Genomic DNA, 60,948 nt, shown 5'->3' on the forward strand with positions numbered 1-60,948 from the left:
CCAACAACACGAACAAGTTCCACCGTCTAGGAAAGCTGGTTTCTTGATGCTCTTAGTTTTGACCTTAGTTCATTTAAGCTCATCTATAGTATATGTCTGTGACTGAAGATGAGATGATCACGATGCCACAGTGAGAGGAAAACCACTAGTAGTCTGTAGGCTCTCTTTCCTGTTAGTACTTTCTTCAAATCTATAGAATGTGAGAAAAGCCTTCAACAGATTGGGAAGATTTCCTCTGGGGGACTCATGGGAGGACACAGATAGAAACTCCACAGAAGAGACAGACATGAGTGGGTTACAATCTGCCTCAGTGGGGGTAATAGTCATGTGGATAAGGTCCCAGATCCATTGGAGTGTAGGAATGCAAAGTGTTACTTTGATCAATCAATCAATAAACTTTTATTAAGCATCGATTATGCGCCAGATACGATGTTAAACTCTGGGAACACAAAAAGAGAAACCTTAAGGAGCCTACAGTCTATAAGGGGAGACAACCTGCAAACAAATACAAACAGATAAACTATATAAGGATATAAATAGGAAATAATTAACAGAGGGAAGGCACCCGAATTGAGAGGCATTGGAAAAGTCTTCCTGTAAAAACTGGGATTTTAGTTGGGATTTAAGAGAAGCTATTACTCCTTCATCTTGATGATCCCTTGCCTTTTCTTAGTTGTTGCCACATCAGAGTAGACCACTCCCTGCTTCACTGATGCTGAGCAGTATTAAGGCCTCCATCCTTTGTAGTCACATGGATGTGACTTGTATCATCCAGGCTTGGACTCAGTTAAATATGCTTCTTGTTGTTGTATTTGCCCTTCTTCTCGAAGAAGACAATGACATCAGGGAGATGATGACATGACTTGCAGTTGACTTTGATTTGAGGGAGGGAGGGCTGTGCAAGGTCACCAACCTCACTTTCTTCTCCTGAGCCATCGGGGTCCAGTGGCCAGATATTCTTCAGGAGAGCTGGGGATGGCTCAGGATGCAATGGGAGACCTTGACCCTTTCAGGCTAAGTTCTTACAGCATTCTCACTTTGAGTGAGATAACACCCACTCAACACACAGCAACTACTACTCAGTCAAATAACATTGGCAACAATAGCCATGATCTTAAGGCAATTGTAGAAACCTATGCTTAGAGAGTTTTACAGGCAGAAATGCCTATGGTCTTAACCTTCCCTTAACGGATAAGGAAATAGGTCCAGAGTAGTTTTAACTTGCCCCAAAGTCACAAAGTTAATGTATGTGATCAATGCTTTTCAGCTTACTGTGTAAACATACCAGGTTACTTGGAATGTATCAGGTTATCTATCACGGTCCATTAAAAAGATGCTTTTTGAGTACCTTGAAGGAAAAGTGGACCAAGCCCATGTGGCCTTGTCAAGAACAGGTTAGGCCAGACTAATATTATTTCCATTTTTAACAAGGTTACTAAACTGGTAGATGAGGGAAATGTGGAAGGTGTATTTTACCTATATTTTAGCAAAGCTTTTGATAAAATAATTCTTACTATTCTTATGAAACAGACAGAAGTAGAATAGATGATGATATAATTGGATCAGGGATTCTTAGTCTTTTTTTTTTGTCAGAGACCTCTTTGGAAATTTATTTCCCACCAGCTATTATTTCTTATTACCAGGTTGGTTTCCACCAATCCTTGGACAGGACACCACCATGCACCTAGGAAACCTTATCAACAGGAAATAAATGCATCATCCTTTGAGTTGAATTGGTCTTGTTACTTGTACCTCATCCGTATCCTTAGTAGCTCTGCTCCTCTAAATTGGAAGCCTGGAAGGAAGAGCAAAGAATTTGCTGAAAAGCATTTATTTAATGAGGGCTCTTGGGCCATATTTCTACCAGATGCACTCTGCTGGACTAGAGTCCCTCATTTTGCTGCACTGGGTATCTTTTCTTTACCCGTTCCCCCCACTTTGGCTTTCTTTAGTGTGGTGTCTTCACCCATTAGATGGTAAACTTCTTGAGACAGAGGCTTTTTTTTTCATATTTATATTCCCAGGGTTTAACATTGTGCCTAGCATATAGGTGTTTAATGAATGCCTGACATGATTACTGAATGACTGGAAATCTGTCAAAGTCTATGAACCCCTTCTCAGAAGAATATTTTTAAAAGCATAAAATAAATCCACAGTATTACAAAGGAAATCAATTATGCTGAAATAAAGATGCAGGTTTTTTTATTCAAGTTCGTGGATCACCTACAAACTGCCCAAGGACCCATTGGTGATCCAAGGACTCCAGTTAGGAACCCCTAAATTAAATGGATTCATAACTGGTTAGATGACCAGTCTCAAAAAGTATTCATTCAATGTCAAGGCAGGAGGTCTCCAGTGGAGTTCCTAAGGGATCTGTGTGCTTTATAACACATGGAATGATGGAGTTACGATACAAAAAAGATCTTGATGAGCTAGAACAATGGGCTTAATCTAATAAAATAAAAAAATGTTAAATTTTGAACTTTGTCAAAAAGTTAAAAAGTCAACTTCACAAATATTTGATGGAGGTAATATGCTCAGATGGTAGCTTGTCTGAAAAAGATCTAGGCATCTTAGTTGACTGAAAACGCAGTAAGAATGATCAGTATAATATGGCAGACAAAAAAGAAAATTAGCGTAATCTCAGGTTGTATTAAGAGAGGCATCACTTTCAGGAATGGGGAGGTGATAATCTCAGTCTTACTAGCCTTCATCTGTTACATTATGTTCAGCTCTGGGCACCACAGTTTAAGAAGGCCATTGATAAGCTGGAGAGTATCTTGAGTGGGGCAGCTGGGATGGTGAAGGGCTTTACATCCATATCATAAGAGAATCACTGGAAGGAACTGGGTACGGTTAGCCTGGAGAAGAGAAGACAGAAGCAATGAGATGGGAGTGAGGAGTGGAAAGAGAAGTAGGATAACTGTGAGCAAACATTTAAAGGGATGTGTCATGCAGAAGAAGGGTCAATTTTGTTCTACTGGACCCCAAAGGACACAACCAAGGAATGAACGGAAGCTGCAAAGAAGGAAATCTAGACCTAATGCTGGCAAAAGCTTTCTAACAATTAGAGGCTGTGGGTGGTTTGGACTGGATGGCTTCTGAGGTACCTTCCAACTCATAGATTCTGAGATTCTGAATTTCTTTCAGTAAATACTTGTCCAGTTTCCTCTTAGGTTCTTATACTATTCCTGACTGAGGTGTGGAAAGATCTACAGTAAAAAGTCTCTCTCATGCTTTTCTGCAGATTGAGTTGGAGTGGAAGAGATATTACAAAAATGGAGAAAGGAGGGGGTGGAGCCAAGATGGTGGAGTGAGAACAACTACTCACCTAAGCCCTTAGACAAACTCCTTCAGGTACCTTTAAAAAGAGAATCTGACCAAATTTTGGAGGTGCACAATCCAATAGGAGATAGACTGTGGCAGATTCACAGACAAGGACAGACTGGAAGGTTGATGGGAAGGATTTGTTCCACAGGGGTGAGCCCACAGCACACAGCATATTTTCACCTGCTGTGGCGAGGCTGAGCAGGAAACCCCAGGGTGGCCTGAGGCAGAGGCAACACGAGAAACAGCAGAGTGGCAGCTCAGGGAGGGAGACCAGTGGGAGCCGAGGAAGTGACAGATGCTGAGGCCCAGGTATCAGCCGCAGCCACTCCTGAGATTTTCAGCCCACAGATTAAACGTCTGTAAGTCACCTACTTGAACTTCTGGGAGCCAAAATGGTGGAGTGGTTGGTAAATGCTCTCTCCCCCTCCCCTTATTGACCTTGAAAGAACCATAAAATATATCTCCAGAAAAATACTGGATCAGTGGGATCAACAGAAGGGGCAAACAGTCTCGTAGCACCTGAGGCTAGGAAAATCGCTAAAGAATATTCCTCTTACTGTGGCAGAGGTGAACTGAAAGGAGAGGAGCCCCAGGGGGGTGGAAACTTGCACTAGGACCCAGGTCCTAAGCACTCCAGGGGAAATGGGAAGACAGTAGAGCAGCCAGGATCACCAAATGCTGAGCTTGCCTTTGCTCCAGCTCAGCTGAGGAGATCTCCCATGACCAGACCACCCCTCCCCCACACTTAATGAGCTAGCCCCAGGACTAATCCAGGGAAATACAAAACAAAACGAAAAAAAGGCACTGGTCCTTTGCTATCTCATACCAGTAGCTCAACACCAGGTTCTCCAGAGTCTTTTTTTTTTAATATGTATTAATTTTATTTATTTTTAGTGTATTACAATCACTACCATATCACTTAGATATTTTCCCCCTACTTACCCTCCACTTCCCCCCTCTCTCCCCGAGATGGCATGCAATTCTATATAGGATGTACACATACATTCCAATTAAATACATTTTCACTATATCCTGCTTCTAACTGAAAGAACCAGAGGCCACAACACACAAAGCCTCACCATCATGAGCAAGAAGCAAAGAAGGAAAGAAAAGACCATGGAATCTTTCTGTGGGAACAAAGACCACATTATGAATACCAAAGAGGTCAGTATTGAGACTGTACTCCCATCTGAAACTTCAGAAAGGACTAGGAACTGCTCACATGCACAAACAGCTCTCCGGGAACAGCTAAAGAAGGAAATAGAAGAAAAATTGGCTAATGATTTTAAAAGTATGAATAAAAGAATTCTATGAAGAGAACAGCTTGTTAAAAAGGAAAATTGAACAAATGGAAAAGTACAAAAAATAACTGGATAAAATAATTCCTTAAAAGAAATAATTGGACAGATGGAAAAGGAGATGCAAAAATTAACTGAAGAAAACAATTAGATAAAAATTAGAATTGGGCAAGTAGAAACTAATGACTATGAAACATCAAGAATCAGTCAAACAAAATCTAAAGAATTAAAAGATAGAAGAAAATGTAAAATATCTAATTGGAAAAACAACTGACCTGGAAAACAGATCCAGAAGAGAAAATTTTAGAATTATTGGCCTACCAAAAAGCCATGATGAAAAAAATACTTTGGACAATATCTTCCAAGAAATCATCAAGGAAAATTGCCCAGAAGTACTAGATCCAGAGGGCAAAATAGTCATTGGAAGAATGCACTGTTCACCTCCCGAAAGGGATCCCAAACTAAAAATGCTAAGAAATATTGTTGCCAAATTCCAGAACCCTCAAGTGAAGGAGAAAATACTACAGGCAGCCAGAAAGAAACTACTCAAATATTGAGGAGCTACAGTCAGGATCACACAAGACCTTGCAGCTTCTACATTAAAAGGTGGAAGGCATTGGAATATGAGATTCCATAAGGAAAAAGAGCCAGGACTACAACCAAGGATCAATTACTCAGCAAAGTTCAGCATAATATTTCAGGAAAGGAGATAGACATTCAACTAAATAAGCGATTTCCAGACCTTCCTGACAAAAACGCCAGAACTCAATAAAAAATTTGATCTTAAATGCAAGTCTCAAGAGAGGCATAAAAAGATAAAGAGGGGAAAAGAAAAACTTTTTACTCAATTTGGGCAAACTGTTTACCTCCCTGTAAGGGAAGATAATACTTGTTATTCTTGAGAATCGTACATCTATTATGAAGTATAAAAGGGATAAACGTAGATAGAGGGAATGGGTATAAAGTAAATGATGTGATGATAAAAATTTGATTCAAGCATGCTAAGGGATTGTAACAGGAGATGTGAAAAGGAGGAAGCAGAAAATGATAAATTACATCACAGAAAGAAGTACAAAATTATATTATAGTAGAGGGAAAGAGGGGAGGGAGATGAGTATTGTTTGCGAGGTACTCTCATCTGATTTGGTTCAAGGAGGGAACAATAAACTTAACTATGTAAATCTAACTAGTTCTATAGGCAGTAGGAGAGGAAGGGGGAAGAAAGGGGAGGGGAAGCTAAAAGGGCGGGAAGAAGTAGTAAGGGTAAAAGGGAGTAAAAGGGAAGGTGGCTGAAAGGAAGGGAAGACCATGGAAGGTGGTGGTCAAAAGTGAAAACTCTATTAAGGAGGGGAAGGGAGATGGGAGAACTAAAAGCAGAAACAGTGGGAAAGAGGAGGAAGGGAAAGACATAGATTGTAATCATAACTGTGAATGTGAATGGAATGAACTCTCCCATAAAACAGAGATGGATAGTAGAATGGATTAAAAGCCATAATCCAACAATATGTTGTTTACAAGAAACACAACTGAAATAGGGGGATACACATATGGTAAAGGTAAAAGGCTGGAGCAGAATATATTGGGCTTCAGCTGATGTAAGAAAATCAGGGGTAGCAATCCTAATCTCAGACAAAGCAAAAGCAGAACTAGATCTAATCAAAAGAGATAAGGAAGGAAACTATATCCTACTAAAAGGCACCATAGACAATGGAGCAATATCATTACTAAACATGTGTGCTCCAAGAGGTATGGCATCCAAATTCTAAGAGGAAAGGTTGAGGGAGTTGCAGGAAGAAATAGACAGCAAAACTAGACTAGTGGGGGACCTCAACCTCCCCCTCTCTGAACTTGATAAATCTAACCTTAAAATAAAAAGGAAAGAAGTTAAGGAGGTGAATAAAACTCTGGATAGGGTAGATATGATAGATCTCTGGAGAAAACTGAATGGGAATACAAAGGAATATACATTTTTCTCAGTGGTACATGGCACATACACAAAAATTGACCATGTTCTAGGGCATAAAAACCTCACAATCCAGTGCAGAAAGGAAGAGATGGTCAATGCATCCTTTTCAGATCATAATGCAATAAAAATTACATATAATAAAAGACCATAGAATGATAAACCAAAAATTAATTACAAACTAAATAGTGTAATCCCAAAAAAGGCGTGGGTTAAAAAAACAAATCATAGAAACAATCGACAACTTCATTCAAGAGAATGACAATAATGAGACAACCTACCAAATCTTATGGGATACTGCAAAAGTAGTTCTTAGGGGAAGTTTTATATCTTTGAATGCCTACATGAATAAAATTGAGAAAGAAGAGATCAATGACTTGGGCATGCAGCTGAAAAAGCTAGAAAAAGAACAAATTGAAAATCCCCAAGTACATACCAAATTAGAAATACTGAAAACCAAAAGAGAGATTAATAAAGTTGAAATTAAAAAAAAAAACTATTGAACTAACAAATAAAACTAATAGCTGATTTAATGAAAAAACTAATAAAATTGATAAACCTTTGGTCAATTTGATTTAAAAAAAGAAAACCAAATGACCAATATCAAAAACGAAAGGGGCAAACTCACCTCCAATGACAAGGAAATTAAAACAATAATTAGAATTTACTTTGCCCAACTTTATGCCCATAAATTCAACAATCTAAATGAGATGGATGAGTATTTTTAAAACTATAAACTGCCCAGATTAACAGAAGAGGAAGTTTAATACTTAAACAACCACATCTCAGAAAAAGAAATTGAACAAGCCATCAATGAACTCCCTAGGAAAAAATATCCAGGGCCAGATGGATTTACAAGTGAATTCTATCAAACATTTAAAGAACAGTTAATTCCAATATTATATAGACTATTTGGGAAAACTGGGGAAGAAGGAGTACTCCCAAATTCTTTCTATGATATACATATGGTTTTGATACTTAAACCAGGAAGAGACAAAACAGAGAAAGAAAATTATAAACAAATTTCTCTAATGGATATAGATGCAAAAATTTTAAATAAGATTTAACAAAAAGAATACAGCAACTTATCATGAGAATAATACATTATGATCAGGTAGGTTTCATACCAGGAATGCAGGGCTTGTTCAATATTAGGAAAACTATTAGCATTATCGATCATATCATCAACAAACCTAACAGAAACCACATGGTTATCTCAATAGAGGCAGAAATAGCTTTTGACAAAATACAACACCCATTCCTATTAAAAACACTGGAGAGCATAGGAATAAATGGAACTTTCCATAAAATAACAAGCAGTATCTACCTAAAACGTTCAGGAAGTATTTTATGCAATGGTGATAAGCTAGATGCATTTCCAATAAGATCAGAGGTGAAACAAGGATGTTCATTATCACCAGTATGGTACTAGAAATGTTAGCTATAACAATTAGAGAAGATAAAGAAATTGAAGGAATTAGAATATGCAAAAAAGGAACTAAGTTATCACTCCTTGCAGATGATATGATGATATACTTAGAGAATCCCAGAGATTCAAGTAAAAAACTACTTGAAAAAATAAACAACTTTGGTAAAGTTGCAGGTGACAAAATAAACTCACACAAATTTTCTGAATTCTACATATTAGTAACAAAGCCCAACAGCAAGAGATAGAAAGAGAAATCCCCTTTAAAGCTAGGCACTGTAAAATATTTGGGAGTTTATCTGCCAAAACAAACCCAGGGACTATATGAACACAATTATAAGACACTTTTTGCACAAATAAAGTCAGATCTATGTAAGTGGAAAAACAACAATTAAACATGGGTAGGCCAAGTCAATATAATAAAAATGACAATTCTACCTAAATTAATTTACTTATTTAGTACCATATCAATTAAACTATCAGATAATTATTTTCTAGAGCTGGAAAAAATAATATCAAAATTCATCTGGAAGAATAAGAGGTCCAGAATATCAAGACAACTAATGAAACAAATGCTAGGGAAGGTGGCCCAGCTCCACCAGACTCAAATTGTGTTATAAAGCAGCAATTATTAAAACCACTTGGTATTGGTTAAGAAACAGAAGGGTAGACAAGTGGAATAGGCTAGGGACTCAAGACACAGTAGGCAATGAATGTAACGATCTACTGTTTGATAACTGACAGAAATTGCTGGGAAAACTGGGTAACAGTATGGCAGAAACGAGGCATAGACCCATGCCTGACACCATACACAAGAATAAAGTCCAAATGGGTACATGAGCTAGGTAAAGATTGATATTATGGACAAATAAGTGGAGCAAGGAATAGTGTATTTATCGGATTTATGGAGAAGGGAAGAATTTTTGACTAAAAGAGAGATAGAAAGCATTATGAAGTGCAAAATGGACAATTTTGATTCCATTAAACTGAAAAATTTTTTCACAACCAAACTCGATGCAACCAAGATTAGGAAGGAAGCAGAAAACTGGGAGAGAATTTTTGCAGCTAGTGTCTGATAAAGGCCTCATTTCTAGAATATATAGAGAACTGAGTCAAATGTACAAAAATACAAGTCATTCTCCAATTGATAAATGGTCAAAGGATATGAACAGGGAGTTTTCAGGGGAAGAAATTAAAGATATCTATAGCCATATGAAAAAAATGCTCTAAATCCCTATTGATTAGAGAGATGCAAACCAAAACAACTCTGAGGTACCACATCACACCTATCAGATTGGCAAACATGACAGAACAGGAAGTTGATAAATGTTGGAGAGGATGTGGGAGAGTTAGAACACTAATTCATTGTTGTTGGAGCTGTGAGCTGATCCAACCATTCTGGAGAGCAATTTGGAACTATACCCAAAGGGCTACAAAAATGTGCATACCCTTTGATCCAGCAATACCACTTAAAAATGGGAAAGAGTCCCACATGTACAAAAATATTTATAGCAGCACTCTTTGTAGTGGCCAAAAACTGGAAATCAAGGGGATGCCCATCAATTGGGGAATGACTGAATAAATTATGGTATATGAATATAATGGGATACTATTGTGCTATAAGGATTGATGAACAGGAAGACTTCACAGAGGCCTGGAAAGAATTATATAACCTGATGGTGAGTGAAAGGAGCAGAACCAGGAGAACTCTGTGCACAGCAATGACCACAGTGTGTGAGAGTTTTTTTCTGGTAGACTTGGAACTTCATTGCAATGCAAGGACTTAGAAAAATTCCCAATGATCTTTAAGGGGGAAAGCCTTCCACATCCAGAGAAACAACTATGGAATTCAATTGCAGAACAGAGCAACTCATTTTCTTTTGTATTATGTTTTGGTTTGTTATATGATTTCTCCCATTCATTTTAACTCTTCTATACAGCACAACTATGGTGAAAATGTATTTAATAGCAATATATGTGTAGAACCTATATAAAATTGTATGCCATCTTGGGGAGGGAGGGGAAGAAAAATCTAAGTTATATGGTAGTGATTGTAGAACACTGAAAATAAATAAAATTAATATAAAAAATGGGGATAGGATGAATTGTGGAAAACTGAATTATCTAAGATTTAAACAGCTAGGTGCCATGGTGGGTAGAACACTGGGACTGGAGTCATGAAGACCTGAGTTCAAACTCAGCCTCAGCCACTTATTAGCTGTGTGACCTTGGGCAAGTCACTTAATCTCTGTCTGCCTCAGTGTTGTCAACTGGAAAACGGGGACAACGAGAGTACTTAGTTCCTAGAGTTGTGGTAATGATCAAATTGTATGGTATGGGTAAAATTGTTTATTCTAGTGCTTGATAGTTAGTTTTTAAATATAAATATATAAATACACACACACACACACACACACACACACACACATATATATATACACATATATTTGCTTTAATGTCAACAACTGGCAAAGCAACATTCCATGTTAGAAGAATTCTGGACTTGAAGTCAGGAAAATTAGAGTTCAAATCCTGTCTCTGACACAGAATAGTTGATTCATCATGGGCAAATCATTTGCCTCTCTAAGACTCAGGCAACTACCTGAGACTACACATTTTAGCCTGACCTTAAGCTGCCACGGTGAAGGGAGTTCCAGAATTGATGAACTATGGAATCCTTTAGCAAGACAACAAATGGGGTTTTCTTTTTCCAAGGAATACATTTAAAGATAACCATGGGACACATTTAAAGATGCTAAACATTTATTAATTAGCATCTTGTATTGGGAACGCTTTCTGAGATTGCTTTAAGGAAAATATTTACTGGCAAACTTGTTTCTCTGAAGAAATATATTTTTTAATTTAAAAAAAATATTTCTCCCAGTTACACATATAAACGATTTTTAACATTCCTTTAAAAAAACTTCAGTCCCAAATTCTCTTCCTCCCTCCCTATCTTTCCCCCTCATTAAGAAGGCAAGCAATCTGATGTTATATATGTGCAGTCATACAAAACATTTCTATAGTAGATAGGTTGTAAAAGAAAACAGAAACCAAAGAAAAAAGCAAATCAACAAAAATAAAGTTAAAAAAGTATGCTTTGATCTTCATTCAGAGTCTATCAGTTCCTTCTCTGGAGAGGAATAGCATTTTTCATTATAAGTCATTCAAAACTGCCTTGGATCAATATTGCTGAGAATAGCCAAGTCATTCACTGTTGATCTCTGATCGTCACACAGTACTGCTGTTGCTGCGTACTCTCTTCTTGTTCTACTTCATTGTGTATCAGTTCATGTAAGTCTTTCCAGGTTTTTTCTGAAATCATCCTACTTATCATTTCTTACAGCACAATAATGTTCTATCACACTAAAACTTGTTCAGTCATTTGATGGGCATCCCCACAATTTCCAATTCTTTGCCACCACAAAAAGAGCTGATATATATATATATATATATATATATATATATATATATATATATATATATATATATATATATATATATATATATATATATGGTAAATACAGCTCCTTTTATTTTTTATCTACTTAGGGATGAAGATTAATAGTGGTACTGCTTGGTCAAAACATATGTCCAGTTTGATGGCTCTTTGGGCATAGTTCCAAACTGATCTCCAGAATAGTTGGATGAGTTTTGAATTCCACCAACAGTGCATTAGTGTCCTAAATTTTCTACATGCCCTCCAACATTTGTCATTTCCTTTTTCTGTCATATTAGCCAATCTGATGGATGTGGGGTAGTACCTGAGAGTTGTTTTAATTTGCTTTTCTCTCATCAATAGTGATTAAGAGCATTTTTTTACATGACTATAAAGAACTTTGATTTCTTTGTCCAAAAACTGCTTGTTCAAATCTTTTGACCATTTATTAATTAGGGAATGACTTATATTATTATAAATTTGATTCAATTCCCTATATATTTGAGAAAATGATACTTTTATCAGACTTCCTATAAAAATTATCCCCCTTCCCATTTCTGCTTTCCTTGTAATCTTGGTTGCATTGGTTTTGCCTGTGCAAAACCATGGTAATCTAATGTAATCAAAAGTATCTGTTTTATATTTCATAACGCTCTTTACTTTTTGTTTTGTCATAAATTCTTCCCTTATCTGTAGATCTGATAGGTAAATTACTCCATGTGCCTCTAATTTGCTTAGGTTATCACCCTTAATGTCTAAATCATGTACCCATTTTGACCATCTCTTGGTATATGGTGTTAACTGTTAATCTATACCTAGTTTCCACCAAATTATTTTCCAGTTTTCCTAGCAGTTTTGTTTTTCAAATAGTGAGCTTTTGTCCCAAAAGCTTGTATCTTTGGGTTTATCAAACATTAGATTACTATGGTCATTTACTACAGCACATTATGTACTTAATCTTTTCCATTGATTCACCACTCTTATTTCTTAGCCAGTACCATCTTGTTTTAATGATTACTGCTTTATAATACAGTTTGAGATCTGGTACAACTAGGCCACCTTCCTTCAATTTTTTTTCATTGACCTCTGATATTCTTAACCTTTTGTTTTCCCAGATGAATTTTATGAGTTTTTTTCTAGCTCTACATTTTTTGGTAATTTCTTCTATTTGGCACTGCATGAGTAGATTTAGGTAGAATTATCATTTTTGTTATATTGGTATGGTCTATTCATGAGTCATTAATATTTCTCCAATTGTTTAGATCTGTTTTTATGTGTAAAAAGTGTTTTGTACTTGTGTTCACATAGTTCTTAGGTTTGTCTTGGCAGGTAGACTCCTGAATATTGTATATTGTCTAGAGTTATTTTAAATGGAATCTATCTCCGACTGCTGGACTTTGTTGGTAATGCATAGAAATGTTGAAGGTTTATGTGGGTTTATTTTATATCCTACAACTTCGCTAAAGTTGTTAATGTTGCTTTGTCAGATTTACTGGCATATAACTGGACGAAAAAGCTCCTAAAATACTTTAATTTTCACCTTCATTGTTGGTGAATTCACCTTTTTAATTTTTTGATACTAATTACGTGGCTTTCTTTATTCCTTTTTAAAATCAAATTAACCAATGATTTACTTATTTTATTCCCCCTGCCCCTAAAGTTTCTAGTTTTATTACCAGGTCAATGGTTTTCTTACATTCAATTTTGCTAATCTCTCCTTTGATTTTCAGGATTTCCAATTTAGCATTTGATTGGCAATTTTTAATTTGTTCTTTTTCTATTTTTTTTTTTTTTGGGTTATGTGTGCAATTCACACTTTCTCTAGTTTATTGACATAAGGATTTAGAGATATTTTTTTCCTTTAAGTATTGCTTTGACTGCATCCCATAAATTTTTGTATGTTGTATCATTGTTGTCATTCTTTTTAGTGAAATTATTGTTTCTATGATTTTTCTTTGACCTACTTGTTCTTTAGGATTAGATTATTTAATTTATAATTAATTTTTAATGTCTGTTCACTGCCCTTTATTGAATGTAATTTTATTGCATTATGACATGAAAAGGATACATTTAGTATTTCTGCTTTCCTGCATTTGGTTGTGAGGTTTTAATGCCCTAAAACATGGTCAATTTACAGAGAAAAGGCATATTCCTTTCTATTGTTATTCAATTTTCTCCAGAGTTCTGTCATATCTAACTTTCCTAAAATTCTATTCACCTGTTTAATTTCTTGTTTATTTTATGGTTAGAATTACCTAGTTCTGAGAGGGGAAAGTTGATGTTTCCTACTAGTATAGTTTTATTGCCTATTTCCTTTGGTAACTATTTTCTTTAAAATCTGGTACATATATGTTTAGTATTGATATTACTTCATTGTCTATGGTAACTTTTAGCAAGATATAATTTCCTTCCGTATGTCTTTTAATAAGATCTATTTCTGCTTTTGTTTTGTCCGAGATCACAATCGCTACCTCTGTTTTGTTTTTCACTTCAGCTGATGCATAATAGATTCTGCTTGGATCCCTTAGCTCTATTCTGCGTGTCTCTGCTTCCTGTGTTTTTTGTAAACAACATATTATAAGATACTGTTTTTTAATCCACTTTGCTATCTGCTTGTCTCTGAAGATATTTTGTACCTGCCAACTGAGAGAGATTTCCTACTTTCTCTTCAACTTTGACTCTTCGCCTGTTACTTGAGTGAGAATGGGAATTTGATAATTAGTCCACTTGAAGTTGTCAGTCATTTGTTCTGGGAATATAATCCTTCTTTGAATAAGTCACAATCTATGAAAATTCACAAAAAGCTTTTCCAGAACTCCTAGTCACATATAAACATGTCTTCTGTAGAGCTTGTTTAGAACAATTTAATTCTTTCTTTAGGAAAAAAAACTGCATCTGCATCTCTAAGTAATGAGAAACTCTTCTCTTTATCGCGAATCCCTTTTTAAACAATGTACTTACAAAGTATTTAAGAGAAATTGGGTAAACTGGGAATTAAAAACATTAGCAACAAAGAAAATAGGATGGTGCCAAAAAAGAAGGTAAAAATTGAGTAAGAAATTCTGATAATTTTTGCAGTGCCTGAGTTTTGTATCCTCTATATTTCTTACAATTTCATGCAGAACTCCTTAAATTAGTTAATGTATTCTGAAAATACTAACTGAAGTATATCCTTAAATAGAATTATGCAGTAAAGCTGATATTCATTAAGCATGGCAGAGTATATTCTTTCCTAATGTCTTAATGTTTAAGAATATTTAATATTCAGTTAATTGTTTCACTAATAAATGTCTATTTTCTATCATTAGTAAGGAATGAGATACTCATAGTTACCTTTTACAATAGGTCATATACACTTGTTGAATTGAGGCACATATAAATGCTTAAAATTTTTGTTGCTGTTGTAAATTTAGTGTTCAGATGGGAAGCACCAACAGGAGAATCATATCATACGATTGCTTTAGCCAGTGTTTCCCATATGGCCTCTTCTCTTGTGAGCTTTGATTGGCAGCTGAGTCTCTTCAAGGGCTCACATGGCACATTAGCAAACAATAAGTGGTCACTAAGGAAGACGCTAGAGAAACTTCAATTTTTTTTGAAAAATAGAAACTGTCATAATTTCTGATTTTTACATGATACATTTTCAAATATTTTACCATACTATTCTTCCAATAAAAGAAGATAATCTCTATCCTTTTCTACAAACATGTTTATTTTCAAAATGTGCATTTCTCTGATTTCAACTCTTTCAAGCACTTAGTAATATTTTGAAGAAAAGTTATTTAAAAGATCAGACAAATGAAATAAGCATTTTTTGTCAGCTTCTTGTTTTCCTAGCACCAAGGGCCAGTGTTGAGGCATTAATCCAGTTTCCAAAACTGATGTAGTTTTCCCTTGGTGCAAACAGCATTTAAGAGCCAGAAAACTTACAAAGGTGTCTATTGAATCCCTCAGTATGAAATTTGGACCTCATGGAAGCACCCCCTGTTGTGGCCTTGTAGCAGAAACTAAACAAAGGAGCCATGTGCCCATCTCTCATTACCATTGCTACAGAGAAGGGCTCAGGGAAATCAAAGGGGAGTAGAGGAGGCAGATAATTCCCATAATGAGAGGGTAGATAAAATTCACATGTCTGTTCAGTCAGAAAAGACTGACAGGGGAGACTTACACTGTAGCACATGAGAAGAAATTTTCTTGGAAAGAAAGAAAAGAGGATGAAAGGAAGAAAAGGGAATAGGAAAATGGTCTTTAAGTATCTGGGTACAATCCAAATAATCTTTTCTTCCATTGACACTATTAAAATGGTGCCAAGAAGAACATGTAAGCAGAGAGGATTCTAGTGGAAGTAAGGGTAAGGTCATGATATCTTATTAGAGTTTGTTGTTTTTCAGTTGTTTCAGTTGTGTCCAACTCTTTATTACCCCATTTGGGGTTTTCTTGGCAAAGATACTGGAGTGGTTTGCCATTGCCTTCTCCAGCTCTTTTTACGATGAGGAAACTGAGACAAACAGGGTTAAATGACTTGCCCAGTGTCACATAGCTAGTGTCAGAGGCCAGATTTGAACTCAGGTCTTCCTCACTCTAGGCTTGGCACTCTGTCCACTGTGCCACCTAACTGTTCCTGTTAAGTGGCCTAAAAGAATGTTGGAACTTGTCTTGCTGCCCATAGTTCCTGTGTTTGCCTTATCCAGATCAATAAAATACTTCTTAAAAGTCAACTCATTTCAACCAACAGCACTTAATATGTGCTTACTATGTGTATGCAAGGCACTGTGTCATATTCTGCAAAGATGATGGTAAAAAAGGAACCTGGTATTTGTCTTTGAAGAGATTACAGTTTAAGGAGGGAGGAAACAACATGGTGTAATGAACAGCCTGTTAGCCTTAAAATTAGGAGACCTGTGTTTGAATCTTTCTTTGGACATTTACTACCTACATGTCCCCCAAACAAGTAATTTAACCTTTTAGAGCCTCAATTTCTTAATCTGTAAAACTGAAATAATATTGTAGAACCCCTTCTGGGGTCACTTATCCAACTTCCACTCATTTTAGTAGGTCAAATTTCTAGACCATAGATGCTGCTTTTACTGCCAGTTCTATGGGAAATACTGAAGGGTCAAAATTCCTAATATTAATGCTCAGAAGCCCCTACTGGTATGTTCCCCATGAACAATCATGCTGTCAGACTGAATTAAATTTTAGAAAAGATATTTCCTTAGCCAGTATAAGAAGAATAGTTACAAAAACATTCTTCTGTCTGGGTGGATATATTCCCCTTGTACATACAGGGTAGCTAGGGATAGTGGATTCAAACTTAAAGTACAAAGGTAATGAGGCACAGGTGTAGAGAACACACATGGCAAAGGGTAACTCAAAACTCCTTGTTTACTGGAAGTCCTTTTCTCCCTTTGTGAGAAGTACCCATGAAGTTCCTCTTAGGTGCAGTTCTCTGCTGGGCTCTGAAGATGAATGCCTTTTCAGGGTCCATAGTAGGTTTAGGCTGCAGCCAGCTCATACTGGCTCTCAAGGGTTAATTGTTAATTTTTCAGCATGAGCATTTACACCTCAGAAATCAGAAAATTCTATAAATCAGAGCTTGACTCAAATGTTTTGTTGATTGTCTAGATTAGTGGTGTCAAATTAAAAAAGAAAGATCACTGGTGACTTAGAAAACAACCAACTAATATTATTTTCACTTACTTTGTTGAATATTTCTCAATTAAATTTTAATCTGGTTTTGTCACTGAGGGATTTACGACAGCTTGTGATCTCTGGTCTAGACTTTAAAAAAAGTAATAGAGAAAATGTTAATAATGTAGATTAAATTTATAAATGTGTCATCCATTTTTGGTGAGCAGACTGCTAAATATTTACCAGTACATCCCTGGTTTATAGTTAATATTCACCTCCAGTACAAAAGACTACACTCTTTGAAGTTACTTCTTTTTGGGGTCATTATCCTCCGTATCCACCTTTTGCCTGTGTTTGTCAATGGTTTGTCTTTCTATTCCTAGGCACAGACTCTCCTTTCTTGGGTGACTGTTTGCCCTTGACTGCATGTTTTGTGGAAAGAGAGAGAGCGCGAGCGAGAGTGAGAGTGAGCATGAGCGCGCGCGCGAAAGAGAGAGAGAGAGAGAGAGAGAGAGAGAGAGAGAGAGAGAGAGAGAGAGAGAGAGAGAGAGAGAGAGAGAGAGGCAGACAGACAGAAGGAAGGAGAAAGACAGGGAGGGAGGGGGAGAAACGGGAAGAAAGAGATAGAAGAGGAGGGGGAAATGGATGGAGGGCAATGGGAGAGACAGTATTCTTAATACATAGCTTACTTTTAAAAAATGTATAATTTATTTTTCAGTTCTTAACATTTACTTCCACAAGAATTTGAATTCAAAATTTTCTCCCTATCTCACCCCACCCCCTACCCCAGGCAGCATGCACCCCCATCCACCCCTTCCTCCAGTCTGTCCTCCCTTCTATTATCCACCCTTCTTCCATCCCCCTTCCCCTCTCTTTTCCTGTAGGGCAAAATAGATTTCTATATTTCATTGCCTATACACTTTAATTTCCAGTTGCATGCTAAAACAATTTTTAACATTCATTATTTAGGCTTTGAGTTTCATATTCTCTCCCTCTCTCTTCACCCACCCTGAGAAAACAAGCAATTCAATATAGGTCATACATGTTAACAATGCAAAGCACTTCCATAATATTTATATTGTAAAAGACTTACCACATTTCCCTCTGTCCTATCCTGCCCTTCATTTATTCCATTCTTTCCCTTGACCTGTCCTCCCACAGGAGTGTTTGCTTCTGATTATCCCTTTCCTCAATTTGCTGTCCCTTCTATTATCTTCCCTCTCCTATCCCCTTCCCCCTTGCCTTCCTGCAGGGTAAAATAGATTTCCATATCCAATTGAGTGCATGTTATTCCCTCCATAAGCCAAAGCCCATGAGAGTAAGGCTCAATTGTTTCCTTTCATCTTCCCCCTCTTCCCCTCCATCGTAGAAGCTCTTTCTTCCCTCTTGTATGTGAGATGATTTGCTACATTCTACCTCTCCCTTGCTCTTACTCCTAGTACATACCATTCAACAGTAAATTTTATTCTTTTTAGGTATTCTCCCTTCATATTCAGGTCACCCTGGGCCCTCTGTCTATATATCTATATCTATATATCTATGAATTGACAGATATATAGATATTGATATACATATACACACATGTACATATATCTATACATATGTAAAATACACATACATATATACCCATACACACCTACATATATATATTTCCTCTAACTACCCTAATACTGAAAAAAGTCTCGTAAGTTACAAATAACTTCTTTCCATGCAGGAATGTAAATAGTACAACTTTAATAAGTTCCTAAGGCTTCTCTTTTCTGTTTACCTTTTCATGTTTCTCTTGGTTCTTGTATTTGAAAGTCAAAATTTCTATTCAGCTCTGGTCTTTTCAATAAGAATGCTTGGAAGTCCTCTATTTCATTGAAATTTCATTTTTTCCCTTTAAGTATTATACTTAGTTTTGCTGGGTAGGAGATTCTTGGTTTTAATCCTATCTCCTTTGACCTCTGGAACATCATATTCCAAGCCCTTCAATCTCTTAGGGAAAAAGTTGCTAAATCCTGTGTTATCCTGATCATATTTCTACAATATTTGAATTGTTTCTTTCTAGCTGCTTGTAATATTTTCTCCTTGACATGGGAACTCTGCACTTTGGCTACAATATTCCTAGGAGTTTTCCTTTGGGAATCTCTTTCAGAAAGTGATCAGTGAATTCTTTCCATTTCTATTTTGCCCTTTGGTTCTAGAATATCAGGTCAGTTTTCCTTGATAATTTCCTGGAAGATGATGTCTAGGTTCTTTTTTTGATCATGATTTTCAGGTAGATCAATAATTTTTAAATTATCTCTCTTGAATCTATTTTCCAATCAGTTTTTCCAATGAGATATTTCACATTGTCTTCTATTTTTTTCATTCTTTTGGTATTGTTTTGTAATTTCTAGGTTTTTCATAAAGTCATTAGCTTCCATCTGCTCCATTCTAATTTTTAATATTTTCTTCAGTGAGCTTCTGAACCTCCTTTTCCATTTGTCTGACTCTGCTTTTCAAAGCATTCTTCTCCTCCTTGGCTTTTTGGACCTTTTTTGCCATTTGGGTTAGTCTATTTTTAAAGATGTTATTTTCTTCAGCATTTTTTGGGTCTCCTTCATCAAGCTATTAACTTGTTTTTCATGATTTTCTTGCATTGTTCTCATTTCTCTTCCCAATTTCCCCCCCCTTACTTGATTTTCAAAATCCTTTTTGAGCTCTTCCATGGCCTGTGACCATTGAATATATTTTTTGGAGGTTTTGGATCTAGAAGCCTTGACTTTGACATCTTCCTCTGATGGTATGCTTTGTTCTTCCTCTTTGAAAGAAAATACCTTTTCATGAAGAAATTAACCTTCTATAGTCTTATTTCCCCCCTTTTTGGACATTTTCCTAGCCAGTTACATGAATTTTGAATCTTTTGTCATGTGGAAAGTATACTCTAGGAAACTGTAAGTTCTCAGTTCCTCCAAGGTGGCACAATCAAGGGCCTCTCCTGGACTGGGCTCTGGTCTGGTCTTTTCTGTCCAGGATCTGCGAGTAGAATTCCCTCTCCAGAGCCTTCACCAGCTCCACCACATCAGTGCTCCTTCTCACCCCAGGACTACCATTCATGACTGAGACTCAGATCAACTGCTCAATTCCCCCAGGATCTTTAGGCCCTGGGCTCCAAAAATGGACACTACTGCATCAGTGACTGTTGCTGCCCTGGTGCTGGACTTACTCCCTTCTCACTCAGGTGAAAGAGCTTTCTTTCTGACCCTTGAAGCTGTCTTTGGTGTTTGTGGGCTGGGAAATCTGGGAACGGCAGCTGCTACCCCTGATCCTGCGCCCTGAAACCTGCTCCAGTCTTGTACCTGCCATGCAGTGCTATGTGGCCAAGGTTGGGCTACACTCCCCTCTGAGCTTAGTGCAATAAACCTTTCCTGTCGGCCTTCCAGGCTGTCTTGGGCTGCAAATCTCTTTCACTCTGTCTTTTTGTGACTCCTGCTGCTCTAGAATTTGTTTATAGTCATTTTTTACAAGTATTTTGGGCTAATATATATGGGCTAATATATAGCTTACTCTTTTGATTGATTGATATTTGGTTCATTGAAGGTGTCTGTATCTTATAAGATTACATTAATTGAGGGTGGAAACTCCTAACCTTGCAAAACCAACAATGCATATCTTGAAGGACTATTGTGAAAAAATTATTTTACATATTTTATAGTGCCAAATGAATGTGAATTATTAATACACAGGAATGATATAATGATACGATAAGGGCAGATTAGGTAATTAGGAAGTTATTACATTAGTCCAAGTGAGAGTTGATGGGGGCCTGAGCTTGGGTGAATGGCAATATGAGTAGAGATAGGGGAATGATGTGAGAAATATTTCAGAGGTGGAATTAAAGGACTTCATAACTCATTGGACGTAATGGGGCAAGGGAGTGGGATGACACAGAGATGTTATTTTTTTCCTCCAGTCTCTCTTCATTTGATTCCCATATGTTGCCTTTCCCACTCAATATTATGACCATATCTATGAAGAGCAATGAACTATAAGGCTTCAAAACAAACTCCCCTCCTCCCTAGGGATGCATCTTTGTACATAGTTATATAGTCTTAAAATTTGAAATGGATGAAAATTTTAATTTATCTGTCTAACCACCTCAGATTGAATTCTTCCTACTTAAAGTCAACCAAACAAAATTACAACCAACCAAATTAGAATGTACTCCATTTCCTGTTCTCACTGCCCAAATGTCCTTCTCTGGTTATTGGTCTTTGCTATTCTCTCTGCTAGGCACCTACTCATGAACCCTCATCCCAATACCTGTCTCTTCATTTATGGTGGAACTTTTCTTCCTTTAAGACAGTGACTGGTGCCAGTATCACGTTGAAGCCTACCATCTCCCCTCCTAAAAACAATCTCTCCTTCCCTTGATTTTATTACCTGCACTCATATTTGGCATTTCTTTTACTTGCTCCTTTCCACTAGTTATTTATGTCTGTGTCTTTTCCAATTATTAGATTATAAGCTGCTTGAGAACCAGGTCCGTGCTAAGTCTATCTTTGTACATTTAGTATAGTTCAGAGTTCAGTGCCTTATACGCAGACAGAGATTTAGTATACCTTTGCTGAACTGCATCATGGTTTAGTTGAAACACCTGGAAAACTTCTGACAGGATATACATGCTAAATTCAACCACTTTCCAAAACTACAAAAATCTGTCCAACATGAAATTATCTTCTGGCAGCCCTGAAAATTTCCCTCAGAAGCAATCTTTTTGTGTTGTTACATCAGTGCCAAGTGAAATGGTTCCTGTGCACAGTAAACATTTATTTTGTAGTACAGCATCCCATGTTCTCAATTTTTCAATTGGTAAACTGTAAACATCAGAGAAATGATGGTCATAGGTTGGACTAGCAGATGAGTGTCAACTGACAGTATTTTCCTTCCTTCCCACATCCTTAGTCTATCAACAGTACTTTCTTTTATTTCACCTTAATTAGAGATAGGTAGTCCTAAATACACTTGAGGCCAAGAATCAAGAGTGACAAGCTTTAGACATATCCAAATATTCTTAAAGTCACAGTTTCTCTGGCCTCAGTTTCTTCATCTATAGTCAATGATTATAGCAGTATACATTTGATAAACCCAAGGATCCTACTTTTTGGATAAGAGCTCACTACTTGACAAAAACTGCTGGGACAACCGGAAAATAGTGTGGTGAAAACTGGGCATAAATTAATGCTTAATATCATATACCAAAATAATGAATAAAGTCCAAAATGGGTACATGACCAAGTATAAAGGCTAATACTATAAACAAATTAGGGGAGCAAGGAATAGTTTATTTGTCAGATTTATGGAGAATGGGGGAATTTATGCAAAATGGATAATTTTGATTACATCAAATTGAAGTTTTGCACAAACAATCCCAATGCAACCAAGATTAGGAAGGAAGCAGAAAACTGGGAAAGAATTTTTACAACTGTCTGTGATAAAGGTCTCATTTCTAAAATATACAGAGAACTAAGTCAAATTTACAAGAAAACAAGGCATTCCCCAATTGTTAAATGGTCAAAGGATATGAACAGGCAGTTTTCAGAGGAAGAAATTAAAGATATCTATAGTCATATGAAAAATGCTCTACATCACTACTGATTAGAGAGATGCAAATCAAAACAACTATGAAGTACCACATCATACCTATCGGACTGGCTAACATGACAAAACAGAAAAATGATAAATACTGGAGAAGAAGTGGGAGAGTTGGAACACTAATTCATTGTTGGTGGAGCTGTGAACTGATCCAAACATTCTGGAGAGCAGTTTGGACTATACCTAAAGGACTATAAAAATGTACATACCATTTGACCCAGCAATACTGTTTCTGTGGCCGTATCCCAAAGAGATCATAAAAATGGGAAAAGCACCCACATATACAAAATATTTATAACAGCTCTTTTTTGTGGTGGCCAAGAACTGGAAATCAAGGGGATGCTCATCAAATGGGGAATAGTTGAACAAGTCGTGCTATATGAATGTAATGGAATACTATGCTGTAAGAATTGATGAACAGGTGGACTTAAGGAAAACCTGGAAAGACATATATGATCTGATGCTGAGTGAAGAGAGTAGAACCAGAAGAGCATTATACACAATAACAGACACAGTGTGCGAGGACTGATTTAGATAGACTTAGCCCTTCTCAGAAATGCAAGGACCTAAAATATTTCCAAAGGATTCATGATGCAAAATGCCATTTACATTCAAACAAAGAACTTTGAAAAGTTCTGACAGAGAGAGTCAGAATGCAGAAGGAAGCAGACTATTTTCTTTTTGGTTACATTTTGTTTTTCTTATGGTTTCTTCCATTCATTACAATTCTATGCAACATGACTAATGTGAAAATGTGTTTAATAGGAATGCATGTGTAGAGCCCATAGAAGATTGCATGCTGACTTGGGGACTGAGGTGGAGAAAATTTAAAACTTATAGAAGTGGATGTTGAAAACTGAAACATAAATTAATAAATTTTGGAAAAAATAAAATAGTTGAGTGAGAAAACTAAAAATGACCTTGATCTTTATTTTCTCTCATCTGCCTTTTTTCCTCCAGTTTTTCATTAAAAAAAAAAAACACAACAAACCTGGGATTTTATTGATATTTTTGTTTTAACATTACTTGCCTTTCCCCCTATATCCCTCTCCCTCCAAGAGAATCATTCCTTAAAACAAGGTATAAGAATAAAAAGAGGAACAAGGAAAAAAATTCAGGAAAACCAACCAACACATTAAAAAAAAGTCTGACATTATATACAATGTTCCACACCTGCAAACTCCCACTTATACCGAAGAAAAAGGAAGAGCTGTCTTTTCATATCTGTTATTTGGGGTCAAGTGTGTTCTTTGTAATTTCATAACATTCCATTTCAATTGTTTTTTGGTTCTATTTATTTTGTTGCAATTATTTTGTATATTGTCATCTTGGTTCAACTTCCTTTCCATTGTATCAGTTCATTTGGTTTTCCCTTATCTCTCTGTTTTCATCATATTCATTATTTCTTAGAGCACGGTAATTTTCCATTACATTCACACACCACAATTTGTTCAGCCAATTTTCATGTGATGGGCATCTGGTTTGTTTGGAGTTCTTTGAAACTACAAAAAATGCTGCTATAAATATTTTGGTGAGTTTATATCTTTTCTTAACTCTGTTATTTTCTGCTTTACTCTCAAATCTTTCTATCTACCTATAGCTTTTAAGCATGTTTTTCTTCAATGCTAATTTGAAGCAGTAATGATTACTTTTCCCCTTCTGTTTGAGGGGCTGTATTTTTCTTCGTTTTCATTCAACTATCTACTTACTTCACTTGGGGTAAAGTTAATGAGGGCAGTTGTGGAATTTCTTGGATGTCTTCAGGAAACAGGCAATCCTCCAAATACATACAATGCTCAAATTTATCCTTTTAGGTACCTGACATGCAGTTTTCAAACTGCCCTTTGCATAGCTATAATTGTCCCAGGGCTTTAACACCTGAGGCCTGTGCTTTCTCCCTGCTTCTTTCAGACAGCAACTGTCTAACCATGTCTCCTTACTGTCAGTATACTTCAAGACTCTATCTCAAACCCTATTGTCTTCCCTTTACACACTATCATTTGGTGACCTCAACATCTTCCATAGACTGAATTATCATCTTTATGCAGATGATTCTCAGATCTATATACCCACTTCTAGCCTGAGTTTAGCTTTTAAAGACTTTCATAACCTGTTCTCCTTTTACCCTTAGAATTGGTCAGTCAACAAATATTTATTAAGCACCTACCCTGTATAAAAATATTTATAGCAATTCTTTTTGTGGAGGCAAAGAATTGGAAATTGAGGCGATGCTCATCAATTGGGGAATGAAAGAACAAGCAATGGAATACTATTGTGCTATAAAAAATGATGAGGAGCAGGCAAATTTCAGAAAAGCCTGGAAAGACTTGCATGAATTGATGCAGTGTGAAGTGAGCAGAACCACAAGAACACTGTACATAGTAACAGCAATACTATACAATGAACAACTGTGAATGACTTAGCTTTTTTCAGCAATAAAATGATCTAAGACAATCCCAAAGGACTCATTATGAAAAATGCTATCCACCTCCAGAGAAAAAACATGTGATATCTGAATACAGACCAAAGCATTCTTTCAACCTTCCTCCCTCCCTCCTTCCCTTCTTTTTTTCCTTCCTTCCTCCCTCCTCCTCCGCTCGCTTTTTCTTCTACAAAATTATAAATATGGAAATATGCTTTACATTATTGCACCGTGTAAAATATATCAGTTTGCTTTACCGTTACAGGGAAGGACAAACAGAATTTGGAATTCAAAATTTAAAAATAAGCCCAAAGGTTAAAAATTGTTTTTACGTGTAATTTAGGAAAAAAAAATTTTTAAAAAAAGAGAAATAGTTCAGGTATGAGGTGATGAGGGCCAGCACCAGAATGGCAGTAGTATCAATGGAGAGAAGAGGATATACTCAGGAGATATTATGAAGGTAAAATTGAAAGGCTTTGCAACACATTGGATTTGGAGGGGTGAGAGAGAGTGGGGAGTCCAGCTAGGTTTCAAGCTTGGGTAACTGGAAGAATGATGGTGTCCTTAAAAGGAAGTTTGGAAGCAGGGAGGGTTTAGGAGAAAAAATAATGAATTCAATGTTTGATATGCTGAATTTAAGATTTAATGAGACATCTAGTTCAAAATGTGCAATAAACATTTGGAGATTGGAGATCAGCAGACAGGTTAGGGCTGGATATATTTATTCATTTGAGAATCATCAGCATAGAGGTGATAATTGAATCCATGGTAGTTGGTGAGATCAACAAGTGAAGCAGTAGAAAGGGATAAGAGTGACCAGGACAGCTAGCAGGTGTGATCCAGATGGACACTGACATTGGTAGGAGAACCAGAATAGAGTTCTGTCATGAAAACCTAGAGGGAAGAAAGTATTAAGAGAAGAAGGTGATTGACACTGTTACAGCCTGCAAAGAGGTCAAGAATGAGGATTGAGAACAAGTCATTAGATTTGCTAAGTGGTTATTAGTAATTTTGGAGAGAGCTGAGTGATGAGATAAGGAGCCAGACTGTAGAGTTAAGAACAGGGTAAGAAGAAAGGAAGTAGAGGCAGATCTTATAAGTGGCTCTCTCAAGGAGTTTAGCTACCAAAGGCAGGAGAGATACAGGACACGAGTTTGTGAGAATGGAGGGATTGAAGATGGGGCACACATGAGTCTGTGTCCTACATTTTACTCTCCTTACCTATACTCTGTGATCCAGTGACTCTAGCTTTGTTGACATTCCTCACATGATATTGCATTTCTTGAATTCATGAAATTTCACTGGCTGTTGCTCAGGCCTAAAATGCTCTCTCTCCTCATCTCTGTCTCCTGGCTTCCCTGATTTCCTTCAAGTCTCAGATGAAATCTCACTTTCTACAAGAAGCCTTCCCTGGTTTCCCTTAATGCTCATATATTTCTTTTGCGATTATTGTGATTATCTTTAGTTTATCCCAGATATGTCATATAGATGCATACATCTTATATATCTATATATACACACATATCTATATTTATACACATATATATATCCATATAGACAAATATCTATAGTTATGTATATCCCTATATATAGATGAATATCTATATCTGTATACCTTGTTTGTACATAGCTCTTTGTATGTTGCTTCCCCATTAGAGTATAAGCTCCTTGAGTGCAGAGCCTATTTTCCCCCTTTTTTGCACCCCTGGTACTTAACATGTGACTGGAACATAGTGGGCACTTAAATGTTTATTGACTTGATTCTCTTAAGCTCCAGTTTAATGTCACCAATTGACTATTGGAAATATTACACTGTATGGCCCATCTCAAATTCCACATGTCCAACTTGAACCATCATTCTGTCTCACTGATCACTGTTCACACAAAAGATGATTGAAATTTTCCAGGTTATATGGCAAGAGGAGGTTATCCCCCAGGAGTTCAAGGATGCCTCCATTGTCCATCACTATAAGGGTAAAGGGAATAGACTGTCTTGCAACAATCATAGGGGGATCTCTTTCTTAGTCAATGCTAGCAAAATGCTTGCTAGAGTCCTCCTTAATAGGCTGATCCTTTACCTAGAAGATGGGCATACACCTGAGAGCCAGTGTGGCTTCAGAAATGGCCGGGGAACAGTTGATGTGGCGTTTGTTGCCCGACAACTCCAGGAGAAATGCCAGGAGCAGAACTGAGGTCTATACATGTTTGTAGATCAGACCAAGGCCTTTGACACTGTTAGTCATGAGGGCTTATGGAAAATTATGTCAAAATTTGGTTGCCCAGAGAAGTTCATCAATATTGTATGTCAATTTCATGATGGCATGTTTGCCCAGGTTCTGGATAACAGACAAAGCTCTCATGCTTTCCCAATCACGAATGGAGTGAAACAGGGCTGTATGCTTGCTCCCATGCTTTTTAGCATGATGTTTTCAACCATGTTGACAAATGCTTTCAATGAGGATGAACATGGCATCAAGGTCAACTACCATACTGATGGTAAGTTCTTTAATTTGAAAAGGTTACAAGCCAAGATCAAAGTGGATGGAGTGTTGGTGCATGATTTTCTGTTTGCAGATGATTGTGCACTCAATGCAGCCTCTGAAGGTGAGATGCAACAAAGTATGGATCAATTTTCTGCTGCCTGTGCTAATTTTGGCCAACACCAAAAAAACACAGGTGCTCCATCAGCCACCACCACACCATCCGTACGTGGAACCATCAGTTACAACAAATGGAGAAGTTTTGAATTCTGTGGATAAGTTCACTTACCTTGATAGTGTACTTTCCAGGGACATACACATTATGAGGTTGATGCATGCAATGCCACAGTTAGCTCAATGTTTGGGAGACTCCAAAGAAAGGTTTGGGAGAGAAGAGGTGTTAGACTGACTACCAAACTTAAGGTCTACAGAGCCATTGTGTTGACCTCATTGTTATATGCTTGTGAAACATGGACAGTCTACCAGTGCCATGCCAGGAAACTGAGTCACTTCCATTTGAACTGTTTTAGGAAGATTCTGAGGATCACTTGGCATGATAAGGTACCAGACACTGAAGTCCTTGCTCGAGCTGAACTGCCAACTATTCAAACTATGCTTCAGGGAGTGAAACTCCAATGGGTTGGCTACGTTGTTCTAATACAAAATGTACACTTGCCAAAAAGACTATTTTATGGAGAACTTGCAAGGGGCAGGCGATCACATGGTGGCTGGAAGAAACAATACAAGGACACTTTCAAGGTCTCTCTCAAGAACTTTGGATTTGACTATGCAACATGGGAGACACTGGCACAGGACCGCTCAGCATGGAGTGTCCACATAAGAAAAGATGCTGTGCTCTATGAGCAAAGCAGAATTGAGACAGCACAAACTAAACGCAGGATGTGCAAATTTAGGATATCCACCCCAAATATTCATATGGACTATCTGTGCCCAGCCTGTGGTAGAGCATTCTGAGCATGTATTGGTCTGATCAGTCACAGTCGGACACACTGAAATTTCATCTTACAACGGTGATGTCATTTTGGTCCTCTTCAAAGACCAAGGACAACAACCAACCAACTAACCAACTTTGGAACCTTTGCATTATTTCAGACTCCTTATTTTCTCTCTCTCTTTCTCTTTCTCTCTCTTTCTTCCTCTCTCTCTCTCTCCCTCTCTCTTCATAGAGCTAATCTGCAGCCAAGTTATTATGTGGTTGGCCTGCACAACATTTTAAACATTTATTTCCATTTCTCTACTCATTTAGCTCAGGTCCTCATCACCTCTTACCTGGACCATTTGCAATAATTTTCTCATTGATTTCCTCACCTCAAATTTCTCCTCCTACCCTCTAGTTCATCTTCCACACAGTTGCCAAAGTGATTTTTCTAAAGTGGTCTGACTATGTCACCCTCTTACTTGATAAACTCCAATGGCTACCTATTGTGCCTAGGGTAAAGGATATATATACTTCTTTGTTTGGAATTTAAAGCCCTTCACAAGCAGTTCCCAATTTACCTTTTCAATCTTAATATAGAATTATGTATATATTATAATATAGTCACACACATGTATGTGTATGTACATGCTATATATACTATATTAATACTTTGACATATTAATCATATATGTAATACATATAGTGCAGAATGTGGGAAGGATATATATGTATGAGTATAAGTATATATACATACATATATTACACTTATATCTAGATGGATAAATATTTATCTCCCCCTTCCTACATTTTATAATACAGCCAGAGTAGTCTTCTTCCTATTCCTCAAACAGACTCTCCACCTTCCTTTGTATGGGCTGTTTGTCCTCCATGCCCTGGAATGATTCTCTCTTCCCCTTTACTGTGCCTGCTTAATGAACCTCATGAATATAAGTACTCACACACTGCATAAAATTATCCCTCCATTTTCTGATCATGGTCCTATGTTAAAGCATGTTTGGGAGGGGGGAATCACACCAAGGGTGGTTACATAACAGATATGTAGAGAAGATAGTGACCCAATGGAGAATGGACCAATCTGTCTCCTGGTGGGAGGCTCTGTCTTGGAGTAACTGTATATACCTCATCTTGGTTCTGTATTCAGCGCTCTTTCCTCCCGAAAAGACGCTCTTTGGCCAAAGTGTTCAATTCCTCCAAACTGATGTAATAAATTTTCCTTGATACCTTTTTAGAGTCAAGAGTGTTTCTAATAGGCCTTTCCTTTTCCTTTGGGGGAAGGAGGTAGAGGTGAGAAGCAAAAGGTCTTGGCCATAAACTCCTCCACTTCCTTTCTTTGAATGAGTAGGATTAGTCAAACTACCATTACACTACTGTAATCCCTTCCTTCCCAACTCAAATGAATTTGCCCCAGGGGCAAGAATTCCCTACTATATACCACACCTATAATACCAATTTCTTTTTAAATTTTTTTATATATTAGACCCACCACCCTCTGCTAATACACTGTCACTTTGGATTAGAGGGGGCAAGGGTTTCTGCCTTATGTAGGAGAACTAGAGATTTGTCATTGTATTCACTTCTCTAATGGCTGGGAATAATTTCTCATTTTTTTGGACTTTCATTCTCCCAGGTATTCCTTTCCTCCTTCCTCCAGCCATCTCACAATCCCTTTCCTCTTTCCTGCTGGGTTCTAGAAACATGGCAGGGAACTAGTTTCCCGAAGTTAGTGGGATAGCCCACAGAGAGTAGTAATCTGTAGCTATTTTTGCTCTACCAGGGGGTGATTCGGAAGTGGAGAGACGGGAAATTCTAGAAGCAACAATCTGAAAGTTTCCTAATGTGGCCCAGTGGCCACAATACCTCCCCATTAACACTCTTCTTTTCTTGGGACACATACTCATCTTCCCCTTGTGCTGTCTACTGGTGAGTTGTGGACCTTGGCACGTTAGTTCAGTGAGCTAGAAAGGTGTTCAATTCTTTGTGGAGGTCAACAGCCAAGCCACATGATAACTTACATTGGCACAGCCCTTCACGAAGGGCTATCTGGCTACAGAGCTAGCAGAATAATTACCTCTCCTTTTCCCTATCCCAGATGAGAAAACTGAGACTCATAGAGACTAACTGGCTTGCCAGGATTATGGAGCTAGTATGTGGTTCTGGCAGACTTGATTTCCCAGTTGCCTCCCCTATATTAAATGGCATTTCTCTAGATTGATTACACTCATTAATCTGGACTTTTTCTGCTTACAACTGTCTTCAGATCCCATTTGAGACAACTGTTTTTCTCGGAAGGCCAGTCATCTTTTCTATTGGAAACATGAGAGGCTTTTTCAGTTCTTCCTAGTTTACTTAAATAAACTAAGGGCTGGAAACCACCGCAAGGGTCACCTAGCCCAACTAACACCTAACTATGATCATGTACAAGGAGTCACGAGGCCTCTGCTAGAAAGCCTCTTAGTTTCTTAAGGCAGCCCACTCCGCAACTAGACAGCTCTAATTTTTTTTTAAAGGAAGTTTTACCTTCCATGAAGTCTTAAATCTGCTCATCCCATCTTTTTAATTTTTGTCCCCATTTTTTTTTTTTTACTCCAGCTTTGCTGTGCCTGGAGGGGATTGTAAACTACACACATGGTTCTTATTCTAGGGACTAATTAGTCCTTTGAAACATTTTGTGCTACTTTGAAAAATGCTACATGCACAATCTGGTCCTTGGGATGTGCCATAGACAAAATTGTGGCTTTGCAAATACAGATCCCGTGAAAGATAACTGCCCTGTAATCACAGTCAGCAAATCAGAATCTGCCCAGCCTAATTCTGCTGAACGAAAAGGAACTTTGGCAGTGATGTGATTAAAATGGTAATGTGAGCCGACAACCCTGATCAAAGAAACAGTCTTGGCCTTTTCAAAGAACATGAAAAACATGCCTTAAAATTTAATTTGGGAGCAAGCTGCAAGTTTAGATAAAATTATTCCAAGCAAAGACCATTAAGGCCCCTTTCTAAATTGAACACTTAAGCTGTTCGAAAAAAAAAAAAAAGGAAAACATGGGAACCAGGAAGAAAAGAGAAAGATTTGCTCAGCATCTCTTCCCTTAAAGTGTTTCTTACTTTCTATCATCTTTCTTAAGCACCAATACAGACCGCTGGTTTCCTTCATCTACCAAAGCATAAAATTGCTGGTTCTTTGAAATAACTTAAATCAAGGAAGTAGCAATGTTAGACTTCATTAAAAACAGCAAATATTTGTACAGCTGCCCAGCATAGAAGTGGATTTAGCATCGAATCTTGCTGCCTTAAATCCTTTGGGAGCTTCTTACACAAACACATAGGATCCTCTGACTTACTCTGTGGTGCCAGGAATGCTTCTTCTAGAGTTAGTTCAGGTGCGACTCTTTCCCCTTTCAGATTTCCAAGTTCTTTCTTCCTCAAACCTACGTCTTTCCTTAAACTCCCGATCACCACTGCGACACAATCTGACTTTCAGGAGCAAATGGAGAGTGAAACACCGGAGAGAGATAGGGAAAGCCCATTTGTTGGAAACGAGCAAACAAGTTGCAACAATGTTGCCTTGTTGCAAACAATACCCGCCAGAAGACAAAAAAGCTTCTGTAGCTAAGGGGAGAGATGATGGCCTTTTGGTTTAGATTTTCCAGATGCGCTTCTCTTGAGTTTCTCTTCTGGTCTTTGCGCTCTATTTTCCATTCTAAGGTCTCCCAAAGGAGAAGCTTTCCTTTTCTTATTCCCAAAGACGCGCACAAATCACCAGGGTCACACCTCCCTACTTCTTACAGAAAGGGGAGGGAAGGAAAGCTCTCCGCTCCGCCGGCTTTCAGGTCTTCGCACGCAGCTGAAACTAACAAGCCGGGCATCCAGGGCAGGTGGAGGGGGCGGGGCCTCGGCCCCACGCGGAGAGAAGAGGAGCTCGCACGGCATGGGGCGTGAGTGCGGGGGACGGAAGCAGCCGGAAAATGTGACCCCGTTGACCTTAGCCACGGCCTCCGCCTCTCCTTCCCCACCCGCGCGAGGAATAGCTCGGAAAACCCGCGGACGGCCATGGGCAGCAATCTGCGCCTCCAGGCCGCTATCAGCCACCAGATAGCGGCCCTGCAGATCCTAAGACAGTTGCAGCGGCAGAGGGACCGGGACGACGCCCTGCAATCCCCCCAGCACGTGGCTGCAGCCCACAGCGAGGGCCCGGCGGCGGGGGCGAAGCCAGGAGACGAGCTGGGCGCTGACCGCGGTCCGTGCGACCTGGCCCACATGGCGGTGCGCGCCGTGCTGGCCCGCGTCGTCGAGAGCACTTCGCAGCTTGTCCGGGTGGAGCAGACCATCCTGAACCCCCTGCACCAAGAAGTGCACTTCCCCGTCTACTTAAAAGTAAGTCTCTCCCGGCCGGGGTCATCGGCCTCCGCTGCCCAGGCCGGCTGGGTCAGCCGAGGTGACGCGGGGCACTGGGGTGGAGGCCCAGCGGGGAAGCCAAGTAGTGGAGGTGCAGGGACAGCGTGCGTGTGTGCAGGCGTGTTGGTGCTGGACGGAGTTAACAGCTGGCCCCCTGGATCCGAGGGGAAGCCATCCCGCAGTCATCCTTGTGGCCTTTGTGTGCGTGGGCCTAGCTTAGCCCGTAACGATAATAATAGCCATCCACATTGATGTAGCGCTTAATACGGTGGTGGATTGGAAAGGGCCGGAGAGACGGCAAAAGTGAAGTTTCCACAGTGAGTTATTGTTAGTTGTTGAAGGAGTTGAGAATAAGTTAGCTAATCAGGCCGGCAGACTGCAGGTGGACTCCACCAATCAAGAGACAGACGGTGGTCTCAGAAAATTACAAAGTTTCAGATAAAGGAAACAAATGTAGCCAAGAAAAATGACCTAGCCTTACCTGGAGAAGGCTTTTTTCTTCACTGAGCTCGCTTAATGAACCTCATGCATACAAGCAGACACACCCCACATAAAACTATCCTTCCATTTTCTGATCATGGGTCCTATATTAAAGTATGTTTGGGAGGGGGATCGCATTAAGGGGGGTTATGTAATGGGCATATAGAGAAAATGGTGACCTAATGGAGAACGCACCAATCCATCTCCTGGTGGGAGCATCTGTCTTGAATTAACAGTATATAGTTCATCTCATTCTGCGTGCAGTGTTCCCCTCTCCTGAAAAGAGGGTAGGGGACCGCTTTGGCCAAAGTGTTCAATTCCTCTGAACTCTGCTGTAATAAATTTTCCTTGAAAGTTTCTAACAGGGCCTTTAATAATAAATTTATATTTATATGCCAGGCACTTAGTTTTGTGGTGGATTAGAAAGGGCACTGGGTTAAAATTTTGAAATCATCACCCGTATTGTGTGCTTTTAGATGTGAAAACAGTTGACCAAGGTCATCACTTAGTGTAATAATAAAAACATTTATATAGTACCTCCTATGTGCCAGGCATTAAATTTTCTGGTGAGTTGGAAAGGGCAGCTGGTTCAAGTTTTGGTTCTCTTAATTAAAACTGTGTGATCTTGAACAAGAAGCTTCCTTTTTCCCTTTGCCTCAGTTTCTCATCTTCCATGACTTAAGGTTGGCCTCTGATCTCAAAGGCCCCATTCAGCTTCACCGTTCAGTGGTTTGTTTAATAAATGCTTTCCTGTGGTACAGGTGGGATTAGTAAGTCACCTGAATGTTTTCCCCGCACTAAATTATCTTTATTCCTTTTAAAGTTTTTTCACACCCGTGAATTACATTTATTTTCACTACTAGTCTGGCTCACCCCTGGCCTCAGAGGCCTAGTGAGTCAATAATCTAAATGCTTATTGAGCAGTCCTTAGAAGGGCTGAGCCAAAAGTGTTGAAGTGTGAATATTAATATTAAATGCCTGCTAAGTAAAAGAGCTTATATTTACATGGCACCTGTTCCCTCTTAAGGTTGCAAACTGCTTAACCAAATATTGCTGATTGGCAGAGCAGTCACCTACCACATAGCACAGCAGTATCTCCATAAAGGATAGAATTCTGGTTTAGTGGTCAATCTGGGTCCTGCCACTAATTCACTTTACCACCTTTGGTGAGGATGTTCCTTTGGGCCTTGTTTTCCCTACATGTAAAAACAAAAGGGTTCAGCTAAAGTAAAAGACTTCAGCTAAATAATTTCCAAGCTCAGAGATTTTAAGTACAGGTTTCCAGTGTCTTGGTTGTTGAACATGTACCCAAAGGGCTTTTAAAATAATGTGTGTGACATTAGGAAGCCAAGTGATAGCTTGAGATGAATTTAGTAATATTCAGAGTTTGTTCTTCTTGTACTTTAGAAAGAAAACTGTTATATTACTGGGTGTGACTTTAGGGCACACCCTGAAATATTTTTTAAAACAATATTTTATTCCATAAATTTAAAATAAAGCTTAAAATTCTATAGTGTCACTTAAGTATCTAGAGAAGTATTATAGGAGAATCATTTTGTTATGTGAAAAGCACTGAATTTAGGGTGCCACAATACCTGGTTTTGAGGTCTAGTTTTGCCCCTCATTGTTGACTGCTGATTTTTGGCAAGTCAATAAATTTCTCTGGGTCTCAGTTTCCATATCTACATATTAGGTAAAATAATGAGAGATGGCAAGGTTTAGTAGTAGTCAGTTTTGGAGTCAGAAAACCTAGGTTTAAATTCTAAATGTACTACTTGTGTGACCTTCAGTAAGTCACTTAACCTATCTCAGCTTTAGTGACCTCATTTATAAAATTGAAAGATTGGACAGGATGACGTGTGAAATTCCTTCTGGCTCTAAATCCATTCTCCTGTGATCCCAATACCCAGAGCAAGGGTATTGAATAGTCAAAGGGCTGCTCTTGAGGACCTAGAGGGCTTCAGGTTTCCTACCCTTGAGGCTGTCTACTTTATGGAATTAAATTGTACTTTATAGAATAAGGCTATGAGTTATTTAATAAGTAACCATTAATTATATGTGATAAATATATTATTATTGGCTATATAAAACCAATAATAATGTGTTATTTTATTATTCATAAAGTCCTCTTGGGAAGAGCTGTGCTTTTTTTTTTTTTTTAAACAGTGTTGCTGTAGCTTAACATCCTTCTCTTGGAATTGTCTTCAGGGCCAGTTTGCAAGTTACAGGAGAAAATAGGCCTTTATTTTATAGTTGCATCTTGTTGGAAAGAAGTTCATGTTCCTCTAAACTGCATGGCTCTGCTTCATTACCCACCCCGTTTATCAGATTGGACTCCAAATGACCCTGCCTTGGTCAGACCAATTGAGAGAAGTTGGAATATTGTATTCTGTTTTGGAACTGACAGTTTGGGGTTTGTTTAGAGGGTAGTGGGGGGGGGGGGGAGGACAGGAGCAGATGAAAGAACTGAAGACAGGCATCAGAAGAGGAGACTTGTGATAGAATAACGATCTTTAAAGAGAAACCTTGTGATGTAGTAGAAGGAGAACTACCTTAGAGGCTCTAGGTTTGAATCTCGCTCTACTTTGGGCAATTCACTTAGGATCAAAGGATCATAGGCAGAGAGCTGGAAGAGACCTCAGAAGCTGTAGCTCTGAATTTATTTTTTTACACAGGAGGAAACCGAGGCACAGAAATTTAGTGAATTGGCCAGTGTCATACAGTTAATAAATTTTTAAATTGGGATTTGAACCAACCAGGTGCAGTGCTGCTCTACCCACTGCACCACACTGCCTTTCTTAAAACTGAAGTATGAATGGATTGTGACTGTAAGGCCATACTCATATCAAGTGGAAGATCTAAGATTTGGTTCTAGATTCTCTGATTTCAAATCCATCTTGCTTTTGCTCACACCCTACCCCATGTTGTCTCTAGTTTCCCTGGACTTTGGTTTCCTCATCATATAAGAAGGGGGTTAGACTAGATAATCTTATCATTCTCAAAGAGGACCATGACATCAGGAAGGTGATGTTGTGACATGCAAATGAATTGGATTTAAGTGAGGCAGGATTGTGCAGAGTGGCCAGCCTCACTCTCTCCTCTGGAGCCATCTGAATTCAGTGGCCAGATGGAAGTCAGGACAACTGGACATGGCCCCAAGATGACTTCTTAGCTTATATTCTAAGAGGGAAAATCTGGAGTCCTTTAACTGAATGGAATAATAGGAAAAAGAAATTAGAGAGGACCTTGTCTCAGGCCCAATGCTGATTAAAAAGGCAAAGAATAGTTAAGGGTGCATGCCGTTAATTGAGTTGTATGTATTACCTGCTGGGTGACTGGCATTTCAGTGTAGTATACAAATGACATTACGCAATCCTGTTATATGCCAGGCACTGTGCTAAATAAAACATTGGGGATGGGGAGCATAAATACAAAGAATGAAATGATCCTTATTCCTAATGAGTTTACATTCTGATGGAGTCTGTGAGTGGGATAGGTTTAGTGAAGACTTCTCAGATTGTAGTTCTTCTCCCAGGGGTGAGGTAAGACTGAGAGGCTCAAGGTTACTATATTTTTAGAACAGAATAATTCCATATAAGGATATAAAACTGTGTAGCACATTAGGGTCTCAATGATTGGATAAAGTTTACCTAATTCTTCAATGTCTTCATTTTAAAAGGGATTGGTTAGATTTCGTGTCTAGAATGTAAGATCATATTCTCAGCTAATGAGAATAATGGTCAGTGAGGGGGGAGGGACTTGCGTTAGAGTCTATATAAATCACTGCCTTTTCTTTGTCTTTGGCTTTCCTACTCCAGGTGAACTGCTGTAGGATTGTCCAGATTCTCGAGAATCGAATAAATCTCTTTTCTGTCATCACCTTGAGAGGCCTCTGAGTAATTGATTTATGTAGGGACCTGAGCCATCCCACACATCTGCAAGACAGAAAAGAAAACATGGAATATACATCTCTATATAATTCACTTTTGTTAAAGTAACATTTTAATACTTTAATTATCCAACTTTTGACTCCTTGATTCTGCAGTGTTCCATCCAGAAACCAAGAGCCTAAGACTCCCCATGGAGTTTCATCAAGTCAAATTAATTGATGCTGCCCCAGCATCTGTCCCCTCCATTCCTGCTGTAGTCTCCGTTCACAACATAACTACCCTAATTTAGGTGTTCTCATCTGTTACCTGGGCTGTTGGAGTAATTGGTCTCCTAACCAGTCTCTTTGCATCCAGTCTTTCCTTTCTCCAATCCACTGTTGACACAGCTACCAAAATAATCTTTGTGACATGAAGGATTCTATGTCAAATTGGCCCACTATGCAGGCTATTGCGAGAGAATGTATATTCAGTTACTATTTAGAAAACCTCTGATCCTAAATGACATGTGTTAATTAACCTCTTTCACACTACTTTCCTACTTACTGTGCTCTAAGTGGGATAAGAAAGAGACAGAACCCTTGGGCCCCAGTTATATTACAGAAATAAGAAGAAATGTTCAGAGAATCACTGATACAGAGCTGGAAGGGATCTTAGAGACAATTACTAAGTCCAATCCTCTAATTGCACACATGAGGAAACTGAGACACATGCCCAGGATCACATAGCAAGTAAGCATTTGAAACAATTTGAGTCCAGTCTAATGCATTCAAGGGTGTGCTGGAGCTAGCTGTATGTTGGCTCTGGAAAGTTGATTGTTAAATCTTCAGTGTAAACTTTACACCTTGGAAATTGGCAAATGCTATAAATCAGAGCCTGAATGACTGTTTTGTTGATTGTCTAGTGTGGGTCATGACCCCCATATGGGGTCGAAAAAATTTGGCAACAGCAAAAGATTTCAGAATGCACAGTGACCAAAAATTAATTAAAAATCAAACGGGTAATGAATCTGAGGTGTTTCTGGCAGTGCTGTTGCATCAGGCAACTGCAGCCTTGTTTCTGAACACAAACCATGTGTGCTTTGCACTTCAAATGCCCTCAGGCCACACATGCTAAAGAACACTGCTGAAACTGGAAAAGGGGTCAGGAGTGGCAAGGTTAAGAAGCCCTGGCTCTAGACTTATGAAAGTGATAGAGAAAACATTAATGATGCAGATTAAATTTAAAAGCACGTTCTGCGTCCATTCCCTCCACCTCCCGAGATCTGGTTATTAAATATTTACTAGCACATCCCTGACACTGCCTCTCCTATTTCATATTGCCTTTCAAGGCAGCTGTACTAATTGTGATGGAAGAAAGGACAAGGACAGATCCTTTTTACATAGACGGGGAAATACCAAACAATGGCAAAAGAGATTAGAATTGTATTTTTAATATCAGCAAAGTAAAGTGGGTAGAGGTTGAGGAAAGGTGGGTAAACAAAGGGGCAACCATTTTTCTCCAGCAGACACAGTGACTAGGGCAGTGTCCCTTAATGGTCAGCATGTGAGGCAGAGTTCAGCATGCTTGCTATTTGGGGGAGCTCCCCCCACTTACCTGCTAGCTAGTCAGTGTAGCTCATGGCTTCCCATAATTCCCTAGTGTTACTTATGTATTTAAAATTTTTATTTTCAAATTTCCTCCCTTCCTTAACCTCCTTTCCCACTCATCGAGAAGGCAAGAAATACAATGCCCATTATACATATGAAGTCATAATTTTATTATTTAAGGGAATACCAGACTCAGGTTGAAGCTGGTGATTGTTCTACTGGCCAATTAAGAAATGAGATTATACGTAGTAAGCCATCCTAGCAGACCTAGGATTCAGTGGATTCAGTTGAAATCATGCTTCTTCACAAGTTTTGGTATTGGATTTCCATCTTTATCAGGGAAGACTGGTATAAAGGAATGATTTATGGGAACCAAGACTTGAATCTTAATTATCCTTCATATTTATTAACCATGACTGTGTACAGGTCCTTTAACCTCTTTGAAACAGTCCTGAAATTGATCTGTTGGATATAATACATGCCATACCTGCAGTGTTGTGACACAAATCTTTTGTAAATTTGTTTTTCTTTTTCTTTTTCTTTTTAGTGATACTCTTGAACTCCAGTAGGTTTAGCACTATGTGTTTATGTTGGGGAAGAAAGGGGGACAGGGATCATCTGCAGGGTTATTGATGCAAAGTAGAGGATTCTTGGGAAGCTAGTAGGAACCTGCCTGTAACGTGGGCTCAGTTTGCAGCTGCTTTGAAGCATGTCCTTCCAAGGTTTTCTTTTTATTTACCACTTAGTGAGGATGATAGTGACCTCTTGAGTGCCAAATGATCTGTCTTGGCTCTTGGTTTTTGTCATTCTCTCCAGCTATTCAGAGATCTACCCTTGTTGTATCCTGCCTTCCATCTCTAAATGGCTCAGAACTGTTTTCCCTTTTAAAGAGGATGGATACATTTAATACCTCTCTGATTGGCCTGTTAGCCTTTTTGCTTAGAGAGCATTGCCAGTTATTTGTCATTGTTCATGGATACTTCGATAAATTTTAGCTTTTTGGAACAGGAGCCTAATGTATAGCACCAGAGCTATAAAAAGTTTTTTTTTTTTTCATTATAGGGGGAAAATCCAGTGATGTTGATGGATCAGGGAGCCATTTTCTATAATAACCCTGAAACTGTTTAATTCAAAATTGCCTGCACCTTTAAAGTGAGGGCAGTATTCTTGATGACTCTGAAATTGTCATAGAACAACCTTGTCAGATGTACAAGCTTTTTTCCAGCTCTTGGGGGAAGCTGAGGATCAGTTCTAGTAGATGTGTCAGTATTGAGGGTTTTTTTGTCCTGGACCCCTTCTCAGAATAAAGTTTAAAAAAAAAACCAGAAAATAAAATACACAGGATTACAAAGGAAATCAATTCTATTAAATTATAGTTATTAAAATATGAATTTTAAAGAGTTTAAAATTAACTTAAACTGAGTTCATAGACCCTAGATTAAGAACCCTTTCTCCATTTAAGAGAGAAGACTGCAGAGACAACACCCACAGGACTTCCCTTGCTGTTTGGGTGGCCAGGTGACCTCCCAGAGTTCAGAGCACTCTAGTTTTTCCTCTAGAACTCTATGCTAGCAAGGCTCGATTTTCTTTCCCTCTCTAAAAATAAAGTCAAACAAATTTCCTCCTGAAAAATTACTTACGGGTGAAAAAGGCTTCTGCAACATCATGTTTTTGCTTACATTGTTCCTGTTGCTTAAATGTCTTTCCACTTCTTTCCTGTTGGATTCCTACCTGATCTTTTAAAGCCACTTTATTTCTGGATACTTCTCAAAGTAGGTAATGATGCATTGTAGTTTTTTTAAATCCAAACTTTTTTGGCACAGTAAAGAAAGCTTGGCTTGGAATCAAGAAGAGCTAGGTTCAGGTAATGGCTGTGTGATTTAAACCAAGTCACTTAAACGCTCAGTGCTCTAGGTCAGGGCTTCTTAAAGTTTTTCTACTTTTGACCCCTTCAGCACTTCTGAAATTGTGGGTCTTGATGGGCTAGGTAATCTCTCTTAAGACTGAGTTGCAGACCAGGTGTTGACTTACATTGGTTGTGGGCATTTGTCATCAGGGCTTTTACACCAATAAAAGACCTAGGTCCAAAAAGGAAAACTGATTTACTTAGTAATTGATAAACTTGTTTACTAAGGATTTAAAAAGTTAGAGGTAGCCCAGAAATGTGCAAGATAATAGAAGGAAGCTAATTTGTTATTTGAAAATTGTCCGTGGAGACAATCTGTACATGAGGAATGAGTCCTAATTGGGGCAGGTAGGTGCCAAAGTGGATAGAGTCCTCGGCCTGGATTTTGGGAGATTGCTCTTCATGAGTTCAAATTCAGCTTCAGATGCTAGCTATATGACCCGAACAAGGCACTCAACTCTGCCTCAGTTTCCTCATCTGTAAAATGAGCTGGAGAAGGAAATGGTAAACCATTCCAGTGTCTTTGCCAAGAAAGTCCCAAATGGGGTCATGAAGAGTTGAACACAAAAATATAGGGTAGATCATAAAATCATTTCAAAAGAATTTCTCTGTAATATTTACACCCTTTCTCAATCCCAAAGTTTCAGTGTTGTAAGCCATATTTATGAAAGATAGAGCTAAAGAAATGTCACTAGTAGGAAGAAGAGTTTTAACTTCTCCTTGTAGATCCTCATTCTCTATGATCCCAAGTATGTTGCCTCATTCTGCTCTCATCCATCCATCGTTGGTAGTCTTTGTTTTTCTTCTTTTTGCTTCAGTGTGAATATCAGCTCTGGACCCTGGCTTCCAAATACACTGCTAATGTTATTTGCACATTGTAAGAATGAATCTCCTGTTGCCTGGAGAAGTTCAGACACTGATAACAAGTGTGGTGAGTTTTTACTTCTGAGGAGCGAGGCCAATTTCTGCAAACTTGGGAACCATGTCTCCAAAAAAATCATTATGAAGCCATGGAGGAAATCTATGCTCATGGTTACGCTATCTGAACCCTCTCCGTGCCCTGAGGACTGCTCTGTACTTGGGACAAACTTGTGTTTTCTGTATTAGAAAGAGGCTCAGTGGCTAACCACAGACTGCCTGGTGTGTTTTTTCCATGTGTGCACTGACTTTTACAAGAAACTCGTTTATAGCTCTATAATTCCCTATGACATGAATGATATGAAAAGCAGTACAAAAAATAAAACCCCAGCTTTCCAAAATACAAATGATTGGAAAAGGTTATTATGAAAAAACCTTAAAAAACGTTTCTGTCAGTTGAATCTTGGTGGGAATGCTACAACATTGTATTCTAGGAGTAGCCAGTGTCCCTGAATAGGGAGCAGCTATCATCATGCAGACACCCATCACAAACTGCTTTTTTCATTGGAGTTTTTCAGTTAAAAAAAAAAAACAATACCATCCCCTAAGCAAATCTATGGGAGAATTGACATTACATGTATCCCAAAGTAAAAATGTTTAATTTCCTGTGGACAATGATTTTTTATGGTGACTGGCAGATTTTGGGGTCTTCTTCATTGGGTGTTTTATTAACGCGCTGCTACTTATCTGTATAGGACTGACCTTGGGTTCATGAAACACAACTGACGATTGCTTTGTGCTCTGAAGTTCTGATCCCATGAAAATTTTATGAATTATGCAAGATTATAGTGTAATATGGCTGGGAAAATGATTTGTTTTCAGTTGTTCTAAGACAGAAGCATTCTTTCTGCTTTATGTACTTACACACCATATGAGGGATTCTGGTGTGTCTTACCCCAGCCCAGGATTATTCTTAACTTTGCTAAGCAGCTCCAGAGGAGACTTTCTAATTTACCACCAAGTACCATTGCTGAACACTGGGGAGAGTTTCATTTCCCCACTGCTGGCCCCTCTGGGTCCTCTGAGAATAGTTAGATCTACGGGGTGAAAGATAGGGAGCTTTGGGATAACAAAAGAATAAAAATGAGGATGCGATCATTTCTGGGGCTTTCTAAAAAAGTACAAACTAATAGAACTCTGACAGGGTGAAGGAGTGAGAAATTGTGAAGGGCTCACTGCTGCCTTGGGCAAATGAGATACAGTGCCAAATATTTAAAAGAGAAAAGGAGGGAAACAACCGTAGGACACCCCCCCCCCAAAGAAAGCCTCAAAGATAAGGAAAGGACAAGGAAATGAGCAAACAGCAGGAAAAAAGCTACCCCCAAATGATGAGTAAATGCTATGCATTCTATTAAGAAGTCAACTTAACAAACATGTATTAAGGGCTACTAAGTGCCAGGACTGTGCTAAGTGCTAGGGACTCAAAGGCAAAATAAAATCCTTTGCTCTCCAGAAGCTCACCGTCTAATGGGAGAGATAGCATACAAGCAAATAGATTAAAAGCAAGTTATATACAAGATAAATTGTCAGTGGTGTCAGGGGGAAGGCATTAACATTAATGCCTTCTTGTAGCTTTCTTGGGAAGGGCTTCCTGTCAAAGGTGGGACTTGAAAGAAGCCAGGAGGCAGAGATGGGAAGGAAGAGAATTCCAGGAATGGAGGGAAAATAACAAATTAACTGTATCAGCCCAAGAAATGAAGCTGGATCTAACAACATAAGACACATGATGAACTTGGATGAAAAACACATTAAATAAAATGACATCAGCGAAGAGAGATCTGGCGTCTATATGATATTGTCATTTGTCATCAGTAAAAATAGAATAAAACAAAATGATAAAAGTCAATAACATGGAGAAAGCGATGGAAAATTTGAATAAAGGAATAGAATGAATGGGAAATAAAATTTTCAAACTGGAACGCCAGTTGGCAAAAATGGCAAGAAATTGGACCAAAAAACAACTCAACTGGAAAAAGACTTGAAAACCTTACAAGGATTGATGATGGAGCTAGAAGATAGAACTTGGAAAGAGAACCTAAGGATCATTGGATTACCAAAGAAATGTGAATAAAATCTAGCCACTTAGGTTTTTCTACACTAAAAAAACTGCTCCCAGAGTGAGTAAGATCACAGGATAGACTAGGGAGAAAGAACCCACTGGCCTCCCTCAGAAAGTAATATGAATCACACAGGATACTTACCCATCACAAGAAAATGGAGGGGGAAGAAAAAAGCTGCGATTTATTGAAGTCAAGGGAAATCATTTCTTCTCAAGAGTCTTTTACTTGGCCATACCTTGGATGATATGATGACAAAAAATAAATTTCAGTTCCCCACAACATTTTTGACAAATGACCTGGCTTGAGCCTTAATATACTTCCTGGGGAAACCACAATATTTTGGGGACATTTGACATGCACATCAATAAGGAATATCATCAAATTGAAAACGTGGATGTTGACTTTAGTGTGATAATTTGCTGTACCCAGTTGCATCATGCCTCTTGGAGAGAAATGCTTTAGAATGTTATTTGCTTTTTCCATCCCTTAGTTTGTAACTTTTCCCCATGTGATGGTGTGGATGGCAGTTTTAAATGTTACTAGACAATGGCTGTCAATATTAGCCTCTGATGTGGACCAGTTTAGTTCTTGTCAATGACCTAAAACCAACATGATTCAGAAAACTTTGCCTTCTTTTGGCTGTCATTGACTTTTTGTGTGAGTCAAGTCACAAATCTTAATTTCCCCATTCATGGAGTAAAGAGTTTGGTCTAGATCTCACCCTAAAATTCAATGGTTCCATCTGTGATGGGAAACTAATTGAATTCTTTGGAATTCCATATGGGGTAAAATTATTATGTATAAGAAAGACTAAATTCCAGGGGAATAGGAATCATGTGTTATGTCTGTTTGTATCCTTCAGCAGCTAGCATAGCTCTTGGTTTTTAGTAGGTTCTTAATAAATGTTTACTGAACCAAGTTGTTAAAAATGAAATGGAAGTACAGACTGATTTATAATTTAGGTAGTTCAAGAAATGATTTTATGTTTTTATTTTTTTGAAATTCTAATTAAATTATTTTATTTGTTTTTAGTGTTCTACAATCACTTCCATATATATCTTAGATTTATTTTCCACTCCCTCCCTGAGACAGCATACAATTTTATATAGATTCTACACATACATTGCTGTTAAATGCATTTTCACCTTAGTCATATTACATAGAAGAATTAAAATGAATGGGAGAAATCATAAAACACAATACAAAAGAAAATGATCTGCTTAATTCTGTAATCGAATTTCATAATTCTTTCTCTGGAAGTGGAAGACATTTTGCCTCTAGAATCCGTTGAGAATTTAAGTCCTTGCCTTTCAATAAAGTACTGAGTCTACCAGGAAAATTCCTTGCACACTGTGGTTGTTGTATACAAGTTGTGTACAAAGTTATCCTGGTTCTGCTCCTTTCACTCAGCATCAGTTCATGTAAGTCTTTCCAGGCCTCTCTGAAGTCTTCTTGTCCATCATTTCTTATAGCACAGTAGTATTCCATTACATTCATATACCACAATTTATTTAGTCATTCCTCAATTGATGGGCATCCCCTTGATTCCAGTTTTTGGCCACCACAAAGAGACCTGCTATAAATATTTTTGTACATGTGGGACCCTTTCCCATTTTTATGATCTCTTAGGGATAAATCCTAGAAGTGGTATTGCTGGGTCAAAGGGTATGCACATTTTTGTAGCCCTTTGGGCATAGTTCCAAATTGCTCTCCAGAATGGCTGGATTAGTTCACAGCTCCACCAACAATGAATTAGTGTTCCAATTCTTCCTCATCTTCTCCAGCATTTATCATCTTCCTGTTTTGTCATGTTAGCCAATCTGATAGGTGTGATGTGGTATCTCAGAGTTGTTTTGATTTACGTCTCTCTAATCAGTAGTGATTTAGAACATTTTTTCATGACTAATAGCTTTAATTTCTCCCTCTGAAAACTGTCTGTTCATGTCCTTTGGCCATTTATCAATTGGGGAATGACTTGTATTCTTGTACATTTGACTCAGTTCTCTCTATATTTTAGAAATGAGGCTCAAGGAATGATTTTTAAAAATGGAATCAAGAGGGAGGGGAGAGACTTCTAAATTCAACTTACTGTGAATATTTGTACAAAATATTTGAATCATATCATAGACATTATAATTTGAGATGTATTCCCACGAAATTGATTTTTTTTTTGGCTTCAACATAAAGTCAAAATCAAATTTTGAAATCCTAAATTCAACTTCAATGAAAATTCTGCCTTTGTCAACATGTGGTCTTTATACATTTAATTCTCCCTTCTAATCTTTTCAAGATGTTAGACAATAGATTCAGGTGATCTTTCACTTTCATTGTACCTGACTCAAAATGAATTAAAACCTTACTGTTTAAAATATAGTACACATCTCATATTTTTTAAATTTATGGATGCTCTCTCTGAGTCCATGGAATTTGGATGTTAAGTTATTATTCTACGGTTATAGTGAAACTGTCTAGCTGAAAGTGTTAAACTAGACCTTTATTAATTTTTTTAAAAGCTTTAGACTATGCATTCTTTGAGTTATTCGCTGTCCTTTGAAATGGAGTTGTTCTCTTAACACTCTCAGAAAGCTTCTACCCTAATGACTAAAAGATTCTGATTCTTAAGAATTTCTTTTAAACAATTTTTGGAGTTGGCTAAGACATTGACTAAATTTCTGTTCATTGCCAATCTAGCCTTATTTCTGGGGGAGGAGGAGGATGTTGCAAAAATGTTCTCAAGACCCAGAAAAGATACATGGGCCCTTTGCACAGGAAAAGTCAGCTAGATAATATTTGAAATAACCTAACAATCAGTTATTTGTATTAAATTTACTCATGTGTGCTCCTTGCTTCAGAGGTCCTCTTGATACAGAGGCTTCTGTGTGGTTCTGAATTTTCTGGTTCACAATTCCATTTTGAAAATTTGGAAGCATACTTAACTATTCCTGTCTCTCCTTCTAGAATGCACCTCACCAAGTTAAAGAAGGATGTTTTATTGACAGATCAAAGAAAATAGAACCTTCAACATACCAATATCAAAGACACTCTTGGATGAGCAGCATCTTTCTAGTTGTTATGTAGAGCCTGTCTTGAATAGGCAGATTCTTCTCTTTGTTTTCACTGTGTCCCCAGACATGGTTTTCTCCTCATCATTTGACCTCCCCAGGTGGGCAGAATCATGGGACCTCACAAGCTGTTCTCTCATATGGCCACAACCCACTCCTCAGGTAGACTTTTTTCAGGCATAGCCTTCTCCCCCATGGAAGGGGGAATATCATAAGATCCCAGCTTGAGAGCTGTAAATGACATTGGCTAGTTAGTCCAGTGTTCTCATATTATATATGCGGAAACAAACTTGAGGAAGGAAAGTTTTAAACAGAGTTGGGATAAGAACCCAGGCCCTGTGACCCAGAACAGGTTGGACTACTTCAGCCCTAGGGTTGATGTGCCTGACTTTGACCTCTCTTCTAAGTGTAGGTTTAGATATGCCATTTTACAGATTCCTCCACCTGAGGGGGACTTGGAAATTCATGTTCAGTAGCTGATTTATAAACAATTTTTTTCTCCCTTATTTCTCATTGACAACACAGGGTGATGACTTTGGTCATCATCATAGGGGGCTGTGGAAGAAATTCTGCATTCTTTGAGTTTCTCAGAATACATTCCTAGGTAGGGTAGCATTCATTTTGAGAACAGAAGAGGTTACAGTACTGGCTATCTAGTCTAACTGCTTTACAGATGAGGAAACTGAGGCACCAGGAGATTAAGGACAAACAGCTAGGTGGCACAGTGTTTAGAGGACCTGAGTTCAAATACATAGCATTGTGACCCTAGGCAAGTTATTTAGCCCCTGCTTGTCTCAGTTTCTTCATCTGTAAAATGGGGGTAATAATAGTGCTTACCTGCCAGGGTTGTTGAGGATCAAGTGAGATAATTATTGTTAAGCACTTAGCACAATGCCTGGCACACAGTATACGCTATCTAAATATTAGCTATCATTAAGTGAAATGCCTTGTCCTCTAATTCAGGCCCTTCTGTTTGGGTGTCAGAAGTGGATCCTAGACTCCAGAGTCAAGTGCCATCTCCATGGATTGCTTAGATGGATCCATGATCAATAAAGTATGGGTTCTCACTTCGGAATTGAAAATCAGTCTGCTCATGCCCTTTCATCTTGTGCATTCCTGTCTGTTTTCCACAGATCTTTCATCATCAACAAGTACTTATTAAATATTTACATATATTGCCAGACCTTCAAAATACAAAGACAAATGAAATGGTTCCTGTCCTCAAGGAGAGGATCTATTCAAGAATAGGAAGCTTTCCTTTGGCTTAATTTTTTGTGGGGAGGACGGTGGATACCACTCTAATGCCAGGAGAGGCTCTCTGATGTCCTTCACTATTATATGATAGGCTCACTTCATTTTGGGGTCATGTGACCTCAATGGCATGCTCTAGGTATTATGTGCAGTAGAAAAGGAACTGGACTTGGCATCAGAGGCCCTGGATTTGAATCTTGGCCCTGCTCCTTACTCCTTGTGTCACCTTAGGCAAATCACTTCATCCTTCTGCTCCTCAGTTCCCTCAGCTGTAAAATAAGGAAGTTGGATTGTATCACCTTTAAGGTTCCTTCCAACTCTGTGTTCCTGTTGCCCCTAACAACAACTCAAATTTATAGGGCTTAGAATCAGAGAATCAGTGTCACACCACTCATAAGTTAAAAATAGGATTTGAACTTGCATCTTTGACACAGTGACTAGCTCTCTTTCCTTTATCCTGTGCTGCCTCTGTTCTGCAGGTTATGCTTGATTTTTTTTTTTTTTGATTAAAGGGGTCATCCATGAGCAACTACTTAAAGAAGTCTATTCATTGAATGGGTGTATCTCACTCAAAGTGAGAATGCTATAAGACCTTAGCCTGAAAGGGCCAGAGTCTCCCATGGCGTCCTGGGCCGTCTCCAGTCATCCTGGTGAATATCTGGTCACTGGTTCCAGATGGCTCAGAAGAAGAAGGTGAGGTTGGTGAACTTGTACAGCCCTCCCTCACTCAAATCAAAGTCAACTGTAAGTCATGTTATCATCTTGAAGTCATGGTCCTCTTTGAGGACAAAGGATGAACACAACAACCTGTGAGGTTATCCTTGGAAATAGGCTAATATAGTCTTCTCATGCATCCTTTCTGCCCTGTATTGATTCTGTGATCATGTCATTCCTTTTTTGATAACGTGAAAATGCTTTTTTTTTTTTTGCTTAATTGCATTGTTTGAGTTGCCCAGATTGTATTTTTGAAAGAAAAACATGAGTCTGCTGTTGCTAACATGGAATAGTATTGGTTTCAACCAACCAGCCTCAGAACTGATTCCAGTGGTGACTGTTAACATGGTCTTCTTTCTGCAGCCTCTCAGAGGAGATACAAACCAGCTCAGTAAGGGTGTTTTCTTCTACCCTGACCTTTCTTCTGGGTTTGATATTTATGTGGCTTTTTTTTTTGTTATAGTAAAGTCTGCATAGCAGTGGCATATATTTTTTTGCTGCACATGAGTTCTAGGAATACCTTTTTCTCATAACGTGGATCAGGCTACAAAAGTATCAACCTTTATAAGAAATGTCTTGTGGATCCACAAAACATACGTGTGAAATGTAAAATATAAAAACTCACATGTGTGCGGGGCTCATTTAGGTCTGTTTTGGAAGAATTCAAACTGGGAGGTCTCTTGGACTGGATTGAGTTTTCATGGCTATCATTTAAATTCTTTTCCACTCACCAGGCCCTTCAAGTTATACTGAAAGGACAAAGGTGGGCCCGTGTGCTGAGGGTTAAATTTGGGTGAGATTTCACGACGGCTCAGGCTCCATAATTAACACCAGAGTTTCTTTACATTGAGTGGGGAAAAGTGGTGAAGGGGAGAAAGGAATTTGAATGCTTATCAGCTTTCAGGCTTTTGTTTTCTCTGTTAAAAAAAAAATTATTAGTGACTTCTGTGGCTCACTGGCCAGAGATAAAATGAGTGGGTTCTCTGCATTTAAACACCTACTAGGACTGGGTGTGTAGAGCACAGCTGGGGTCATCCATATACTTGGGTTAAATATGGTCAGCCCTGAAGTCACTTCTGGTGTAGAGAGCAAATTGGCTGATCTTTGGGAATATTCACTATGCAGTTTAGGGGAAGCTTGGGTGAGGGGGTGGCAAATGGGCAGGTAAGTCTCTCTTGAGGGTTTAGATAACTTTTCTTTAGTGGTCTGATTCTTTTGTTTCTTTGGTCGATGTGGACCTGCCTTTCAGCCTGTCAAAGGCTGGTGTGGCAGCTCTGTTAATCTTCTAGGTGTCTGTGTTGGGGTCTGCAGTTAGGTCCTCCTATCTCAGAGTCCGGAGCTCAGGCACAGAATGCATTAAAGATGAGATTTTGAGTGACTGTAACTTGGGCTTCATGTTTTGAGGTCACGTATTGGATCCTAAGTAATTGAGCTCGTTGTCCAAAATTCCCACGGAAGGGTGCCTGGTAGCAGAGAAGCCAGCAGGAGGCTAGCACACCTTTATTTAAAACCCAGAGAAGATGGGTTATAGTGAGAAAAACATATTGTTATCAGAATAGGCTGTGGTTCATTTGTTTAAAAACAAACAAACCTTACCCTGCATGCTGATGTAGTTAGGATGTAAGTGCCAATGGATTTTTTGTTTTTAAAGCCTTAGGCCCGCCATCCTGGCACCTAAGGCAGTTATAAACGTAGAATGAGCTCCCAAAGCAGTGGTTGTCAAAGTAGAGTGGCTCAAAGACCTTTATAGACCATAATTTGGGTCCACCACATATCACACTGAACATTGCCTTTGAAATAGGCAGCTACATACATGCTCACATACTACATATGTAGAAGATAAACATACTTATACATACATACAGCTACCTCTCTTGTATGTTTCCTATCATTTAGATAACACCTTAGGGTTTGCAAAGTGCTTTACAAATATTATCTCAGTTGATTCCCACAGGTAACCCTGGGAGGTAGGTACTGTTCTTATTTTCATTTTACAGATAAGAAAACTGTGGCAGGCATATATTAAGTGGTTTGCCCAGAGTCACATGGTCATGTGTGTCAGAGGCTTGAATTGAACCTGTATTTAAACTAGCTTTCTGTTCATTTTGTCACACATTCTCATTGTGTGTGGGTGCATGTGCGTGTGTGTGTTTAGCTGTACATTTCTGCTTCCATCTTGTGTGTTGTTTGTTTGTTTTTTTAATGTACACACATTCTCTTTCCATGGGGCATTGTAAGTATTCCTAAGAATCTACATAACTTAGACATTGATAGACCAACAGAGCAGAGCTAGCTTATGGTATACCTACAGTTTTATTTTGTTGGCTTTTTTTACCTCGATCTCAGCCTGAGTTCTGATTCAAGAAGCCTTAGCTGAGTATATTTATTTCCTAAGGAATTTCTATTCTCTAAGGGGTTGCAAGCAAAACTGGTCAGGAACATACATTGGATCAGACAGGAATGGTGAACCAGAGGGTAGGGCTGTCCTTTTTAACCCCTTCCTTACCTCTTTCTCTGGAAGGACAACTGTGTCTGTGACCTGTTGGAGGGATGAGTCTCTTAGAGTTATTTGGGAGAACCTTATTTTTCATTAAATTGATTAAAAGAGATCAGGCCTTCTGGATAATTTTGTGTTCTGTTACTAACAATGCCTTTGGATGTAAGGACATGTTTGTGAAGAAACCTGGTTGGCTCCATACTCCTACTTGTTCCTCCTTAAAGCATTCTACTTTTTCGTAAGCATCTCTTATCTATGATTTTTTTGGAAACAAACTTTATTTCTGCCACTATTTCTTCAGACTATACCATCTTGGGTAGTAACAAGTTCCCTGGGTTTACTACAAGCAAAAAGAGTACTATGTTGCCTGAGAGGATAGGATGGAGAGAAAATTAATGTAGACTGCTTTATTTATTTTAAAAAGAATTATGTGTGAGGAGAGAGGAAGGGAGAGGCAGAGAGAGGTGCAGGAGTGGAAGAGGGTGAGGGAGATGATAGGTTGAAAGGATGGTGCAGGGTTAAAGGATGCTACAGACCAAGGCATGTTTAATCAGCAAGGATGCCAGCAAATAGGGTAGGGAGACTTTGAAGATTCAGGGTGGAGAGGGTGGAGAAGATGGATTTGAAGGGTACAAAAATGGCAAGACAGAAGGAGGTGTAGTCAAGTAAACACAGGGGTTGGCATTATGAGAAAGTGTAGTATTTTTCTCAGTAAAGTAGGAGGGGAGGGCTTGTGTTAAGGAGAGTGAAGGGGGTTGGTGTGGGAGGTGTGAGAAGAGGTGTGAAGTAATCGGCTTTGTAAGCAATGCCATAGAGAGCCAGTCATGGAAGTGAAAGGATTGTCTGGAGGCAGTGAAGGCCCAGGTGAAATTAGGTTACAAGTTCCTAGTAGACCCATTCAGCTGAGGAGGCTGCTGGTGGGGACGATTCGGGGTTGGGGTTTGCCAGAAGGACAAGTGGGGGAGGGGTTTGAGAGCAGAGGTGGTCTAAACATAAACTGACTAAGTAGATGAGACAAGGTTGGGAAGGGAGAGGATGGTGAAATCAGAGTCTCTTCTAGAAAACAATGAAGAGTCATGGTGAGAACAGTCTTGGAGGATTCCCTTTGCCTATATCATACAAATTCCTTACCCTGGCATTTGAGACCCCCTAGAGTTCACCTGCCTTGCCAGCCTTATTTCATACGATTCTTTATTCATTTTACAGTCAAGCCAAGTAGGATAGGCATTCTTTGATCTCATATACCCATCTTTCTGTTCAGAGCGTAGGCTGTTCTCTGTGCCTTGAAAATATTCCTTCACCTACACTGTTTTCTGAGATCCTTTTTATTAAGTTATTCAGGTGTTATCTCCATGAAGCCTTCACTGATCACCTCAGCTGAAAGTAATCCATCCCTCCTCACATTTTCCTGGAGCAGAGGATCAAACCCAAAGCCAGCGCACAGAACCCGGTCCAGCCCTCTTCTCGGCATTGCCCAAATCAGATTAGAATGTGTTGACAAATAGGGAACAAAGTAAATCAAAATGCCAACAGAACAGAGAGAACATTGCGTTTTAAATTGAATAAGGATCCCATAGAGATCCTTACGTAAAGATCAGTGAGCCAAGTTTTGTTTGAGTTTGACTCTCCTAGAACACTTTGCTGGATTCCCTTTGTTTCTTAACAATTATCGGTGTATATTTGGTATCCCTACATAATAGAGGTTCTTAGCCTGGGGGGCTGTGAACTCATATTAAACATATTTTGATACCTGTATTTTCATATAATTGGTTTCTTAGTGCTATTTATTGTATACAGTTAAAAATATTCCTAGGAGTCCACAGGTTTCACCAGCCTGTCAGAGGAGGTCTATGACACATAAAAGATTTAGAATCAATACAGTTCAATAGTTTAAGCTCCTTCAGGGTAGGGCCTGTTGTCATTTTTCAACTGTTTCCCTAGCATCTCATGTTGTTCAGGAATTTGGCATCATGTCTGACTCTGACTCCATTTGGGAGTTTTCTTGATAAGGATACTGGAGTGATTTGTCATTTCCTTCTCCAGCTTATTTTACAGATGAGGAAACTGAGGCAGATAAGATTAACTTGCCCAGGGTCACACAGCTAGTAAGTGTCTGAGGCCACATTTGAACTCAAGAAGATGAGTTCTTCGTTCCAGTGCCAGTATTCGGCTGGGCCACCTAACTGCCCTAGTATCCTAGAATGCTTTTCACAAAATAGGTGTTTAGTAAATGTTTGCTGAATTGAATACTTCCCTGAAACCATTTTCTTCATTTCCAGTCATTAGCCACACTGGCAGCAATCAGTCCCTCTCCCTAGCCTCTCCTCTTTTCCCCCATCAGAATGGAAACTCCTTGAAGGCAGAGCCTGACTAGCTTACTTAAATCTGTGTATCTAATAGGGGGTGCCCTTTCCCCACTATTAGGTTCCTGCTTTGGGCTCACACAGAAGCAAAAGGTTCCATTAGGGAATGTGACTCCAAAATGTTCTCAAACTCTCCCCTCACTAGTCCATCGAATACTCTCTGGAGTTATTAAAGTTATTAAAGTTTGGCTTATTAAAGTTTGGCTAATATCTAGGTTCTCCCTCAAAGGGATTAATAAGTCCTCTTTTAGAATTGTACTTAGTGTACGAAGTATAGGCAAGGATGGACTGGAGCCAGCTCTAACCAGCCTTCAAGACCCAGTGGTTAAATATTTCACTTTGAGCACATACCTCTGGGAAGTTGGCAAATGCTACAAATTAGGGCTTGATTTGGTGTTTTGTTGATTGTGTGACCTTCAGAAAGCTATGGATAAAATGCTAATGTAGATTAATTGAAAGTGTGTCGTGCATACTTTTCCTCTCAGAGAAACGATTGTTTACCAGCACACTTTTGGATATAGGGCAGCTATTTACTCCACCAAAAAAAAAATGTCTAAAACACAAAAGACTTATAAGAGTGTTAGAAAATACTTTAAAAAATCAAGACTTGCAGAAGCCCATAAACAGACGTATAAATAAGTGAAGTACTCAACTATAGAATCCCCATCATCTCATAACAAACTCTTAGGAGATGAAGACTCATGGGAAACTGGAACCAGAGATATTACATTTAACTTGGAGTTGAGCAGTGCAGTTCAGGTCTAGGCATGCACTGCACATCCTCTTGGTGGTGGTCATCTCCTCTGGGAAGGACAAAGTTATAGGAAGCACTGGTTAGCTGCCAAGGCAAGGAACATCTCTCGCAGGATTTCTGTATAGTCACTAGGGAAAGAAATGCAAAGCAGAAGAGGAGGGAGCTGGAGATTTAAGATGGATTTGAGATCCATTAGAAGTAACTAGGTGGCGCACAGTGGATAGAGCATTGGGCTTGGAGACAGGAAGGCCTGAATTCAAATTCAGCCACAGACTGTCAAAATACACTCATTCTTTACACTAAGCCTTGAATCTTTCAAATTTGTTATTGCTTGAAATATTTAATCTCTTCTCTCCCTGTCTGTATGCCTCTTGAAATCTATAGCATATCAGAGCCAACTGTAGGCAGATCAATTTATTGTCAGTTTCCCCATCTATAGAATGGGACTATTTTTACCTTTTCTAAGTACTTCATTTCATCTCCCTGTCAAACCTTGACTTAAGAGTGTGCTGGCTTTAGAGCCTGTGCCTATGATGGGGATGATGGGAGAGTCGGTCTCAGACCAGATTCAGGGGCTAATGACTATGGGATGACTCTTCCAAATGTTAATAATTCACAATTTTATGAAGCCATGTTTGTTGGAACTGACCACAGAAAACTTTTTAGTTACTCCTGGTCAGCTCACCTGAGTTGCTATATCTGTAACCTGGTTCAGAAAGTAGAGTCAGTACTGTAAAAAGTAGTTAGACCTGCTAGGCATATGACTCAGTGGGGTCACAGATAAAAAGAAAGTCCTTCATATATACCTATATACATATTATTATTTTGTACATATAATACATACATATTATATGTATATACATATACATTCATATATACCTTCATATACATATTACACAAGTACTTTTTGTATTTGCAAAGAATTGAAAGCAAAGTAGATGTCTGTGATTGGGGAATCACTAGACAAATGTAATGGAATGTGACCATGTTAGTAGAAATGAATCGTACGAATACGGAGAAGTGCAGAAAGATTTTATATGAATGGATACAAAGCAAAATAAATAGAACCAGGAAGATAATATAAATAATGAGTAACAAGACAATTGAAACTGAATGTTTTGAAATTAGAATAATCAAACTTGACCCCAGAGAAGAAATAGCAAAAGATACCCCTCCTCACATTTTACAGAGAGGGAAGGCTATGGGTATGGAATAATGCATGTAATGTGAGACTGTGACTATCTTGGTTAGTTTTTCTAGTTATTTTTTCATAAGGGATGTCTGTTAGAGCAGTGGAGAGGGGAGGGAATGCATTGGGGAAATGGGGGTAGTATAGAAGTAAAGGTGATGACCTCAATTAGGAAAAAAAAAAACAAACCCAAGTCTTATGAGGTTAGCATTAGGATTTGTTTCCTTGTACCAAAAAGATTGTCTGGAGGAGATGTCAGGAAGGATACCTTTCCAGCTCACCATGTTATGTCAAGGGTGACCATGTGTTGGGGTTCTCATGGCTCAACATTTCATACTCCGTTTCAAAGATGTTCATCAACATTCGGACTTGCTGAACTCAGCTTTTAGATTCATCAAAATGGGACAAAAAAGCCAGGGAGTTCTAATTTTGGCGAGTGGTTCCCATCACCATCTAGGATATTAACTTGTCTGGGTGAACATATGGGATCTGACAAACAAAAGCTGTTGGGAGGGATCTGCTCCTGGGCTGAACGGAAAACACTTTAATGAAATCATCACAAATATTTATTATGTGAGTCTCTAACAGAAGACTATGGGCCAGTTAATGCTCTGGTTCCTTAAATGATTTCTCTGTGGACTTCATTGTTCTGCAGTGAAAACAGTAGGGGTTTCAGCTTGAGGTCACTTCTGACTCACGGGCCCCCACCTTGGCTTTCCTCGATTGTGGAAAGGAAGAGAGGCAGTCACTTGGTTTCCTTTTTCCGTCTTGGGTCCTCATAGTCACCCGGAAAGGCTTCCCTTGTGAATTTGTTTTCTTTGACCTTTAATATATTTAACTAGAATTGGAAGAAATACCAAAATAGTCAAATAAAGAGTCTTGCAGAACTCAACAGAGACCCAAAGTTTCCCCAGGGCATAAGGGGACAGTACAGTTCATGTCTGTGTGTCTGTGTGTGTGTGTGTCTGTGTGTGTGTCTGTGTGTGTGTGTGTGTCTGTCTGTCTGTGTGTGTGTGTCTGTCTGTCTGTGTGTGTGTGTGTGTGTGTCTGTGTGTGTGTGTCTGTGTGTGTGTGTGTGTGTGTGTGTCTGTGTGTGTGTGTGTCTGTGTGTGTGTGTGTGTGTGTCTCTTCCCCACAGATGCTTTCTGTGAGGTTCTCTAAAACCTGGAATTATGTTAGGGACCTCAGCAAAGCCCAGAAATCTATTTTACTCTTATTTGGGTGATGAATGCTATCTGAGCCTGGCTGTTAGGCACGCTAACCACATGTTTCATTGTTCGGCTCTGTTCTGAAAGTCCACTTGCTTGTTGCCTTGAACTCTCCCATTTCTTTTTGTACAAAGGTTTGCTTTACTTCTCAAATGCAGACTGGGGGAATTCTCAAATTCAGTGAAAAAGCATGCTTAATAAATGCTTATTTTGCATTGAGTACTGAGGGAGACAAACTTCTGTGCTCTTGCGTCACAGGACAGAACCCTCAAATGAAGCCACAGACATGTTCGTATTTTTCCCTTCTCCCAAGCGCTAAAATAAGAATTACTCTATTACAAAGCATGCTTGCCACTTCTTGGCAGAGAGATGATAAGGTTTAAGTGCAGAATAAGACACATTTTCAGACAGTGAATGTGTTGATATCTCTTTTCTTAATTATACCTATTTTTTGGAAAGGGGAGTCTTAGGGGTGGGTGATTGGGGAGGTATTGTGGGTTAGTAATACCAACACAAACAGAAAAGAAGAAAAGAAAATTAACGTCGATGAAACATTTAAAAACATTTACAAGCGAGCATCAGACTTTTGAGAAAGGGATGCTACTTAATAGATGTTACCTTGTTAAAATTATTACCTATCTAAAAACCAACTGTATATAATAGAAGTCCATAGTTTTTACCCAAGCCCATTTTCTGTTGTTTATACCTTGGGATAGCATTTGAAATATTCATTAACAAATTTTTAAAAATATTTTATTATCCCCAATTACATGTAAAAAAAATTTAACATTTAAAAAAATTTTTTTTGAGTTGCAAATTTTATCCTTTCCCCTCTCTTCCCCTGTCCCTGAGACGGTAAGCAATCTGATATAGGTTATGTATGTGTAGCCATAATAAAGCATATTTACATATGTCATTTTGTAAAAGAAAACTTAAATTTAATAAAAAATGAAAAATAGTATATTTCAGTCTGTATTCAGATGTCATCCATGCTTTCTCTCAAGGCGGGTATCCCTTTTCATGATGAATCCTTTGGAATTGTCTGAGATCAATATATTGCTGAGAGTAGTTAAGTCATTCACAATTAAGTGTACAATATTCCTTTTGCTGTGTACGAGGTTCTGGTTCTGCTCCTTTACTCTTTGTCAGTTCAGTTAAGTCCAGATTTTTTTTTCTGAAATCCTACTTGTCATTTCTTATAGCATAATAACATTTCATTACAAATATGTCTCTAAATATCTATATATGTCTCTATATGTATATATCACAACCTGTTCAACCATTCCTCAATTAATGGGCATCTCCATAATGCCTTTTTAAAAAGAAATTCGGAAGTTTAAATTGTTAAATTGTCCCATAGACCACTCAAGTTCACATACCCTTCCCTCCTTGCCCAAAGTTGAGAACCTTCTTCCTGGTCTGTATCTGAATTTGATAGAATCTATTTTTACTCCATTACTTTGTATTAATGTCTGCCTTTGGTTTTGCTTTATTTTTTTTTTAAAGGATAGTATTGAGTTTAGAAACCTCTGCAATCATATGACCCACCAACTGGAGGGACAGGGTTTTGACCGCGACTTGAATGCAGCATACCTGTGCCTGAAGACCATCATCAAGAGGCTGATCCACTCGCTGTTGACCCTCCCGGCTGATGTCCGTGCTTTGGCCTGCATTGCTCTGAGGCAGGTTCTCCAGAATCTTCTGACCGTGAATGTTACAGATATGTGAATTGAAGCCAGTCTAGCAATAAGCTTTAGCCAAGGAGATATTGTGTAGGTCTTAATAGCAAAATGAGCCTTTGAGCATGATTACATCTGGCAGAATTAAGAATTTTGTAACAATCAGTAACAGGTAGCTAAAATTTTCAGGAATTTTGCCATTTTTCTGACTTGTTATGGATAAAAATTTAATTTGCTTTGGTTGCATTAATTTCCACATCAGATATTCCTTTTGACCTGTTACATTTTTTTTCCCCCATAGAAGCCTAGTTGTCTACTTAGGGCCATTTTGTGATGAAAGCTCTGTTATTAATGAAAGTCTGAGCCATAAATGTGATAATTTGATAATCAATATATGTTCTCTGTTGCTATGTATAAAAGAGAAAGTGACCGTTTGTTTCATTTCCAAGTGAAGGAATAATCTCTAGAAATTTGAAGACTCTATGTTAATATTTCAGGCTCTTGTTCTTGGTTTAGTGAACTTACTGTTTCACACCTACTAAATGGCTTACAAGTTTTCTGCCTTCAGTACCTTGGTCTGGAAATTGGAAGTGATGATAATCCCATTTAAGGTACTTGAAATAAAAGATGCTAAATAAAATATAAAGTATTGTGTTATTACAGCCTGAGATGAAAATTTCCAGCCCCCTTTTAAAATTGTTTTTATTCATCCCGCTCAAGTAGGAAGTAGTGTGAAAAAAGAGGAGGGAGAAGTTGAGTACATTGGCCAGCTTCCCTTAAACATTTCCAGCTGAGAAAAGAGGGAAGGTGACTGTGGACTGCTAGTAGCTCAGATGGGCACATAGCTAATCTTTCCTAGGTTTCCTGTAGTTTTCGTGCAGACTGTACCCAGAACAGAGATCAATTAAACTTCCAACATTCCCTTAACACTTTCCGAGAAATAGTATCAGATTTAGGAGATAGGAATAAAACTTCAGAGTGTAACCTGTTTCCTAAAATATAAGGAAATTGTGTTTGGGAGGGTCAGAAGTAGGGAAAGTGCTACATACTCTCACCAATAATATAAACAGCCAGGGTCCTAGATTTTCTATTGATTTTGGCTCTGGGAGTGTGGGACAGCTCATTTAAACTACAGCAGGTATATCTACCATACAAATGTTTCCAGGATTCCTCTCTCCTTACAGTGATCCAAGATAAGCATCTTGGTTCGTACTTTTTTTTCCCCTTATGGATAACCACACATCTACTAAAAAAGAATATTTGTGTAAAAATTAAGTTCTAAGAGAAAGATGGAGATGGGGGCAGAAAGGAAAGACCAAAGAGAAGGGATTTCCTGATGTATCCCCTGTAGCTCTAATACTCAGTGATCCACATATTTCTTAAGGGCCTACTAATGTGGCAGGCCCTTGTGCTAAACATTGAGTGTACAAAGAAAAGCAAAAGCAGTCCTTTTCCCTCAAGGAACTTATTCTAATGAAGGAGAGAACATAAAATCAACTAAGTAAGTATATACATACAAGATATATAGGGTTATGGAAAGTAATACTCTTCTGGGAGAAACAACCTGTATTTCATAGGAGTGTGTATACATAGGGCTTATTTCATCTTTTTTCTACATACACTTTTCAATTTTTCTAGTATTTTTTTTTCCAGAAAATTATACCTAATTGAGTAGAAAAATGATTATTTTCTTAGTTTTGAAGCTTTATCTCTTGGGGTTAAAAATCCAATTCCACTAACATTTGCTAAAATGTAATTATCACAAAACAGTCAGAAGTGGATATTAAAGTATTTCTGATGAAGTCAGAAATTTGTTAGAGATGTACAGAGTTATTCAAGGAAAGAGTTTCATTCAAGTGACAATCGCTCCATTCAAGAATGGGATGGGATGAACAGTGTCACTTGGTTAGCCCCTTTTGGCAATGTGGCCTAAGGGATAGAGTTCTGGCCTGGGTACCAGTACTGTCATCACCACTTAACTAGCTTCTGTCCATGGGCAAGGCATAGCCTTTGAGTTGGCTTTCTTTTGTGGAAGGAGTTTCTACAGGTTCCTGATTGCTCATACTTCCCTGAACTTCTATCAAGGATTTGTTTCAAGTGAGTAGGAACAGAATGGGCTAAAACCAACAATTCCTCAACATGGCTAGTTTTTCTTTAGATTTTTGCTTTCTTCCTCACTCTATCCTTTATCCTTATTCCAAAGGCAGTGTGGTACAGTGAGTAAACTGCTGGATTTGGAGCCAGAAAACCTGGCCTCAGTTTCCTCATCTCTAAAATATAAAGATTCTACTTTGTGGGTTCTGAGATTCTTTTCCATTTTGGATACCTGCCATCTTATGATGCCTCCTGCCTTCATCGCCTTCTCTCCCCAGCCCAACAGACCACATAAAGGAGTTTTAAATGGAAAAACAAACAAAATAACTT

The 60,948-nt window shown here is 38.5% G+C and overlaps 1 protein-coding gene across 1 annotated transcript; it reads left to right on the forward strand.

The window, feature by feature from the left end:
• Window positions 1-32,452: 32,452 nt before the first annotated feature.
• DLEU7 (deleted in lymphocytic leukemia 7) lies at window positions 32,453-59,164 on the forward strand. Its single transcript, XM_072610499.1, has 2 exons — window positions 32,453-32,946; window positions 58,352-59,164. Exons 1-2 carry the CDS (start codon window positions 32,623-32,625, stop codon window positions 58,571-58,573), a joined length of 546 nt encoding a protein of 181 aa, XP_072466600.1. The 5' UTR covers window positions 32,453-32,622; the 3' UTR covers window positions 58,574-59,164.
• Window positions 59,165-60,948: the final 1,784 nt, after the last annotated feature.

The sequence above is a fragment of the Notamacropus eugenii genome, chromosome 5, assembly GCF_028372415.1.
Source record: "Notamacropus eugenii isolate mMacEug1 chromosome 5, mMacEug1.pri_v2, whole genome shotgun sequence".
NCBI lineage: Eukaryota > Metazoa > Chordata > Mammalia > Diprotodontia > Macropodidae > Notamacropus > Notamacropus eugenii.

Coding starts and splice junctions, on each gene's coding strand:
- DLEU7 (XM_072610499.1), top strand. CDS start 32,623: ATGGGCAGCAATCTGCGCCTCCAGGCCGCTATCAGCCACCAGATAGCG. Junction 32,947..58,351: donor ACTTCCCCGTCTACTTAAAA/GTAAGTCTCTCC, acceptor TTTTTTTTAAAG/GATAGTATTGAGTTTAGAAA.